This window comes from Bufo bufo, chromosome 4 (genome assembly GCF_905171765.1).
Source record: "Bufo bufo chromosome 4, aBufBuf1.1, whole genome shotgun sequence".
Lineage (NCBI taxonomy): Eukaryota > Metazoa > Chordata > Amphibia > Anura > Bufonidae > Bufo > Bufo bufo.
The window spans coordinates 478,168,562-478,240,650 of NC_053392.1; the positions used below are offsets into that span (position 1 = coordinate 478,168,562).

Below are 72,089 nucleotides of genomic sequence, written 5' to 3' on the forward strand. Positions count from 1 at the left end.
TGCCAGAGATAGAGCTTCCTGCCTGGACATCTATTCTGACCTTCTGGAGCTGTGTTTCTGCGTTCTCTGGTAGTTGGTCCAGAACGCTACCCTCCGGATCCCTGTTGGACCTTTTTGGTCTATTGTGGTCGCCCACCTGGGTGTATGTGTTTGTCTGTTTTGTCTGTCCTCTCCCTGGTGTTTCCCTCTTAGTGATAGTGGTGCGGACTAGCGATCCTACCGGCCCGTTCACTATCTAGGGCTCATATTAGGGAAAGCCAGGGTTTAGGCACGTGATCGCCGCACGGGTGAGGAACCCGTCTAGGGACGTCAGGGCAGTCAGGTGCCAGCCGCAAGGTGAGTTAGGGGTCACCACCTTTCCCTCTCCCTTGGGCAGGGCTTTCCCTGTTTTCCTCCCTGTGCGTGACGTCGGTCATTACATTATCTCTGGCCCTTATTTTGTGTAGGTAAAAAAAAAAATTTTTTTACCTACTTAGAATCCAGTATGGATCAAATTGCTGCTCTGTCCAAACAATTTCATTTGGAGGTTGCAGGATTGAAGGTGTCGGTCCTCCAGCAAAAGCAGCGATTGCAACTGACTGCAAGCCCAGCGGTTGCTACTGGTAACCAGGTTGTTGCGGAACCCAAGGTCCCTCTCCCTGACAGATTTTCTGGGGGAAGGGACAAGTTTTTGACATTCCGTGAGGCCTGTAAGTTATATTTTAAACTGCGCCCTTACTCCTCTGGTAATGAAGATCAGCGGGTGGGGGTTGTTATTTCCCTGCTGCAGGGGGATCCGCAGTCCTGGGCGTTCTGTTTACCTACTGATTCCCAGGCTCTTCGGTCAGTGGATGAGTTTTTCGGGGCCTTGGGTCTCATATATGACGACCCTGACCGAGTCGCACTGGCTGAATCAAGATTACGGAGACTCTTACAAGGAGAGTGGCCGGTAGAGGAGTATTGCTCTGAATTCCGTAGGTGGGCTACGGATACCCAATGGAACGACCCGGCTCTCAGGAGTCAGTTCTGCTCTGGGTTATCCGAAAGGGTTAAGGATGCGCTTGCATTATATGAGACCCCCCTTTCCCTTGATGCGGTTATGTCCCTTTCTATCCGTATAGAGAGACGCCTTAGGGACAGGTTGAAAAAACCGGAGCCATTGGTAACCCCTCCCAAGCAGCAGTTAGTCTGTACGGACTTAGACGAGCCTATGCAGCTAGGAGGAACTACTCGTCAGGTCCGTCCTCCTGAGGCTCGCCGTAGGCGTGGGGTTTGTTTTTTTTGTGGGGAGAGGGGTCATTTCATTAATGTCTGTCCTTCTTTCCTCAGAAACAAAAGACCGTCGGAAAAACTACTAACCCCAGGCTGTGTGGAGGATGTCAGCCGGGGGGTATACGTTTCCTCCATACGTACATCGCAATTTGTGTTGCCAGCGGTTATTATTTTTGGTGATAAGACGGAGACTATTTCTTTCTTTCTAGACAGTGGAGCAGGGGTAAATTTGATAGATGCCCATTTTGCCCGCACTTTGGGTTTGTCTCTCTGTACTGAGACCCATTCCCATATTCGCTATTGATTCTGCTCCCCTGTCTCAGAGAAACCTCAACCACATTGTTCATAATTTACACCTTCGGGTAGGGGACCACCATAACGAGATGCTTTCAGGTTATGTTCTGGAGGGGCTTCCCACTCCGGTAGTGCTGGGTCTTCCCTGGTTGGTAGCGCACAATCCAGTAGTGGATTGGCAGGCCAGGGAGATATTGGAGTGGAGTGAGCAGCGCATAGAAAATTGCTTAAATAGCAATTGCTTAGTCGCCTCCATAACTACCCTACCTACATTTATTTCTGATTTTGAGGATGTTTTTTCTGAAAAGGGTTGTCAGAAGTTACCACCTTATCGTCCTTATGATTGCCCGGTTAACCTTATTCCCGGCGCAAAATTACCCAAGACCAGGTTATATAATCTTTCGGGTCCAGAGAGACAAGCCATGAAAGATTATATCTCCGAGAGCTTGGCTAAGGGACACATCAGACCCTCTTCTTCACCTGTGGCTGCAGGGTTTTTCTTCGTTAAAAAGAAAGATGGGGGCCTGCATCCTTGCTTAGATTTTCGCGAATTAAATCGGATAACCATCCGAGACCCATACCCTCTTCCTCTCATTCCTGACCTGTTTAATCAGATTGCGGGTGCTAGGTGGTTCTCCAAACTTGATCTTAGGGGGGCCTACAATCTGATTCGTATTAAGGAGGGGGATGAGTGGAAGACAGCTTTTAACACCCCTGAGGGGCATTATGAAAATCTAGTTATGCCTTTCGGTCTGACCAATGCTCCTACCGTCTTTCAACATTTCGTTAATGACATTTTTAGTCATCTAATCGGCAGGTTTGTGGTAATATACCTAGATGATATTTTAATTTATTCGTCTGATCTGAAAACACATGAGGTGCATGTCAGACAAGTACTGCAGGTCCTACGGACGAATGAATTAAATGCTAAAATTGAAAAATGTGTCTTCGCCGTTCAGGAGATACAATTCCTGGGTTATTTTTTATCTGCTTCAGGTTTCCGTATGGATCCTAGGAAGGTCCAGGCAATTTTAGATTGGGATCTTCCTTAGAACCTCAAAGCACTACAACGGTTCTTGGGCTTCGCGAACTTCTATAGGAAATTCATACAAAATTATTCACTTATTGTAAAACCGCTTACTGACATGACTAGGAAGGGGACTGATTTTTCTAAATGGTCTGACGCCGCTAAAGTTGCTTTTTCCTCTCTAAAAGAGAGGTTTACCTCAGCACCTGTACTAGTCCAACCTGATGTCTCTCAGCCTTTTATTGTTGAAGTCGATGCGTCAGAGGTGGGAGTGGGGGCGGTGCTGTCTCAGGGTCCGTCTCCTGGCAAATGGCGTCCTTGTGCTTTCTTTTCTAAAAAACTATCTGCAGCAGAAAAGAACTACGATATTGGCAATAGGGAACTATTAGCTATTAAACTTGCGTTTGAGGAGTGGCGTCACTTCTTAGAGGGGGCAGTCCACCCCGTCACTGTGATTACGGACCACAAAAATCTTCTGTACCTCGAATCAGCTAAGCGTCTCACCCCTAGACAGGCTAGGTGGTCGATATTTTTTACCAGGTTTAACTTTATGATTACTTATCGTCCTGGGGCAAAGAACACCAAGGCTGATGCACTATCTCGTTGTTTCCCTGGAGGGGGTAATGTGAGTGATCCGGTGCCCATTCTTCAAAGAGGAGTGGTTGTTTCTGCGGTACACTCTGTTTTGGAGGGGAAGGTGTTAGAGGCCCAGGGGGACACCCCGGTCTCTTGCCCCTCAGAGAAATTGTTTGTACTGTTAAACTTACGTTTCGAATTATTAAAGGAACATCATAATTCGGCACTTGCTGGGCACCTGGGTAGTAAAGCCACCTTGGAGCTATTGTCTCGTCGTTTTTGGTGGCCAAGGTTGCGTCAGGATGTATTGGATTTTGTGTCTTCTTGTTCTACCTGTGCGCGCGCAAAAGTTTCACATACACGTCCTGCAGGGTCTCTATTACCACTCGTCATTCCCAATAGACCGTGGACACATCTGTCAATGGATTTTATCACTGACTTACCTTTGTCTGCGGGTAAAACAGTTATTTTGGTAGTAGTGGACAGGTTTAGCAAAATGGTACACTTCATTGCGTTACCCGCACTACCTAATGCTAAGACTCTTGCTCAGGTATTCGTCAGTGAAATCGTGAAGCTTCACGGGGTCCACTCCGATGTTGTTTCGGATCAGGGTACCCAGTTTATTTCTAAATTTTGGAAAGCTTTTTGTTCCCGTTTGGGGGTACACTTGTCCTTTTCCTCAGCTTTCCATCCTCAGTCGAATGGACAGACTGCGCGTACCAACCAAAACCTTGAGACATATCTAAGATGTTTTGTGTCTGAAAACCAAGAGTTGTGGTCATCATATTTACCGTTGGCTGAGTTTGCCATAAATAATCGTCGTCAGGAATCCACTGGCAAGTAACCATTTCTTGGTGCATATGGTTTTCATCCCCAATTCTGTACTTTCAAAGAGGGGGGGTCTTCTGGGGTTCCCGAAGAGGAACGTCTCTTTCGTCGGTATGGCAGAAGATGGTAATCTAGAATTTCAGATATCCAAAATTGTTAATTCTCGTCGGGTCCGCTGCTCTCTTCAATATCTGGTGCATTGGAGAGGTTACGGTCCCGAGGAAAGAATGTGGGTTCCTGCGTCTGAGGTAAACGCCGACATGTTAGTTCGGGTTTTTCATGCCTCTCATCCTGAGAGACCTGGTCCTGAGTGTCCGGAGGCCCCTCGTAGAGAGGGGGGTACTGTCACGAGGGTATCGAGAACCACGCCTGACTCCGTTATACCCGGGGTCAGGAAGTAGCAGCGGTTGGCTGCACGCTCTATTTAAGATAGGGCTGTTTTCCTTATGGTCTTTCATCGGTATGGCAGAAGGTGCAAGCTAACTTGAAAAATATGGGAGGTAAATACAAATGCATGGCTGATAAGAGACGGTCGCCAGGTCCGGACCTAGGAGTGAATGACTATGTGTGGTTGTCTACTAGGGATCTTAAATTGAAGGTTCCCTCTTGGAAACTGGGTCCTAGGTTTATTGGCCCTTACAAAATTGTAGCCATCATCAACCCCGTGGCTTTTCGCCTGGAGTTACCTCAGACTTTTAAAATTCATAATGTTTTTCATAAGTCGTTACTCAAAAAATATGTTCCACCTCTAGAACCATCACCGCTGCCACCCCCTCCTGTTGTCGTGGATGGTAATCTAGAATTTCAGATATCCAAAATTGTTAATTCTCGTCGGGTTCGCCGCTCTCTTCAATATCTGGTGCATTGGAGAGGTTACGGTCCCGAGGAAAGAATGTGGATTCCTGCGTCTGAGGTAAACGCCGACAGGTTAGTTCGGGTTTTTCATGCCTCTCATCCTGAGAGACCTGGTCCTGAGTGTCCGGAGACCCCTCGTAGAGAGGGGGGTACTGTCACGAGGGTATCGAGAACCACGCCTGACTCCGTTATACCCGGGGTCAGGAAGTCGCAGCGGTTGGCTGCACGCTCTATTTAAGATAGGGCTGTTTTCCTTATGGTAGCTTTCTGGGTTTGCTTTGCAAACCCTTTTGGCTCACTCAGGGATCCGTAGCTCCTTCTCCTCAGCTGTTCCTTGTCCAGCACTTCCAGACCTCCTTATATTCCTCTCTCACACTTCTCTGGTTGCCAGAGATAGAGCTTCCTGCCTGGACATCTATTCTGACCTTCTGGAGCTGTGTTGCTGCGTTCTCTGGTAGTTGGTCCAGAACGCTACCCTCCGGATCCCTGTTGGACCTTTTTGGTCTATTGTGGTCGCCCACCTGGGTGTATGTGTTTGTCTGTTTTGTCTGTCCTCTCCCTGGTGTTTCCCTCTTAGTGATAGTGGTGCGGACTAGCGATCCCACCGGCCCGTTCACTATCTAGGGCTCATATTAGGGAAAGCCAGGGTTTAGGCACGTGATCGCCGCACGGGTGAGGAACCCGTCTAGGGACGTCAGGGCAGTCAGGTGCCAGCCACAAGGTGAGTTAGGGGTCACCACCTTTCCCTCTCCCTTGGGCAGGGCTTTCCCTGTTTTCCTCCGTGTGCGTGACGTCGGTCATTACAGACATGCTGCCAATGTGGTGTGACAATCGCAAGAAATTAAAGTCGGATTTTTGTGTGACATCGAAGTCGCAGCATGTCACCACTGACTCATTATAAAAAAAATGTCACGCAACTTTGCTGTGTAGCTGCACATTTTTTCGTCACGTGACACATGGCGCTGTGCAGACCTAGCCTAACGCATATCAGTTCTATTTGGTTACAAATAGGTCCATTTAATAAACAATAGAGGATATTTAATAAGGTAAATTCTCCCAAATTGTTTGAATCTATGCTGTCAGAACTCCTATTTGCAATCTGCAAGTGGCAAGTCCCTTTTTGATGTACTATCTGTTTATTCGTAACGGAAACCGCGACTGGTAGCTGCACACAGATTAGCCTCATTGAATAGGTGCAGACTGTGGCATAGCATACTGCGAATCTGCAGCCTCAGATTTCTTCTGCAAATTCTGCTGGAAAAAACCCACTGTATGAACATATCCTGAGATTGTCAACTCTTTTCTAAATGGTGAAGGCATGGCAGAGGCCAGACCAGGGCTAGCTAATCGGCCCTGGCACATTCACAAACATGTACGCCATTTCCATGCGCAAAAGTTGTCAAAAATGACACCACTCAGGGAGCGGAGTAGAATGTCACCCCAGACAGACGGAATGTCAGTGGGCACCTTTAATTTATAACGAGGCGCATCAAAGATGGGTGTAAAAATCCTGTCTTTGATAAACAACCCCTCTTAACCATTGTTTTGTGATGGTTAATATAAAAAAAAAGTACTTTTTTTACTTCTTTTTTATTGTCACATGCAATACAGAGAAATTTAGCAGACATGAACATTTCAGCTTTTATTGTTTTAGTAGCAGTTTGCACTCTCCATGTAAGCTCAGCCAGCTCAGTGGGTGTGGGTGTGTGTTTATGTGAACACTCCCTTGCTTGTGCCTCACATAAAAAGGAAGTGTCCGTGAAAGCACTTACTTCATATCCCTTACATACAGCAGAAAAATGGCAGGATCCGAGGAGCAAAAGAAAGCTAACCTGGAAAAATTCCGGGCTGAAATGAAAAGGACTATTGAGGAGGCCAAGACCAAGACTCCTGAAGAACTGCAAGTTGCTTATAAAGGGATTCTATATCCCAGCCTCCTATGCAGTGAGGCCACTTTTCAGGCTCTGGAGTCTCTTGAAGCAAGAGAAGATGATGTACTGATTGTGACATATCCCAAATGTGGTGAGTGGGGGAAGGGACTATGTGTGTGAATTTCCAGGAGGTAGCACTATGTTTATCTAGCTCCCATTCATAGAACAGCCTTAGGTCTCCTTCATGCAGTGTTTTGAGGTTTTTTCAGATGTGTGATGCATGTATAAGGAAAAAAAGCATTGTAACCCCTTAATACCATACAATAACTTTCTTTTTTTCCAGGTGTTGTTTTTGTGTGAAACAAATTGTATGATTAAATAGCACCATTTTGGGATGTATACAGTTTAGCATTAATTCATATTTTGGGGGAAGGATGCAATAAAGTGCTATTTTACCATTGTTTTTTGCATTTTTTTTCAATGTTTGTTTACCAAGCATTACAAGCTAACATTATTCTACAGGTTGGTATGAATACGGTGATACCGAATAGGTAAAGTGTTTTTTATGTTTTAGAACTTTTGTATAAGGCCTCATGCACACAGCCGTTGCCCAGCTGTTCCATGCATTATGCATTAGGGACCTCAATTTTCAGTCCCCAATGCACGGGAAACATCAGTGCGGCTATCGCAGACGGATCAACTTGAATGGGTCCGTGATCCATCCGCACCACAAAAAAATAGAAAATGTTTTATTTTTTTATTTTTATTTTTTGCGGTGTGGAGGCACAGAGAGAAACCCCACAGAAGCACTCCGTAGTGCTTTTCTGGGGTTCTGTGCCTCCATTCCACACCTTATGGATTCCGCACTTTATGGATGGGTTCGCATCCGTGATGTGGTGCACAAACGGCCGGTGCCCAAGTGGGAGATATGCCCCCATCTCAGTCATGTGTGAAAGCTGCCTATAGATCTGGGTCTCAGCAGCAAATTGTCTTTATACTATGACTTTGATCCCCGTCAATCTAAGGCTACTTTCACACTTGCGTTAGGAGCGGATCCGTCTGGTGTCTGTACAGACTGATCCGCTCCTATAATGCAAACGCTTGCATCCGTTCAGAACGGATCCGTCTGCATAACTGGTTTTTGCAGATCTGATTTTTCACTTCGTGAAAACTCAGATCCGACAGTATATTCTAACACAGAGGCGTTCCCATGGTGATGGGGACACTTCAAGTTAGAATATACTAAAAGAACTGTGTACATGACTGCCCCCTGCTGCCTGGCAGGTGCTGCCAGGCAGCAGGGGGCAGACCCCCCTCCCCTGTATTTAACTCATTGGTGGCCAGTGCGGCCGCCCCCCCCCTCCCCCCTCCCCCCTGTTTTTAACTCATTGGTGGCCAGTCCTATTTATCCGTCTGGGAGCCTATGAAAATTCTAAAGAGGATTTACTGCAGCGTTATACACTGCTCAAAAAAATAAAGGGAACACAAAAATAACACATCCTAGATCTGAATTAATGAAATATTCTTCTGAAATACTTTGTTCTTTACATAGTTGAATGTGCTGACAACAAAATCACACAAAAATTAAAAAAATGGAAATCAAATTCTTCAACCCATAGAGGTCTGGATTTGGAGTCACACTCAAAATTAAAGTGGAAAAACACACTACAGGCTGATCCAACTTTGATGTAATGTCCTTAAAACAAGTCAAAATGAGGCTCAGTAGTGTGTGTGGCCTCCACATGCCTGTATGACCCCCCCTACAACGCCTGTGCATGCTCCTGATGAGGTGGCGGACGGTCTCCTGAGGGATCTCCTCCCAGACCTGGACTAAAGCATCTGCCAACTCCTGGACAGTCTGTGGTGCAACGTGACGTTGGTGGATAGAGTGAGACATGATGTCCCAGATGTGCTCAATTGGATTCAGGTCTGGGGAACAGACGGGCCAGTCCATAGCATCAATGCCTTTGTCTTGCAGGAACTGCTGACACACTCCAGCCACATGAGGTCTAGCATTGTCTTGCATTAGGAGGAACCCAGGGCCAACCGCACCAGCATATGGTCTCACAAGGGGTCTGAGGATCTCATCTCTGTACCTAATGGCAGTCAGGCTACCTCTGGCGAGCACATGGAGGGCTGTGCGGCCCTCCAAAGAAATGCCACCCCACACCATTACTGACCCAATGCCAAACCGGTCATGCTGGAGGATGTTGCAGGCAGCAGAACGTTCTCCACGGCGTCTCCAGACTCTGTCACATCTGTCACATGTGCTCAGTGAGAACCTGCTTTCGTTTGTGAAGAGCACAGGGCGCCAGTGGCGAATTTGCCAATCTTGGTGTTCTCTGGCAAATGCCAAACGTCCTGCACGGTGTTGGGCTGTAAGCACAACCCCCACCTGTGGATGTCGGGCCCTCATATCACCCTCATGGAGTCTGTTTCTGACCGTTTGAGCAGACACATGCACATTTGTGGCCTGCTGCAGGTCATTTTGCAGGGCTCTGGCAGTGCTCCTCCTGTTCCTCCTTGCACAAAGGCAGAGGTAGTGGTCCTGCTGCTGGGTTGTTGCCCTCCTACGGCCTCCTCCACATCTCCTGATGTACTGGCCTGTCTCCTGGTAGCGCCTCCGCGCTCTGGACACTACGCTGACAGACACAGCAAACCTTCTTGCCACAGCTCGCATTGATGTGCCATCCTGGATAAGCTGCACTACCTGAGCCACTTGTGTGGGTTGTAGACTCCGTCTCATGCTACCACTAGAGTGAAAGCACTGCCAGCATTAAAAAGTGACCAAAACATCAGCCAGGAAGCATAGGAACTGAGAAGTGGTCTGTGATCACCACCTGCAGAACCACTCCTTTATTGGGGGTGTCTTGCTAATTGCCTGTAATTTCCACCTGTTGTCTATCCCATTTGCACAACAGCATGTGAAATTGATTGTCACTCAGTGTTGCTTCCTAAGTGGACAGTTTGATTTCACAGAAGTGTGATTGACTTGGAGTTACATTGTGTTGTTTAAGTGTTCCCTTTATTTTTTTGAGCAGTGTATATTGTTATATCTGCCCCACTATGTGGGAGAATTCCGCACTGCTGCGTTAATGTATTGTGCTGATGGTACATGCGCACTAGTGCTTCTTTGATATCACACTCGGGAGACAAGAAGTGCCGAGTGAACTGTTGCGCAGGCGCAGTGACGCGCCGGACACGCAGAGTCTGCAGTATTCCAATACATGTGCACTCTGTTCTGTTGAGCGCAGTGTCTACCATTTAGTGAAGCGATTGCTTGGGAGAATATGTCCACAGGAGCATCATGTCTGTAAGTTTATTTTATGTCCAGAGGAGCATCATATCAGTTTAGATTATGTATATTCAATTACCACTGATGAATTGGGATATGGAATCACACTGAGGGTTAATATCATGTGCACTGTGTATCACCTGATATATAGGATAAAGGGTAATGATTGATCATGTGACCGATTTGCATGATGATCATTTGGCCATTTTGCATAGTGGTCATGTGATCAGTTTGCATAGTCAGGGATCTCAAGTCTCCTGGACGTTCAGGGAGTCTCCCGCTATTAGATAGCGGCTCCCTGCGCCCGCATGTGAGACAATACATCCTGGAAAGGTTTACTGATAGCAGAGCAGAGAGATAAGAGAAGTGACAGGACAGAGTTTAGATTACAGGTTGAATTAACCCTTTAGGGTCAAATTGGCTTCTCAAGGAGATATATATGTTAAAGACATCCCTTCTTCTGTCTCATTCAGTAGCTATAGAACTATTGAGAGAGATGTATTTTTTTAAATACATTTACACATTTAACTCTCCATTTTAATTATATAAATTCACACCCCCTGAATGCTTGTTTTTTTCCTACAGTCGGGTAGATAATTTTACTCAAGGTTTTAAAGAATAAACTTCCTGACTCAGACCAAGAGCCGACTCAGCGAGTCAGCATGTGAATAGAAGCATCCGCGCATGCGCATTGCGCATTGCGCAACCTAAGCTTCGGTTCACTTGCTTCTTGTCAGCTCAGCGAATAAACCGAAGATTTGATTCATGAATCGGTTCATTTGAATGAACTGATTCAAATGAACCGATTCATGTGAAAGATCCAAACTTTCCATCTCTAGTTTACCCGCAGTAAACCTTTCCGGCAACCTGTAGCAGTGTCCCCTTCTCGGCGCGTGCGCACAGTGCAAGAAGAAGCCGATGCCAGCAGTCCGCAACGGCGCATCAGGCTGAGCCTATACGCACGCGTGGGATCTCAAAGCGGGAGGAGGGGGAGGGTGGGAGAGGCGGCACTGAGGAGTAGAAGGCGGCGCTGGGCACGAACGGCGATGCGTGCGGCCGGGCACCATGCATCCACAGACCTCCCCTGCTTGGCCACCTTAATTCAGTGATTGACAGGTTAGTAAAACCTGTTTTTCCGCAGAATAAAGCCACAAATAGCTTTTATAAGGCCACCTTAGAAATCAGAATGCTGCCCTGGACATGAGCATATGTTTAGCTCACAGGGCTTATAGGTGGTGACAGAATCCCTTTAATCATATACATAAATATGATAATTTGGAGCAGGGTAATGAGCCCAGTCATCCACACCATAGAGCAAAGTGTGCAGATACTGCATATGTTTGGAAAATGTAATAAAAAGTTTGTGAAAGAAAAAAAAAAGAAAACCTCCCTGAAATGAGTTTTTGCAGGTTGGGATGTCTGCATAGTGGTCATGTGATCACATTGAGCATGTGACCATTTGCATGGTGATCATGTGGTCAATTTGCATATAGTTCATGTGACCATTTAGGATGGTATATGTATTCGTATATACACACACATTTGAGGTCAAAATGTCGCAATTTTTGGTGAATAAACCAACATGAATGAAGACCGGCGAGTGCTGAAGTTTTATTTTTGATTTATTCTTTATAAGAAATCGAGGAGTAAAGAGCTCAGAGTGGTTCCATATTAAAGGACATATATACTGTATGTATACAGTATGGGCCCATATAATTCCAAGGGTGCTGTCTTATGGATCCCTAATATGTACAAGTAAGGTCATGTGCATAAGGCATTAAGCCTTGTTTACTCATTTGGTACAGTTTTTGAAAGTGTTTTTTTCCCAGTTTTTAAAGCTAAAATCATAAGTGGAAACTAAAAAGAAAAGTTTAAAGGGGTTGGCTAATTTCCATAATTTCCATACTGTACTGTCCTTCAGCTGTCATAGGGAAGGCCCTCAGCTGTCCAGGTATAGGTGGAGTAAACATATTGAACATCATCCTATGTATCCATAGGCTGCAAAATGGAGCAGATTGCAGACTTGTTCACGTGACCATGCACCAGACACATCCATTTGCCATGAATGCCTGCTGCTTTATTCAAATGGGGTAACACAGGCCCCTGTTTTAGTGATTGTGGGTGCCCCAGCAGTTGGAATATCACAAATCAAACCCCGAGGGGGTCATTTACGAACAGATGTATGCCACTTTTGTGGCACATATCTGGTGCAGATTCTGTTGCACACCATGTTGTAGCAGAATCTGCAACTTCTTCCCAGCTCATGCCAGGTCTAAAAAAGCGGGTGCGGTATGGGTGGGGACAGGCCAGCAGGCCCATCTCATTCATCATTTTCTACGTTTGATTTAGGCATAGAAAATGGTCTACATGTAACACAGCAAGGAAGCTGTCTTATATTTAGAATCGGTGGTTATACACCAACATTATATAAAGGCCGGAGCCTTTACATAGCTTCGGCAATCCCCCGCCAGTGCAGGGGCTTATTAAGAACGGCGTTTAAAACTCCTAACCTCTAGATAGGGGTTAAGCTGTTGTCATGGAACAAGCCCTTTAAGGTTTACCAGTAAACATTATAAATAGCCAGTTAATTAAAATCCAATAATATTCGATCCTGATTAATAGCACATACAAAAGCTTCAGAAATAATATTTTCCTCATAACCCCTTTGCCTAAGCCTATCAATCAAATCCAGGGATTGTCCCAGAAGTGATTCTTAATCACTATTGATCCTTCACAATCTCAGAAATTGACCATAGGGTTAGGATTTCTTAGTATGTGGTGGTTGGTAACTATTATAATAGTAGTAAGTTACTGTAGTTGACGTTGGTTTCCTATATCCCTGGGTAATCAAATCTTTATATCCAGAAAGTCCACTTCCTCACCTTCAAAGTTAGCTGTAAACTGCACGTTGATATCATTCACACTCAAATATGACCTAAATCCATTAAAGGGCTTCTACCACCAGAAATACTGTTATGTAGCTGACTGACATTAGCACTACATAACAGTATGCTTCTAACATTAGTCCCTGCAGCCGTTTTTGTAAAAAAAAAAAAGCACTTTTATTATATGCTAATGAGCCTCTAGGTGCTATGTGGGCGTAAAATCAGCACCTAGAGGCTCTGTCCACTCAGTCTTTATCCCGCCCAGGTCCCCTGTTCTGCCCGCCCCGCTCCTCTTGATTGATGCCACGGTCCACCGCATCGTTGACGAAATCCTGCTTCTGCGCCATTCACTTCTGTCTTCGGCGCAGGCGCAGTGAGTGAAGGCCGCTCTCCTGATGCCGGCTTCCTAGTCGGCGCAGGCGCAGTGAGGAATCCAGCACCAGGAGCGCATCATTCACTCACTGCGCCTGCGCCGAAGACAGAAGATTTCGTCAACGATGAGGTGGACCGCGGCATGAATCAAGAGGAGCGGGGCTGGCAGAACAGGGGACCTGGGTGTATAAAGCGTGAGTGGACGGGGCCTCTAGGTGCTGATTTTACGCCCACATAGCACCTAGAGGCTCTTTAGCATATAATAAAAGTGCTTTTTTTTTTTTTTTACAAAAACGGCTGCAGGGACTAACGTTAGAAACATACTGTTATGTAGTGCTGACATTAGCGAATCGCTAATGTCAGTCAGCTACATAACAGTATTTCTGGTGGTAGAAGCCCTTTAAACTGTTCTTCTGTGCCGACCAAATGACACGATGTCATTCATCATTGAATCCTGTCCAGTAACGTGTCTAAAAAAAGTATTGTTCACATTATAAACATACCACTCCTCCCAAATGGCCCCCCAAAAAAGAATAAGTAGGAAGGTAGGTCGGTAAGTAGGTGCCACTGGCATAACCATAGCGGTGTCAGTGCCTTATGTATAACAGTGGGCACCGAAATTAAAAGCATTATGGGATAACAAAAAGCCCAAGGCTTCACATATGTAACTGGGGGATAAGTTATTATGGGGCAAGCCCTTTAAGGTTTACCAATAAACATCATAAATAGCCAATGACCTCTACAGCAGGCATAGTCATGAAGACTCAAGCCTGTAATTCCAAGTACAATATATAACAAATTGACCTTATCCACCCATTTTATTAACTGGGCAACAACCCCACTAACACATTTGTTGACTTCTGGGTTGGAAGGAGGGCACTACTCCAATGTTTCTTCAGAGCTTTGCTGGCAACAATAGTGTCCAGTCAGAAGGGTCCAGAACTCGGCTTGCTTCACCTGGAAATAGACGGTACCTGCTAAAACAACTGACCCCTGCCTGAACTCATAACAGGTGTGTACCAAATGGCCCTCAAATAGAGTGAATACAGGGAGGAATAAATCAAGCTAATAAGGCCGATGTGGCACTGGTGCAGAAGGCTCATGCCTTCCAGAATAGGCACACATCTTTCCATTACACCTTGACTCTGTGTAGGCTCCACTCCTGGTTTTGGCTAACGATCACTAATGGAAATCTCTCATCACCAACCTTGCCATGTGAACTATGCCTAAGGCCTAACTATTGTAAGTCCTGTTCATCTAAGTCCTGTTCACTATTGTAAGTCCTGTTCAACATTGTCAGGTTGTCAAAGCAGTCATTAGAAGTGCAGTCCCATTATAGATGAAAAAGAGTAGATGTTTCCCAGAAAATTCTTTTTTCACACTACGCCACTCCTTCCAAAGCATTGTGATGGTGCGTCCACACCCTTTGGCTTGAAAAAAATGCCATGAAATTCTGACAGTTTTAACAAGTGTTTTTGTGGCTGGTATTTTTTAGTCAGAGTGATATTTATTTTTTTCTAATAAAGAAGTCTATGCGAAAACATCTGAAAAAAAGGCACAAAACACTGTAAACAAAAAAATAAATAAATAAAACAAAACAACAAACTTATCTGTTGATAAAATGTTCATGCAGAGAGCATTTTAGTCTATTCCTTCATTTTTGAAGTATATTTTTCTGAATTGGGCCAGTTATGTAATCAGCATGGGGGGATTTATCATCAGGGGGCTTACTGTGATTTGCATTCAATTTACCAAATGTTGCATGTTTTTTGATAAATTTGCTTTGAATTTAATTCTCACTCTTTCTCTCCAGCACAATTATAGGAAATTCTTTGTACATTGCATAATTTATTTTATATAGTGAATTCCGTGTTAGTATGATAACTTGAAAAATATCAAAATAATTTTAGTTTTATTGTGTTTCAGGAACAAACTGGTCAATAAAGATACTTCATCAAATGCTATTTGAGCTTCACAACAAAGAACCTACACTAGACCAAGCTATGCTTGAATTTGGCAAACCAGAAAAATATGAGGTTAGTTATTTTATAATAAGATTATTTTGTCATTTAAAGGTCATTTGTAATATATTCAAATGAGCCTATAGGAGCAACGGGGCATTGCCGTTACACCTAGAGGCTCAGCTCTCTCTGCAACTGCTGCGCCCTCTGCACTTTGACAGGGCCAGACATTATGATGTTTTCACTGCCTGGCCCTGTAAATCAGAGTGGAGAAAAAGCAGCAGTTGCAGAGAGGGCAAAGCCTCTAGGTGTGACAAAAACACCCCAGTTGCTCCTAGACGCTCATTTTCATATATTAAAACATAATTTTTCTCAGCAATGTGGGCCATGAGAACAGCATATGAACATAGGTCACATTTCTGAAAGATCAACACCATGCACTTCTTTGGGTATACTTGTTTAAGGATCAAAGTCCTGTGAAAGCTTACAATCTGGCAATGAGTGCTCAGTAGGAGTCAAGATCCTCAGCAAAAGTCCACATAAAGAAATACTATAAATGGCACTTCATTCACAGTTCTTTATTATTGTGCAAGCGGTTGTAAATTCAGGGAGGTGATCAGCAGTATAAGGCGATGTCCGTTTTGCGTTGTGTAACACTTGTTCATGGGATCCAGCATTCCCATTTAAAGGTACAGTGTACAAATAAAAATGTCAATACAAAATTACATAAATACATTTAAAACCTCTCATATTATAAGAAGGGGGACAAATCATTCCTCTCATTTAGTCCACAGGGACCTAGAGTTCAGTTTTAATTATCTATTCTTTCTCACAGCGCAAAAGGCAAAGATGATCTCTCCCACCCACTGGCGGCATAAGTCTCTGAAGGCCCATAAAATGTAATGTCCAGGGTCACCATTAAGTTAATCTCTAATATGATTAGAATACATACGGTATGGTCTCGGAAACATTTGAACAGTGGCTATATAGTCTTACTATTATAAAAAAAAATTGGCAGGGGCATAAGATGGTATCTATTACAAAATCTGAATGACACATAATGAACTGATTTACCAAATGCTGAACTGGTTCCAATCTCTCATGTTTACCATATCGCATGTGTGTGCAGAATGAGCAGTGGCCACATTTATACTGTGGTTACTAGTGTTGAGCGCGAATATTCGAATCACGAATTTTAATCGCGAATATCGCCACTTCCAGAATTCGCGAATATTTAGAATATAGTGCTATATATTCGTATTCGCAAATAGTGCTGATCGCGAATATCGGCACTTAGCAACATCCCTAGAAACCAATAGGAAAGTTGCCTACCCCTTAGTGTTGATCGTGAATATTCTAATCGCGAATATATTACATTGCAAATTTTTGCAATCGAGTAAATGACTGGAGATCATGAATTCTCAAATTTGCAAAATTATGGTGAATATTCGGCCAAAAATTTGCAAAACATTGCGAATTCGAATATTGCCTATGCCGCTCATCACTAGTGGTTACGTACCCTTTAGAAGTAGTAGTACGTAGCTAGTTCTTAAATAGATTATAATATATACCCCTTATCCCTCAGGTTCTTACACCTACGAAATGTAACTATGGGGGGGTTGGTTCACTCTTCAATCCAAATATTCATATTCACTATTGATCCTTCACAATCTCAGAAATTGACCATAGGGTACAGATTACTAAATATGCAATGGTTGATAACTATAGTAGTGAATTTCTGTAGTTGACGTTTGTTTCCTATATCCCTGGGTATTTAGATGTTTACCTTCTATTCAAATCTTTACATCCAGAAAGTCCACTTAATCACCTCCAAAGTTAGCTGTAAACTGCCTGTTGATATCATTCACATTCAAATATGCCATTAATCCATTAAACTGTTCTTTCATGCCTGACCAAATAATAAGGGCGTCATCATTAAATCGTGTCCAGTAACATATGTGTCTAAAAAAAAGTATTGTTCACACTATAAACATATCACTTCTCCCAAATAGCCCAAAAAAATTTAAAAAAAATTGAATAAGTAGATGCCACTGGCATACCCATAGCAGTGCCAGTGCATTGCATATACCAGCAAACCCCAAGGCTTCACATATGTAACTGGTATAAGACTTCTTTTTTTTAGCTCCATCCAAAAAACTTCCTTATAGCTCATAGTCATATACCATCAGAATGCTGTATATGGGTTTATAGACTGACAACATCAACAGTTGCCAGTCTGCATGTTCCCTGTCAGTTAAAATGATTGAGGTCATGTAGGATTGTTTTTCTGTCTGTCAAATATGATGGAACACTGAGTAAAGGTCGCAAATTCCAGTTCAAGTAACGTAACATGAGCTCTCTTACTGAGCCCCTCCCCGCCACTATGGGTCTGCCCAAAGGGCCTTTTAAAGTCTTATGTATTTTAGGCAAAAAATACCAGTTAGGTTTTATAATAATAATATTTATTTATATAAAGCCACCGTATTCGACAGCGCTTTACAAATTCATAGGGTTCATGTACAAAACAAAAGTAACTGGCTAAACTAGGAGTCAGGACCCTGCTTGCAAGAGCTTACAATCTATGAGGAATAGGTGGTGACACATAAGGTAGTTGATTGTGATAAGTAGGATTCGAGCCATTATTGAACTGACAGGAGTGGTGCCGGCCGATCTGCTTCGGGTTTGGGACTGGTGGTGGCCCATCTTGCCACTGTTGCTATCTGTTTGCTTAACAACCAGCATGTTCTGTACGACTGCTGCTGCCTGCATCATGCCACTTATGCCGCTTTCCAACCAGCAAAAATTAATAAAAACCGAATGAAAAGAGATTTTTATTTGTAAAAATTATGAGTCCTAGGAGGCTAGAGGGGGTTATATACCAACTTTCAGGGCAATTGGAGCAACTTTGGTTCGGCCCGAATCGATGGAGGTCCAAACCAAACTTCTTTTTTTTTTTCATTTGGCTGCTAGAGATCCAGGATACATCTGCAGAACTTGATAAAAGAATAGTGCTGCAGGTCACTAGTAGCAGATCTTCCAGTTTGACTAGTGAGGTAAAAGAGGAGTCAGTAAGCAGGGTCAAAAAACCAAGAGGGACAAACACACTGAATGCAATACACGAGACATTAAATTCAGAAACTAGCCAAGTCAATTTCATGGAGAGCAGGTGTAAGCAGTATCACCATCCACAAGGATAATCCAGAAAACAAGCCAGAAGTAAGAAACCAGAGAAGTCTGTAGAAGGTCACACAGTACGGAGCCTAGAGAAGACAAACACAATCACAGGCAATAATGACAGTGAACAGTTGACTTAAATCCCCCGCCTAGCTATAGGATTGGACACAGAGACAGAAACCTAATTGGCTCAGTTTCCAAAATAAGAAGCCCCTTGTTCCAGCCAAAAGCCAAATGACCTACTGTATTGAGTAACTCTTATGCTCAGTGCACATTAGGGGAAATTTCCATAAGCTGAGCAGTAGCACCACAGTTATTATATGTTTTAGACACTTTTTGTGCCTCTTTGTGACTTAGCAAAAAAGGGATATGACTCAGCAGGAAAAGGTGTGACTTAAAGTGGTTCTCTGTGGTTACTTTTTACCAAGCTTTTACAAAGTGCCTGCAGCCTGCCTTCATAAATAGAAGATTCATAGTTACCAGCTCACCCTCGCTCTGGTCCTCCATGCTGCCTCCACTTTCTGGTCCCTGGTTTGTTTTCTTTCAGGACTACATGGACATGGTCACATGCTCCACTGCAGCCAATGACTGGCTTCAGAGGTGACGTGGCCTTAAGCAGCAGGTAAGTATGAATCTTCTATTCACAGAGGCAGGCTGTGAGCACTTGCTAAAAACTCAGTGTTCCTGAACAACTCCTTTAACATGCGCCAATGTGCACCAAATAGTAAGTTAACCAATCGGTGAAGCAAGCATAGACAAAAGTGTCCATAGATATGCTAAATTTATCATCAAGCATGAGCCACTTTGATAAAATGCAGGCTCGGACTGGCCCACAGGGGTACAGGTGAATCCCCCGGTGGGCCACTGAGCAAGGGGGGCCTCTAGTCTCCTACCCCCTATAGAAATGGTATATAATACATAGACCTACTGTACTACAGACATATATTCAATGTACACCTCAACCAGCCTATTTTCATAGGAAAATGTTGATAGATTATTTAAGAAACTCCCCAGTTTATTATTATAGACACAATAAGATAGCTGAGGTGACTCCTAGGTATAGAGGAAAGCTAGCGAGTGTCCTCTTTTCCCCAGGACCTACCTTCTCAAAGTTGCTGCAGGGACCCCCATATTCAATCATCTGGTAGCATCTTGCTGCTGTGTGAGCAGGTAATATTTGAATGTATCCGTACGGTGGGCCCCCAAAATAAATTTTACTGGTGGGCCCTAGGCACCCCAATCCAACACTGATAAAATGTTATACAGAATTAATACATTTGTCCTATTGCACCTAAGCCTTTTGTGAGCAGTATATACATATTTCACAATGAATACCTTCATCGGAAGGTTCTGTGTATAGGTACTTGAAATAAAGCACATATCTCACAGTATACATTCTTTTTGTGGTGGCTGTTTGTATTGAAAGTTCAGGTCTATACAGTTGAATAAAGGGTATTTGGATTCCCAAAACCCCAGAAGTCCATTTTTTTTGCCCTTCATTGGGTAACTGGAGCCCATATGATACTGTAGGTTTTATGTTTATGGCTGGAGCTTTTTCTGGCAATTACGCCAAACATAAGGCTTAGACAAAATGGGGATAATATACTAAAGACTGTAATTTTACAAGTCAGTATTAGGCTACTTTCCCATCTGCATTTTTGCTGAATCCGTCAGCAAAAAATGCATCAGTTTATACCTGTTGTATTATGTCCAAAATGAACAAGATAGATCCATCACTAAAACCAGTACCAGTCAATGGGCAATGGATAATTATATATTTTTTTTTTTCTTGCTTAGTATTCCATGACGCACACCAAGATGTTGCTTAACCAAACTGGTTTTAATCCATGTTGACCTAAAATTGTTGCTTCTCCGAATTTGTCCACCCGGCAAGCAAAAGTCTACAAAATAGATTGATTATCCATTTTCACTTCTTCTGTCAGCTTTTCTCTATTCTGATGCTTTTGGATGGCTAACAATGCTGTAGCCACTCTTTATTACCATGTGAATGATGCTGCTTAGAATTCCTCTAATGTTTTGCTGATTTTATTTTTCTCTTAAGTATCTGACGCAACAGCCTTCACCAAGAGTGTTAGCATCACATCTTACTTATGAGAATATCCCGAAATCTTTCATCGAAAAGAAGACAAAGGTATGCTAGCTGATTGTATTGTATAGTGCTAGTTGCTTTATAAAACATTTGAAAATACTGTATATCAGATTTTCTATATAGTTGGTTAAGTATATTTCTTTACATGCAAATTTTAATTAAAGGCGTTTTCTGAGACTGTAAAAAATTTGGCTAGAGAAGAAAATGGCATAAAATAACAAAACAAGCAATACTCCCCTGTTAAATCTCCCACAGCTCCAGTGCCGTCACTCTGTGATTTCCTATGGTCTTTAAGAACTTTGTTTCAGCAGTGACCTGCCTATTCCAGATGAACGTAATACTGTGGAATAGACTTCCTCAGGACGTGGTCACAGCAGGAACAGTGGACAGTTTTAAAAAGGGATTAGATAAATTATTGTAAATGACATTCGTTAATTTCTAACGATAATTTGTTTTCCCTTAGTCCTAACAGCAGCACAGATGGGGTTAACTGCCCCTGTGGACTGGTAGGACCGGCGGAATTTTAATGAGCCCAAAGAACCAATAAACGAGCTTCAGCTCCCTGAAAGGGAGGAGATCACCCCCCAGCCCACCGTGTTTTTAACAAGCATAATGTATTTAGGGTGGGATATTTGTGTGCTGCTGTTAGGACTAAGGGAAAACAAATTATCGTTAGAAATTAACGATTCCCTTACGTCCTACCAGCAGCACAGATGGGGAGATAGCAAGAAGAATCCCCTAGGGAGGGTCCTCATGCCTGGCAGAACTAAGAACAGTCTGCCCAAAAGCCGAAAACTCTGCCATCCTAGCATCTATCCTATAATGGGAGATGAAGGTTGACTCAGAGCTCCAGGAGGCCGCCTTACAGATCAACTCTAAGGGGAGGAGTCTTATCTCCGCAACCGAGGTGGAGACCGCCCTAGTAGAATGGGCTCTCACAAACTCAGGAGGATCTAAGGATTGGGAGACGAAAGCTTCCATAATGGCCTCCTTAATCCAGCGACTAATGGTAGCTTTAGACGCTTTATGGCCTTTAGACTTACCGGCAAACAGGATAAGAAGATTCTCATCTATCCTGAACTCTCTAGATCTATCCACATAGATCTGGAGGCATCTTGAAATATCCAGCGCGTCTCTAGCTGGAGTATCAGAGGAGGAGGCTGTAAACAAAACTGGTAAAGAGATTACCTGATTGATGTTCTGGAAAGTAGGCACCTTAGGCCTGAAGTAGGGTAAAAACTTCAGGAGTACTCTATCCTGTAGGAAAATAATGTACGGGTGAATTGCAGAGAAAGCCTGCAATTCAGAAATTCTTTTGGCTGAAGCTATAGCCAGAAGAAAGACCATCTTTAAAGTCAAAAATTTGAAATTTACCTCCTCCAAGGGCTCGAAGGGGGGAGATGCTAGCCCCCTGAGCACTACTGAAAGATCCCACTGGGGGATAGGTTTCAGTATAGTAGGCTTTAGTCTTTCAGCTCCCTTCAGGAAGCGTTTAATGAGTGGGTCCCGAGAATGTGGCCTGTTGAGACAGGCCGAGATGGCATAAACCTGTACCTTCAAGGTAGCTGGAGATAGGCCTCTATCTAATCTATCTTGAAGAAATTGAAGTATCGCAGGAAGGGGCGGATCTGCGGACGCCACCTGTCTGGAATCACACCATGCCACGAAGATTCTCATGATCCTGGAGTAGGCCTTCTTTGTAGACTCTGCTCGGGAATGCGACTCGGAATGCGACTCGGAGTTCTCAGGACCGACTCGGAAAGCCCTTCTATGTTGGGAAGGGACTGATCAACCTCCAGGCTGTCAGGTTGAACCTGTGCAGATCTGGGCAGAGGTGAGTGTCCCACGACACCAGGGTCGGCTCCGGGGGGAGTCTCCAGTATTGTCCCCGACTCATCTGAATGAGCTGGGTAAACCAGGATCTTCTGGGCCAAAACAGTATGATGGCTATTACCGAGGCCTGATCCTGATGGATTTTCATCAATACCCTCGGTATCATGGAAAACGGAGGGAAGATGTAAGCCAGCCTGAACCTCTACGGTATTGACAGAGCATCTATCGCCAGGGGGTTGTCTTCCCTGTAGAGGGAACAGAACCTCAGCACCTTGGCGTTGAACCTGGTTGCCATGAGATCCACTTCTGGCATACCCCATCTGTGAACTAGCTGCCTGAAGATCTCCAGATGCAGAGACCACTCCATGGTCGGTAATCCTCGACTTAAGCGGTCCGCTATCATATTGAGGGAGCCTTGAATATGAACGGCAGATAGATGGGAAAGGTTCGTCTCTGCCCACCGAAGAATCACCCCGATCTCTGACAGAAGGGGCAATGATCTTGTGCCTCCCTGTTTGTTTATATAGAGAACTGCAGTCATATTGTCTGACTGGACTTTCACTGCTTTGCCCCGGATCTGAGGGGCAAAGTGAAGGAGGGCTAGCCGGATAGCTCGCATCTCGCGAAGATTGGAGAAAGACGCCGCTCCAGAGGAGACCAAGATCCCTGTATTGGGGATCCGTCCAGGTGAGCGCCCCAGCCTACAAGGGACGCGTCTGTAGTCAATATGACCCAAGCTGGTTGGGTCATAGACTTCCCTGATGGTAGCTGAAACCACCATCTGAGGGAATTCCGGGTTTGACCGGACAGGGAGCACAGGGAATCTAGCCCCGCAGGGCTGCCGTTCCATAGGTGTAAGACCTCCGACTGAAGAGGACGGAGGTGCCATAGCGCCCAAGGGACTGCATCCGCAGCCGCTGACATGAGCCCCAGCATCTTCATGAGAGTCCGGATAGAGACTCGACGAGGGACAAAGGACCTTTGCTAGGTCCTGAATCCGCGCTCTCCTTTCTGGAGTCAACCGGAGGGACATCTCCACAGAGTCGACCACGAATCCTAAGTAATGGATTGAAGTCGATGGGCTCACATTCGACTTCTGCCAGTTGATAATCCAGCCTAGGCGGAAGAGAAAAGAGATTGCGACCTGAAGATGGTGGGTAAGGATCGGAACTGAAGAGGCTATGAAAAGCCAATCGTCCAGATAAGGAATAATAGTCAGTCCTTGAAGTCTCAAAGCTGCCACCACCGACACCACCACCTTGGTGAAGATAAGGGGGGCAGAAGAGATTCCGAAGGGAAGCGCAGCGAACTGAAAGTGCCTGCGAACCCCTGAAATCTGGACCGCGATCCTTAGGAGTTTCCGGGACGCGGAATGGATCGGAATGTGAAGATACGCATCCTTGAGGTCCAGAGTAGCCATGACGTCCCCAGGGTTGAGGATATGGCTGACTGATCTTATGGTTTCCATGCGAAACCTTGTTTTCCTTATAAATCGATTGAGAAATCTCAAGTCGATGATCATCCGGAGATCTACCGTCTTTTTGGGAACCAGGAACACTGGTGAATAAATCCCTAGGCCCCTCTCCCCTGCCGGCACCTCCTCTAGGGCTCCCTTGGAAATATAGTCCTGAATGTAAGCTTCTAGGACCACTTGTTTGGCAGACCCGAAGTTTCGTGTGGCGATGAATCTCTCTGGGGGGAGAGAGATAAGATCTACCCGGTACCCGAGGGAAACTATGTCCTGGACCCAGGGGTCTGCAATCAACCGGCTCCAAGAGTCTTTGAAATGGGTAAGATGACCCCCCACGGGAATCTGGGGGAGGGGTACGGGAAAATCTAGGGGAGATACTGCAGGGGCAGCAGGGCTTATCCAAGAGCCTCGAAGAGGCCCATAGTCAGGAGGGTTTTGCCTCCCTGGTGGGTTTACGGGAGCGTCTCGAATATTTACGAGATGGTCCCCCCCAATCTCTGCACCTAGACTGCTGCCCTGGACGACCTCCGCCTTTCTTCTCCTGCCTGGGGCGTCCCCGAAAGGGCTGCTGGGGGAGGCTCTTCCCCTTTTTATCGGAGAGCCCCTCCATTATCTTGTCCAATTCGGACCCGAATAGCCTATCCGGTTCGAAGGGGAGCCCACAAAGATTGAACTTGGACGCGTTATCAGCGATCCAAGGTTTCAACCAGAGTGGTCTGCGGGCAGCCGAAACTAGGGCCATAGTTTTGGCGGCCAGCTTCAGCTGCATCTGGGTAGAATCGACCAGAAAGTCCATGGCCAGATTGGCCGACTTGAAGGCTGCCAGGATATCATCCCTTGATACGCTCTGATCAACGTCCGTCTGGATTCGGTTAAGCTTAGAGCGTAAATAGGTGGCTACCTCCGTGGCCGCAATAGAAGTTGATGCGGTGGCAGCAGCCACCACGTAACTCCTCCTAAGGGTGCACTCTGCCCTCCGGTCTAGAGGGTCCTGCAGACTAGACCCATCGTCTGCAGGAACTAGAGTGCGCCGGGACAACTTGGCAATAGCCATGTCCACCTTGGGAACGGAACCCCACGATTCCACCAAGGGTTTAGCCATCGGGTACATCAGTTTGAATTTTCTAGTGAGAACTGGACCTTTCTCAGGCTTTCTCCATTCCGTGCGCATCACGGAGAGAAGGGTCTCATCCGCTCTAAAGACACGCTGTGTCCGTCCGGCGGGATCGGAGGACTCCCCCGTGTCAACATCATGGTCCCCCGACCTGATGGACTTGAGTAACTTCTGCGTCTTTTTTGGAGGGAAAAAGCAAGAAGTAGATTCTTCTTCCTCAGAAGAAGAAGACCCCGGAGAACAGGGGGTAGGTCTTTCGACCGGTGCGACCACCTCCATGGGAGTCTGAGAGGGTCCTGGTAGCCTCTCATTCAGCAGCTGCACCACTCCCTTAATGGAGTCATCCACGTATGTCTTCGTCCACTGAAACATTTCTTGCATCGTGGGTTCCGTGGATGCCGTGCGACAACTCTCACATCTAGAGTACGGACAGCTGTCGTCTAAGGGGGTGTTACATTCGTAACACGCCAGATGCTTCCTCTTGGCCCCAGCTTTACGCTGATCCGGATCCTTAGGGGAAGCCATAGTCTGTAATTAGAAAGAACACAGGTCATAACACCTACAATTTTACCTGGAGGTGGTGAAACAAGACCTTATGGGGGCCCACCAGCACTAGCAGAAAATAGAGCTGTAAAAGAGGAAACCACAATCCCAAGCCAAGCAATAGTAAATATCTCAAGGCACAGGGAACTCTGGAGCTAGCTTGTGAAAGCGACGCAACCAGAGCACTGACTGACAGGCTCTGGGCGCTTAAGAGGAGGAAGCCCCGCCCCCTGGGCGGGGCCTCAATCGTAACTAGCCCAGAGGGATAACAGAGCCTAAACAGGCTCAGCAAGCCCTAAATGTCTCCCCCACCTAATCCTGGATCCCAGGGTGACATGGGGAGAAAGTTTTAATAAAAGTAGTGAGGTTTAAACCCTCACGGCATCGCTATGAAAAAACCGGAAGTGACGTAGCGCACCTAGTGCGCGTCACTTCCGGAGATGGCGGCGCCCATAGCGCCGCCACATGCGGCGAGAGAAGGACGGGATACCGCAGCACTCGAGTGGAAGAAGAGGGGAGGGGACACCCCCCTCCCCGACAGTACCCCAGCGGCACCCGACGGCCATAGCGCCGCTCACATGCGGCGAGGGAGGACGGGATACCACAGCTGGGTTCAAAGAAGAGGGGACACCGCTCACCCCGACGGTACCCCAGATAGAAACGCCGACTAGCCTATAATAAAGGCAATGAGAGGCCATGGAGGGCAAACTTTAGATCTAAAAAAATAGAGCCCGTAGCACTCTTCAGCTCCCAGAGGGGGAGCGACACCGCCAGTCCACCTGTCCAGAGGACAGAAAAAAACACGGTGGGCTGGGGGGTGATCTCCTCCCTTTCAGGGAGCTGAAGATCGTTTATTGGTTCTTTGGGCTCATTAAAATTCCGCCGGTCCTACCAGTCCACAGGGGCAGTTAACCCCATCTGTGCTGCTGGTAGGACGTAAGGGAATACTGCTTATAAAAATGTGTAGAAATCTGAGTCTCACTTCCTTCTGGGATTCGCGTCCCCACAAATCCCTTGGTTAAACTTGATAGACTTGTGTCTTTTTTTCAACCGTATAAACTATGTAACTTTAGGAGTCATATTCCGTATATGTATTACACAATCCATTGAGGTCAAAAGTTAATAGGCTTGCCTGTGCCTTTTATTCTAAATTTATACACTGCAGCTCACACAACCACTTGAATTTGCTTTCCCAAAAAGGAAACAAGGGGTGCAATTTATTAAGACCGTGTTTTATATGCCGGTCTCAACCTGAGTTCTGCTGGCGTCAGATGTACCACATTTATTAAGAGGTATAAGCCTTTGAATAACTAACTGTTTTGCATCTCAAGTAGTTCATGCGCCAGAACTGAAAGTTTTTGGGTATTTACATGTACACCATGGAAGAAAAACCGTATGGAGAACTAAAACTCAATGTGATATCAACCTAAGAGTAAGGCCACATGGTCAGGTTTCTGCATGGAGTTTTGGAAGCCAAAACCAGGAGTGTCTTCAAAAATGAGGAGAAACTGTCCTTTATACTTTTTCTACCTTTATGATCCGTTCCAAAACAAGATGCAAAAACCTGATTGTTTGGCCGTACACGTTTGGCCGTACACGTTTGGCCGTGTACTGTTCTATCCAGCTAAGGCTACTTTCACACTTGCGCTTGATCGGATCCGTTCTGAACGGATCCGATCATATTAATGCAGACGGAGGCTCCGTTCAGTACGGATCCGTCTGCATTAATAACTTAGAAAAATTTCTAAGTGCGAAAGTAGCCTGAGCGGATCCGTTCAGACTTTCAATGTAAAGTCAATGGGGGACGGATCCGCTTGAAGATTGAGCCATATGGTGTCATCTTCAAGCAGATCCGTTCCCATTGACTTACATTGTAAGTCTGGACGGATCCGCACGCCTCCGCACGGCCAGGCGGACACCCGAACGCTGCAAGCAGCGTTCAGCTGTCCGCCTGGCCGTGCGGAGGCGAGCGGAGGCTGAACGCCGCCAGACTGATGCAGTCTGAGCGGATCCGCATCCATTCAGACTGCATCAGGGCTGGACGGAAGCGTTCTGCTCCGCTCGTGAGCCCCTTCAAACGGAGCTCACGAGCGGACAGCAGAACGCTAGTGTGAAAGTAGCCTTAGTGAAGTAGTCAAGCAAGTTACACAGGTAATCCTGGGAGGAAAGATTGTTCTTAGATATGTTTGTTTTCTACACATTTCAAAGATTACTTTACCTCTTATTCATGTTCCATGCTCTGTGCTTCTCCCTCACTTTGAAAACACAAAGACACCACATTCACATTAACCTTCTTTCCTGCAGCCATACAGTATGTCTAATTCAGAGCATATCAACAGTGGCAGTCAATTATCAAACTGGTGTAAAGTAGAACTGGCTTAGTTTCCCATAGCAACCAATCAGATTCCTCCTTCATTTTCCAAAAGAGCTGTCCAAAATGAAAGGTGGAATCTGATTGGTTGGTATGGGCAACTGAGCCAGTTCTACTTTACACCAGTTTGAAAAATGACCCCCAGTGTCTTTAATGCCTCATTCACACGTCAGTGTTTTGGTCAGTTATTTCCATCAGTGATTTTGAGTCAAAACCAGGTGCGGCTCTAAACACAGAACAGGTGCAGATCTTTCCCTTATACCTGTGGAGGCTCCAATCCTGGGTTTGGCTCACGATCACTGATGGAAATCGCTGACCAAAACACTGAGAAGTGAATGAGGCATAAGTCTGTGACACTTTATTCACCATCCTAAAAGAAATTGTCTCTAAGATGGAGAAGGCTCCCAGGTATTATATTTGTTATCTATATTGGTGCTATATAAGAAAAAGGAATACATAAAATATCAACCATTTAAGAGATCAATAGAGCTGCCAATTACTCCAGTACTCCACCTATTATTATAATGAGAATAGGCATGCAGCTAGCATCTTCCCTTCATAGCAGCGGTAAGCTGATAGTGTATTATCATCCTAATTAGGAAATCTTATCGTTCTGTATTGACTGCTACAGAAAAACATTACATTTTTAGGTGAACAGTAGTGCCAAAGAACCTGCCAGACGTTTTTAAACATTATTTATCCTGAATATATCCCTTTTGACGGTAGTGTTCCTTTAAGAAATGTTACATACTGACCAAAATACTGCTTTTAAAGGTAATAAATCATAATACATGACTTTGTCTAGCGGTTTTAGAAATTTGGCCTCTAAAATTACCTGCCATTATTACTGAATGAATTGTTTGTTTTTTAAATGACACAATGTTTTTTATTACAGATCCTGATAATTCTTCGGAACCCTAAAGATACAGTCGTCTCTTATTACCACTTCTCAAACAACAATCCTGTGCTTCCCACATTCAGCTCTTGGGACTTGTTTTTCAAGGCTTTTTTAAGTGGAGATGGTAATTTAACAATGTTTGTATTATGTGACTACGTACTGAATATACAGATGTAGCCGAGCTAAACTTGACTCTGATAATACATGTTGCAGTGTTATCTTGATTATCTTGTGACAAAAGCCATTGAAATCCATTGAAAAGTTGGTTATCTTTCCCTTGCCATTCTTTGCTTAACGGGTTAACCATCAAATTTAGCTCAGCTGGATCTGTAGGCACTTTTTGTATTGAAATAATACTTGGAAGTGCCTAAAACTCAATGGCCTAGATATACTATTGATTAGACAGGGAATCTTTAAAGGGTTTCTCTAGGAATTAACAAAATAAAAATACTTGAATATTACTTTATTATAAATATATTCTTAAATACCTTTCATTAGTTATAATGGCTCATTTTGTCTGGGGAGCAATCATCGGGGGAAACAAAATGGCCGCTGTCCCATTAGTTCATACAAAACCTGTCCTAATCACACAGGAGGACAAGTAACTTTACAACACTGAGGTAAAGAGCTGCCTCATCCAAGGAGCTGTTACTAACGTTTCCGGAGCCCAGCCACGCCCACTGTTAAGGAGCCAAGCACTGCCCCCCCATCCTCCGAATCTCCTCCTTGCTCCCCGACGTCACAAAGCTAGAGCGCCGTAATGTTGCGATGCGCAAGCTAGCGCATGCGCAGTGTCGGCATAGTGTTCCTTCCATGTGCTGGCATCAGCCTCAGGGAACGAACTGCGCATGCGGTAGCTCGCGCATTGAGAGATTATGGTGCTCTAGCTTTGTGACGCCCGGGAGCAAGGAGGAGATTCGGAGTATGCGGGAGGTGCTGGGCTCCTTCACAGTGGGCGTGGCTGGGCTCAGAGTCAGAGAATGCTGGACTCCTCTCTGAAGCATGGAGGAGACAGGACTCATCTAAGGTTCATTTACATATCTATAAAATCATTTTTTGGACACAATAAAAGCACACAGAGCTATGGGGACTGGATATTGCGGATGTGCTAGCAGAGATCTAGCAGCCCATGTCCTCAGCTCTATACCCAAAATCCAGGTTATAGGTTCCCTTTAAGTATTAAAATTTTTTCAATTCTTGGAGAACCCCTTTAAGTCAGTCAGAATTAACACAGTGGCTCAGGCTGTATGATAACACCAGTTCATCTACAGACTGCCTGTCTAAAAGTTTAAAGAGGAGCTGTCCCCACAAAATGCAGTACAATCTGCAGGCACCATGTTATATCCATCTATAGAGCAGGAGGAGCTGAGCAGATTAATATATAGTTTTGTGGATAAATATTCAGCAAAACTTGTAATTTATACATTAATATCTCTGCTTTGTTTAACTTAAAGGGGTTGCCTCATTTGAGACATTGGTGGCATACTGCTAGTGCGGCCGCCCTCCAATCACTTCTATGGGAGTTCTGAAAATAGCCGAGTGATGTCTTGGCTATTTACAGCAGTCTTACAGAGGTGAATTGGGAGGTGGCCGTGCATGCGAGGTGTGCTCTACATTTACTTCTATGGTACTTCTGAAAAAAGCTGAGTAAGCTTGCTCGGCTATTTTCGGAATTCCCATAGATGTGAATGCAAAGAACGCCGCACATGCCTAGTGCGCTCTTGTTCACGTACAGAGTTGGACCAGAGTACCGGAGAATCCTTCAGTGGGCCAAATCTCATAAGTCATATTGGGCCCCAAAGGTCCAGGAGGAAAATCCCATTTGGAGCTAATCATTTGGCACTTGGGTTTATTTCTTTGATTAGAAACCTGGGGAAGGGGGGGGGGGGATTTATCAAAACTGGTGTAAAGGAAAACTGGCTTAATTGCCCATAACAACCAATAAGAGTTCACCTTTCATTTTTCTGGGCTCCTTTGGAAAATAAAATGTGGAATCTGATCAACTAAGCCAGTTCTATTTTACGAATAAAAAAGTGGCTGGCACTCACTATATGGTTCACATCAACAGCATTTAATAGCTTCCCACTCAAAATTGGAGTGTGGACAGCATGGAGAAAACAACATATAATCAACACAATACAATTACAATAATAAAATTTGCATTAAAAAATATATATCTAAAAAAGGTACAGTACACTGATAATTGATGGAGCAGTAGTCCTCTTAATATCAAGCCACCTTGTATACTATCTGGTGCTTGAGTATGGTGCCAAGAGTTCACTGTTGCTAATAGCAAGAAATATAGGTGTCCTCTCAACACAACGCATGTAAATCCAGATCTGTAATTGGGAATGCTGGTTCTTTAAATAACACTAAATGTTAACGTGGGAACCTCTAAATTCCACAATAGGTATGCGGTGGATCTTTTGCTTAATGCTGATAGCAAATGATACAAGTGTCCTTTCAACACAGCGAATGCAAATCCGGGTCTATTAATAGGAGTGCTGGCTCTTTAAATAACGTTAGATGTTAGCATAGGAACCTCTAACTTCCCACAGTAAATGCGCGGTGGACCTTTTGCTCAATGTTGAGAAAGTCTCCGGTCCCTTCGATGTTCAGTGCTGTGGGGAATAGGTATGCTTACCGGTATAGATGAGAGTCCCCGGCAGTCCCGTCTCCCAGCTTACCGCACCGCTCGAGAGTACTTCCGGCGTCCGCGCTGCTTGGTCTCTGTCACGTGTTTGATCCAAGGTATCGCGGGACTTGGTTACTTAGTTCCGGGTTCCTGTGGGAAGTAGTCACGTTGAATGGAAAAGTGGAGCGCTCCAACTTTTGAAACTTCTTATAAGATCTTGATCATATCAATATCCTTATGATGAGCAGAGGTATGACGCCAGACGCGTTTCGGGGACTTCTCTCCCCTTCCTCAGTGGCCATAACTCTGCTGCTACAGCCCCTCCTTTTATATCTCCATGGACACTATACAAAATCTGGAGTGGAACCGCTTTTCCACATGTTGCGGTTTTAATGCGTTTTGCATGCGTTTTTTTTTGCATTACATGCGTTTTTCCTGGATTTTGCATCTTAGTGACATAATAGACACTGGTAGTGCAGGACAAGTCACTACTTCATTTCATTACATAATAAAATGTGTAAAACTGTTAAAAATTCTTAAAAATTCATGAAAATTGACTATATAAAAAGGGGATACATTACAATAGAACTATATTAAAAAGGAAGTCAGATTCATAGTTTACCAACATCATAATCACATATTCTTATTAGTTTTCTGTCATTTCCACACGGTTCATTATTTTCTTGATTGCGAAAACCGGCAATGTAATATGCGCGTATTGCGGCCGCAATACAGGCGTGGGTCACTCTTGCTACATTTTTCAAGCTGCTAGAAGTTTCCTGAGACTGGAGAAAATGGTTGGCACGGCAGAACATTACAATAGCTTTATATGCAGATAGAGTGCTCCAATATATTCGCGATTGTGCAAATCGGCAATTAATGATGCGAATATTTTGGCGCAATACGTGCAACTTCACATTTTAGCAGGTCTGACTACATATTACTGATTGGTGCGATAAGTATTGTTGTGACATCACAGCACTGTCTGTAGCATGTAGGTATGGACAGCAGAACCTATCACACTACCTAACACCCTGCACTGGAACCGATCAGCTACACTATATCACTACTAACCTACACTGACTATCTCCCACTAACTATCTGTAATATATATATAAACTAACTAACTAACTGTCTATCTAATGTAATGACACAGCAGAGCACAGCAATGACACCACTGTCTCTCTCAGAACTGCAAAAAAATGGCTGCTGGGGAGGTTCTTATATAGTAAGGGGTAGGCAACTTTCCTATTGGTTGCTAGGGATGTTGCTAAGTTTAGACAAAGACATTGCAGCCTTCTCATTGGCCCACAAGCAAGAAGCAGGGAGGGATCATTGGTTCAGATGGGAAAAAAAAATCTAGAATATTCGCGAATACAAATATATAGCACTATATTCTAAATCTTCGCGAATTCTCAAAGTGGCGATATTCACGATTAAAATTTGCGATTCGAATATTCGCGCCCATCACTACTCTTACTCAATGACTGACAGCAATCTCTGTATGCATACTCAGGCCATCAAGATCTCCAGAGATTTCAATCCATAGATTACAAGTTTTACTGAATTTTTCTACATAAAAAATATATATCAAACTGCTCAGCTTCTCCTGATCTATAGGAGTTTTTTTTGAGAATAGATATTAGTAGAAAGTGTAAATTTCCTGAGACAGCTGTGGTTGGCATTACAGATGAGCCATGTGCGCCAGAGCTGTAATCGCAGACATAGTCCAATGACAAGTGTGCCACTGTTGCTTATTCAGACTATTTTTTTAATCTCGTATAGCCCCTATTGCTAAAAGAATGTAAAGAATGTCTTTCTGAAAAAATGTAAGCCTGCCTTTAGCTATAGCAGTGCAATATTAAGGCTACTTTCACACTAGCGTTCGGGGCTCCGCTTGTGAGTTCCGTTTGAAGGCTCTCACAAGCGGCCCCGAACGGATCCATACAGCCCCAATGCATTCTGAGTGGATGCGGATCCGCTCAGAATGCATCAGTTTGGCACCGTTTGGCCTCCGCTCCACTCAGCAGGCGGACACCCGAACGCAGCTTGCAGCGTTTTCGTGTCCGCCTGGCCGTGCGGAGCCAAACGGATCCGTCCAGACTTACAATGCAAGTCAATAGGGACGGATCCGTTTGACGTTGACACAATATGGTGCAATTTCAAACGGATCCGTCCCCCATTGACTTTCAATGTAAAGTCAGGAGTCCCTATTAATATACCCCGTCCCCCCCCCTCCTGTATTTAACTTATTGGTGGCCAGTGCGGCCCCCCCTCCCTCCCCAGTATTAATTGTAACCAGTGCGGCCCCCCTCCCTCTATATTCATCGGTGGCCAGTGCGGATTCCCAGTATTAAATATGACCAGTGCGGCCTCCCCCTCCCTCCCTCCCCAGTATTAAATATGACCAGTGCGGCCCCCCTCCCTCTATATTCATTGGTGGCCAGTGCGGATTCCAAGTATTGTGACCAGTGCGGCCTCCCCTCTTCCCCCCCCCTAATTAAAATCACCCCCCCCCCATCATTGGTGGCAGCGGAGAGTACCGATCGGAGTCATAGCTGGGGCTCCGATCGGTTACCATGGCAGCCAAGACGCTATTACAGTCTTGGCTGCCATGGTTACTTAGCAATAAATAGAAGCATTATACTTACCTGAAGAGCTGCGATGTCTGTGTCCGGCCGGGAGCTCCTCCTACTGGTAAGTGACAGGTCTGTGCTATAGGCAATGCGCCACACAGACCTTTCACTTACCAGTAGGAGGAGCGCCCGGCCGGACACAGACATCGCAGCTCTTCAGGTAAGTATAATGCTTCTATTTATTGCTAAGTAACCATGGCAGCCAAGACTGCAATAGCGTCTTGGCTGCCATGGTAACCGATCGGAGCCCCAGCGATTTAAACTGGGACTCCGATCGGTACTCTCCGCTGCCACCAATGATGGGGGGGGGGGGTGATTTTAATTAGGGGGGGGGGAGAGGGGAGGCCGCACTGGTCACAATACTTGGAATCCGCACTGGCCGGCCACCAATGAATATAGAGGGAGGGGGGCCGCACTGGTCATATTTAATACTGGGGAGGGAGGAAGGGAGGGAGGAGGCCGCACTGGTCATATTTAATACTGGGAATCCGCACTGGCCACCGATGAATATAGAGGGAGGGGGGCCGCACTGGTTACAATTAATACTGGGGAGGGAGGGGGGGCCGCACTGGCCACCAATAAGTTAAATACAGGAGGGGGGGTCTGCCCCCTGCTGCCTGGCAGCATCTGCCAGGCAGCAGGGGGCAGTCATGTACACCGTTCTCAGTATATTCTAACTTGAAGCGTCCCCATCACCATGGGAACGCTTCTGTGTTTAGAATATACTGTCGGATCTGAGTTTTCCGAAGTGAATATACAGTTATGCAAACAGTTATGCAAACGGATCCATTCTGAACGGATGCAAGCGTTTGCATTATAGGAGCGGATCCGTCTGTGCAGACACCAGACGGATCCGCTCCTAACGCAAGTGTGAAAGTAGCCTGAAGTGAGCACAAGTAAGTTTACAGGAAACTTTTTGGAATCCTGATACATTGTTCATGTAATTCTAATGGCCTTTGCTCTCAATGCTATACACAGTACTGCTGGGTCATCTCTTTTACTACAGGATGACTTATTGTTTGTTTGCTCTTTGTCTTAGTAATTTATGGATCGTACTTTGATTATACTCTGGGCTGGGAAAAGCATATTGATGATGGGAATATACTGGTACTTACATTTGAAGATATGAAAGCGGTGAGTAAAGTACTTTTATACACAGTCCATATCCTATATAATAAAAGCACAGTGTGAGTGTGCTGTGTCCGTGTGTGTGCCACCAGTTTTTCACTGGGCATGCGCGGCGGGGCAACCAATCAGGACACAGGGCTCCACACACGGCCGCACCGCCCACAGCATCGTGCCGACCAATCAGGACACGGCGCTGACACTCTGCTTCAAAGAACAGTTTAACCCCTTCCATGCCGTGGACCTTAGGAACCCCTGTATTGAAGGGGCTAACCATCAGGCCGCTGCTCTGCCCTGGCAGCGGCCCGATGCTTGAAGGGTTAATGTCCCTCCCCCGCACACAACACTTCCCCCCTTTCAAGATGCAGAGCGTGCAGCACCCACGCCCCCTTCCTTTCAGGATGGCAGAGCGGCAGCGGGGTAGAAACGGCCGACATCGGTGCTAGCACCGATTTCAGCCGTTTAACCCCTTCCAAGCCGTGGTCCTTAGGGAGGGGCTGTGGCAGCAGCCGTTGCTTGAAGGGTAAACTGAGGGAGGGGGCTCCCTCCCCCATCGGGCCGCAGCTCTGTGGCAGCGCCCCGATGGTTAACATGGCAACCGGACGCCTTCACAGGCATCCGACTTGCCGTGGTATATCTAAGCCTGATCAGGCTCCTGCTAAAGGCAGGATCCTGATAAGGATTAGGCCTCAAGCACACGACCGTTCTGTTTTTTACGGTCTGCAAACCGCGGATCCACAAAACACGGATGGCGTCCGTGTGCGTTCCACAATTTGCGTAACGGCACAGACAGCCTTTAATATAACTGCCGATTCTTGTCCACAAAGTGCAGACAAGAATAGGACAGGTTATATTTTTTTTGCGGGGCCACGGAACAGAGCAACAGATGCGGACAGCACACGGAGTGCTGTCCGCATCTTTTGTGGCCCTATTGAAGTGAATGGGTCCGCATCCAAGCCGCCAAAACTGTGTCTCGGATGCAGACCAAAACAACGGCCGTATGCATGAGCCCTTAGTGTGAGTTTAATACACTGCAGTACACTATATAATGTACTGCAGTGTATTGTAAGCCATCAGACCCACTGGATCTTCAAGAAAAAGCAAACAAATAAAAAACCTGCTCTATAAAAATAGTATGTGATCCAACCTGTCTGGTGAAGGCCGTATAAAAAAAAACAAAAAATTGTGCCAAAACCTTTTTTTTTTATCACCTTACATCACAGCCCTACCTAAGACAATCACCCCCAAAAAAAAAAAATATATGGCTTTCAGAATATGGAAACACAAAAACATGATTTAAAAAAAAAAAAAAGTTATTGTGTAAATCCAAAATAAAATGTAATAAATTGACTTAGGTATCGTTATGACCTGCTCTATAAAAATATCACATTATCTACTCTGTCAGGTGAACATTGTAAAAACACAAATAATAAAAACTGTGCCAGAACAGCCATTTTTTGGTTACCTTGCCTCATAAAAAGAGTAATATTAATATATATATATATATATATATATATATATATATATATATATACACAAACCGGATTCCAAAAAAGTTGGGACACTATACAAATCGTGAATAAAAACTGAATGCAATGATGTGGAGGTGCCAACTTCTAATATTTTATTCAGAATAGAACATAAATCACGGAACAAAAGTTTAAACTGATAAAATGTACCATTTTAAGGAAAAAATATGTTGAATCAGAGTTTCATGGTGTCAACAAATCCCCAAAAAGTTGGGACAAGGCCATTTTCACCACTGTGTGGCATCTCCCCTTCTTCTTACAACACTCAACAGATGTCTGGGGACCGAGGAGACCAGTTTCTCAAGTTTAGAAATAGGAATGCTCTCCCATTCTTGTCTAATACAGGCCTCTAACTGTTCAATCGTCTTGGGCCTTCTTTGTTGCACCTTCCTCTTTATGATGCGCCAAATGTTCTCTATAGGTGAAAGATCTGGACTGCAGACTGGCCATTTCAGTACCCGGATCCTTCTCCTACGCAGCCATGATGTTGTGATTGATGCAGAATGTGGTCTGGCATTATCTTGTTGAAAAATGCAGGGTCTTCCCTGAAAGAGATGACGTCTGGATGGGAGCATATGTTGTTCTAGAACCTGAATATATTTTTCTGCATTGATGGTGCCTTTCCAGACATGCAAGCTGCCCATGCCACACGCACTCATGCAACCCCATACCATCAGAGATGCAGGCTTCTGAACTGAGCGTTGATAACAACTTGAGTTGTCCTTGTCCTCTTTGGTCCGGATGACATGGCGTCCCAGATTTCCAAAAAGAACTTTGAATCGTGACTCGTCTGACCACAGAACAGTCTTCCATTTTGCCACACTCCATTTTAAATGATCCCTGGCCCAGTGAAAACGCCTGAGCTTGTGGATCTTGCTTAGAAATGGCTTCTTCTTTGCACTGTAGAGTTTCAGCTGGCAACGGCGGATGGCACGGTGGATTGTGTTCACTGACAATGGTTTCTGGAAGTATTCCTGAGCCCATTCTGTGATTTCCTTTAAAGTAGCATTCCTGTTTGTGGTGCAGTGTCGTTTAAGGGCCCGGAGATCACGGGCATCCAGTATGGTTTTACGGCCTTGACCCTTACTCACAGAGATTGTTCCAGATTCTCAGAATCTTCGGATGATGTTATGCACAGTTGATGTTGATAGATGCAAAGTCTTTGCAATTTTTCGCTGGGTAACACCTTTCTGATATTGCTCCACTATCTTTCTGCGCAACATTGTGGGAATTGGTGATCCTCTACCCATCTTGGCTTCTGAGAGACACTGCCACTCTGAGAAGCTCTTTTTATACCCAATCATGTTGCCAATTGACCTAATTAGTGTTAATTGGTCTTCCAGCTCTTCGTTATGCTCAAATTTACTTTTTCCAGCCTCTTATTGCTACTTGTCCCAACTTTTTGGCGATTTGTTGACACCGTGAAAATTGGAATCAACGTATTTTTCCTCTAACCACTTATGGACCACAGGTTTATACCCCCTTAGTGACAAGGCCCTTTTTTACAAATTGGCATTTCACAACTTTAGCGGTTTATTGCTCGGTCATGCAACTTACCATCCAAATGAATTTTACCTCCTTTTCTTCTCACTAATAGAGCTTTCATTTGGTGGTATTTCATTGCTGCTGACATTTTTACTTTTTTTGTTATTAATCAAAATTTACCGATTTTTTTTTTTTTTTTTGCAAAAAAATGACATTTTTCACTTTCAGTTGTAAAATTTTGCAAAAAAAACGACATCCATATATAAATTTTTCTCTAAATTTATTGTTCTACTTGTCTTTGATAAAAAAAAAATGTTTGGGTAAAAAAAAATGGTTTGGGTAAAAGTTATAGCGTTTACAAACTATGGTACAAAAATGTGAATTTCCGCTTTTTTGAAGCAGCTCTGACTTTCTGAGCACCTGTCATGTTTCCTGAGGTTCTACAATGCCCAGACAGTACAAACGCCCCACAAATGACCCCATTTCGGAAAGTAGACACCCTAAGGTATTCGCTGATGGGCATAGTGAGTTCATAGAACTTTTTATTTTTTGTCACAAGTTAGCGGAAAATGATGATTTTTTTATTTTTTTTTTCTTGCAAAGTCTCATATTCCACTAACTTGTGACAAAAAATAAAAACTTTCATGAACTCACTATGCCCATCACGAAATACCTTGGGGTGTCTTCTTTCCAAAATGGGGTCACTTGTGGGGTAGTTATACTGCCCTGGCATTCTAGGGGCCCTAATGTGTGGTAAGTAGTTTGAAATCAAAATCTGTAAAAAATGGCCGGTGAAGAAGGCAGGAGAAGTTGGGCAATGTTTTTTGGGGTGTCATTTTACATATACCCATGCTGGGTGAGAGAAATATCTTGGCAAAAGACAACTTTTCCCATTTTTTTTATACAAAGTTGGCATTTGACCAAGATATTTATCTCACCCAGCATGGGTATATGTAAAATGACACCCCGAAACACATTGCCCAACTTCTCCTGAGTACGGCAATACCACATGTGTGACACTTTTTTGCAGCCTAGGTGGGCAAAGGGGCCCACATTCCAAAGAGCACCTTTAGGATTTCACAGGTCATTTTTTACACATTTTGATTTCAAACTACTTACCACACATTAGGGCCCCTAGAATGCCAAGGCAGTATAACTACCCCACAAGTGACCCCATTTTGGAAAGAAGACACCCCAAGGTATTCCGTGAGGGGCATGGCGAGTTCCTAGAATTTTTTATTTTTTGTCACAAGTTAGCGGAAAATGATGATTTTTTTAATATATTTTTTTTTCTTACAAGGTCTCATATTCCACTAACTTGTGACAAAAAATAAAAACTTCCATGAACTCACTATGCCCGTCACGAAATACCTGGGGGTGTCTTCTTTCCAAAATGGGGTCACTTGTGGGATAGTTATACTGCCCTGGCATTTTAGGGGCCCGAATGCGTGAGAAGTAGTTTGAGATCAAAATCTGTAAAAAATGGCCGGTAAAATCCGAAAGGTGCTCTTTGGAATGTGGGCCCCTTTGCCCACCTAGGCTGCACAAAAGTGTCACACATGTGGTATCCCCGTACTCAGGAGAAGTTGGACAATGTGTTTTGGGGTGTCATTTTACATATACCCATGCTGGGTGAGATAAATATCTCGGCAAAAGACAACTTTTCCAATTTTTTTATACAAAGTTGGCATTTGACCGAGATATTTCTCTCACTTAGCATGGGTATATGTAAAATGACACCACAAAACACATTCCCAAACTTCTCCTGAGTACAGCGATACCAGATGTGTGACACTTTTTTGCAGCCTAGATGCGCAAAGGGGCCCACATTCCTTTTAGGAGGTCATTTTTTGACATTTGGATCCCAGACTTCTTCTCACGCTTTAGGGCCCCTAAAATGTCAGGGCAGTATAAATACCCCACATGTGACCCCATTTTGGAAAGAAGACACCCCAAGGTATTCAATGAGGGGCATGGCGAGTTCATAAAATTTATTTATTTTTTGCCACAAGTTAGCGGAAATTGATTTTTTTTGTTTTTTCTCACAAAGTCTCCCTTTCCGCTAACTTGGGGCAAAAATTTCAATCTTTCATGGACTCAATATGCCCCTCAGCGAATACCTTGGGGTGTCTACTTTCCGAAATGGGGTCACATGTGGGGTATTTATACTGCCCTGGCATTTTAGGGGCCCTAAAGCGTGAGAAGAAGTCTGGAATATAAATGTCTAAAAAAATTTACGCATTTGGATTCCGTGAGGGGTATGGTGAGTTCATGTGAGATTTTATTTTTTGGCACAAGTTAGTGGAATATGAGACTTTGTAAGAAGAAAAATAAATAAAAAATTTCCGCTAACTTGGGCCAAAAAAATGTCTGAATGGAGCCTTACAGGGGGGTGATCAATGACAGGGGGTGATCAATGACAGGGGCTTGATCAGGGAGTCTATATGGGGTGATCACCCCCCTGTCATTGATCACCCCCCTGTAAGGCTCCATTCAGACGTCCGTATGTTTTTTACGGATCCACGGATCGGATCCGCAAAACACATACGGACATCTGAATGGAGCCTTACAGGGGGGTGATCAATGACAGGGGGGTGATCAGGGAGTCTATATGGGGTGATCAGGGGTGAATAAGGGGTTAATAAGTGACAGGGGGGGTGTAGTGTAGTGGTGCTTGGTGCTACTTATTACTGAGCTGTCTGTGTCCTCTGGTGGTCGATCCAAGCAAGAGGGACCACCAGAGGACCAGGTAGCAGGTATATTAGACGCTGTTATCAAAACAGCGTCTAATATACCTGTTAGGGGTTAAAAAAATCGCATCTCCAGCCTGCCAGCGAACGATCGCCGCTGGCAGGCTGGAGATCCACTCGCTTACCTTCTGATCCTATGAACACGCGCGCCTGTGTGCTCACGCAAGATGATGCCAATCGGCGTTAGTGTGACCTGGGAGAGCCGCCGAGATGACGCCTTTCGGCGTTAGCGTGGCGGGAAGTGGTTAAAATGATACATTTACTCGGATTAAACGTTTGATCTGTCATCTACGTTCTATTACAAATAAAATATTGACATTTGCCATCTCCACATCATTGCATTCAGCTTTTATTCACAATTTGTTTAGTGTCCCAACTTTTTGGGAATCCGGTTTGTGTATATATATATATATATATATATATATATATATATATATATATACAGTACAGACCAAAAGTTTGGACACACCTTCTCATTCAAAGAGTTTTCTTTATTTTCATGACTATGAAAATTATAGATTCACACTGAAGGCATCAAAACTATGAATTAACACATGTGGAATTATATACATAACAAACAAGTGTGAAACAACTAAAAATATATCATATTCTAGGTTCTTCAAAGTAGCCACCTTTTGCTTTGATTACTGCTTTGCACACTCTTGGCATTCTCTTGATGAGCTTCAAGAGGTAGTCCCCTGAAATGGTTTTCACTTCACAGGTGTGCCCTGTCAGGTTTAATAAGTGGGATTTCTTGCCTTATAAATGGGGTTGGGACCATCAGTAGCGTTGAGGAGAAGTCAGGTGGATACACAGCTGATAGTCCTACTGAATAGACTGTTAGAACTTGTATTATGGCAAGAAAAAAGCAGCTAAGTAAAGAAAAACGAGTGGCCATCATTACTTTAAGAAATGAAGGTCAGTCAGTCAGCCGAAAAATTGGGAAAACTTTAAAAGTAAGGGCTATTTGACCATGAAGGAGAGTGATGGGGTGCTGCGCCAGATGACCTGGCCTCCACAGTCACCGGACCTGAACCCAATCGAGATGGTTTGGGGTGAGCTGGACCGCAGAGTGAAGGCAAAAGGGCCAACAAGTGCTAAGCATCTCTGGGAACTCCTTCAAGACTGTTGGAAGACCATTTCAGGGGACTACCTCTTGAAGCTCATCAAGAGAATGCCAAGAGTGTGCAAAGCAGTAATCAAAGCAAAAGGTGGCTACTTTGAAGAACCTAGAATATGACATATTTTCAGTTGTTTCACACTTGTTTGTTATGTATATAATTCCACATGTGTTAATTCATAGTTTTGATGCCTTCATAGTCATGAAAATAAAGAAAACTCTTTGAATGAGAAGGTGTGTCCAAACTTTTGGTCTGTACTGTATATATATATACACTGCTCAAAAAAATAAAGGGAACACTTAAACAACACAATATAACTCCAAGTCAATCACACTCTGTGAAATCAAACTGTCCACTTAGGAAGCAACACTGAGTGACAATCAATTTCACATGCTGTTGTGCAAATGGTATAGACAACAGGTGGAAATTATAGGCAATTAGCAAGACACCCACAATAAAGGAGTGGTTCTGCAGGTGGTGATCACAGACCACTTCTCAGTTCCTATGCTTCCTGGCTGATGTTTTGGTCACTTTTGAATGCTGGCGGTGCTTTCACTCTAGTGGTAGCATGAGACGGAGTCTACAACCCACACAAGTGGCTCAGGTAGTGCAGCTTATCCAGGATGGCACATCAATGCGAGCTGTGGCAAGAAGGTTTGCTGTGTCTGTCAGCGTAGTGTCCAGAACATGGAGGCGCTACCAGGAGACAGGCCAGTACATCAGGAGACGTGGAGGAGGCCGTAGGAGGGCAACAACCCAGCAGCAGGAGCGCTACCTTCGCCTTTGTGCAAGGAGGAACAGGAGGAGCACGGCCAGAGCCCTGCGAAATGACCTCCAGCAGGCCACAAAAGTGCATGTGTCTGCTCAAACGGTCAGAAACAGACTCCATGAGGGTGATATGAGGGCCCGACGTCCACAGGTGGGGGTTGTGCTTACAGCCCAACACCGTGCAGGATGTTTGGCATTTACCAGAGAACACCAAGATTGGCAAATTCGCCACTGGCGCCCTGTGCTCTTCACAGATGAAAGCAGGTTCACACTGAGCACATGTGACAGACGTGACAGAGTCTGGAGACGCCGTGGAGAACGTTCTGCTGCCTGCAACATCCTCCAGCATGACCGTTTTGGCATTGGGTCATTAATGGTGTGGGGTGGCATTTCTTTGGAGGGCCGCACAGCCCTCCATGTGCTCGCCAGAGGTAGCCTGACTGCCATTAGGTACCGAGATGAGATCCTCAGACCCCTTGTGAGACCATATGCTGGTGCAGTTGGCCCTGGATTCCTCCTAATGCAAGACAATGCTAGACCTCATGTGGCTGGAGTGTGTCAGCAGTTCCTGCAAGACGAAGGCATTGATGCTATGGACTGGCCCGCCCATTCCCCAGACCTGAATCCAATTGAGCACATCTGGGACATCATCTCTATCAACCAATGTCACATTGCACCACAGACTGTCCAGAAGTTGGCAGATGCTTTAGTCCAGGTCTGGGAGGAGATCCCTCAGGAGACCGTCCGCCACCTCATCAGGAGCATGCACAGGCATTGTAGGGAGGTCATACAGGCACGTGGAGGCCACACACACTACTGAGCCTCATTTTGACTTGTTTTAAGGACATTACATCAAAGTTGGATCAGCCTGTAGTGTGTTTTTCCACTTTAATTTTGAGTGTGACTCCAAATCCAGACCTCCATGATTTCCATTTTTTAATTTTTGTGATTTTGTTGTCAGCACATTCAACTATGTAAAGAACAAAGTATTTCAGAAGAATATTTAATTAATTCAGATTTAGGATGTGTTATTTTTGTGTTCCCTTTATTTTTTTGAGCAGTGTGTGTGTATATATATATATATATATATATATATATATATATATATATATATATATATACATACACACACACACACACACACACAATGCACAACTACCACTAGCAAAAGATTTCTATACTGCGGGAATAACCCTAATAACACGCCCCCGCACCGCTCACACCAGCGCGCCAACTAATCAGGACACTGCGCTCCACATGCCGCCTGCACCGCCCACACCTGTGCGCCGGCAAGCAGATCGGAGCGCCACCATTTCTGTTCATCAGTCCCAGACGCCCTTTCTGTTCGTCAGTCCCAGCACTATCAGCCATATAGAGAGGAGCCCCTGTCAGCAATATGACCCACCAGTCGCTACCAGCAGTCTCAGCACCGGCAGTCAGTGCAGTCGTACAGCCACAGCCACCAGTCACAGTGCCAGCAGTATCAGCTACCAGTCAGTGCCAGCCATCTCAACCATCAGTTAGTACCACCAGCCACAGCCACCAGTCTCAGCCACCAGTCAGTGCCAGCAGTCTCAGCCACAGTCAGCACTCAGTGCCAGCAGTCTCGGCCACAAGCCACAGCCAGCAATCTTAGCAGCAGCCACCAGTCTCGGCCACCAGCCACAGCCACCAGTCTCAGCCACCATTCAGTGCCAGCAGTCTCAGCCCCAGCCAGAACTCAGTGCCAGCAGTCTCAGCCGCAGTCAGCCACAGCACCAGTCAGCCACAGCACCAGTCAGTGCCAGCAGTCTCAGCCACCAGCCGCAGTCAGCAATCTCAGCCACAGCCAGCACTCAATGCCAGCAGTCTCGGCCACAGCCGCCAGCCTCTGCCACCAGTCTCAGCCACCAGTCAGTGTGGTCAAGTTCCCTTGCCATTTAATATAGACTGTTCCTACTAATGTTTATGCACTACTGTTCTAGCGCCCGTTATTGTAACAGGCTTAGTGTCTAGTTAGAAATTTGTGATGAGCGGCAGGGGCAATATTCAAACTCCTGATATTTCGCGAATATTTGGGTGAATATTCGTCATAAATAGGGATAAGCGAACCCGAACTGTATAGTTCGGGTTCGTACCGAATTTTGGGGTGTCCGTGACACGGACCCGAACCCGAACATTTTCGTAAAAGTTCGAGTTCGGTGTTCGGTGCTTTCTTGGCGCTTTTTGAAAGGCTGCAAAGCAGCCAATCAACAAGCGTCATACTACTTGCCCCAAGAGGCCATCACAGCCTTGCCTACTATTGGCATGGCTGTGATTGGCCAGTGCAGCATGTGACCCAGCCTCTATATAAGCTTGGGTCACGTAGCGCTGCACGTCACTCTGCTGATTCAAGCATAGGGAGAGGTTGCAGCTGCAACGTTAGGGCGAGATTAGGCCGATTAACTCCTCCAAAAGACTTCATTCTGTGATCGATCTGCAGCTGTGGATCATTGAAGTGCTATTATTGACTTGCTCACTTTTTTGAGGCTGCCCAGAGCGTTTTTATATCACTTTTTTTCTGGGGTGATCGGCGGCCATTTTGTGACTTGTGGTGCGCCAGCACGAGCTATCACCAAGTGTATTTAACCATCGATAGTGTGGTTATTTTGTGCTATATCCTACATCAGCTGCAGGCTGAGCCTGTGTCACCGAAGTGCATTTAACCATCAACAGTCTGGTTATTTTTTGGCCATATACTACATCAGCTGCAGGCTGAGCCTGTGTCACCCAAGTGCATTTAACCATCAACAGTCTGATTATTTTTTGGCCATATACTACATCAGCTGCAGGCTGAGCCTGTGTCACCCAAGTGCATTTAACCTTCAACAGTGTGGTTATTTTTTGGCCATATATTACATCAGGGGCAAGTTGAGCCTGTCACCCAGCGCCTAAAAAATAGACCTGACATTTCTATTCAACCAAATCTGCACAGTTTTAGCTGGTCAAGTTATTTGTAGTGACCGTAAAAGCAGACTTTTTGTTCTGGGTTGAAAAAGCATTCCCAAATTTGCCATTCTGAAAATAACTAGTTTGTGGTATTTGAGGCCTACTTGAAATCTATCCCAAAAAGAAAATCTTACATTGAAGTTATTGATAGTGTCATTCAGAAAAACCTAAGACACACGCTAGCGTGCTGATAGAAGTGTCATTCTGTGATTAAACCTATAACTTTCACACAGCGCAAAAAAAAAAAACAGGTCTCACATCTCTATTCAACCAAATCTGCACAGTTTTAGCTGGTCAAGTTATTTGTAGTGACCGTAAAAGCAGACTTTTTGTTCTGGGTTGAAAAAGCATTCCCAAATTTGCCATTCTGAAAATAACTAGTTTGTGGTATTTGAGGCCTACTTGAAATCTATCCCAAAAAGGATATCTTACATTGAAGGTACTGATAGTGTCATTCAGAAAAACCTAAGACACACGCTACCGTGCAGATAGAAGTCTGATTCTGTGATTAAACCTTAACATGTCACACAGTGCAAAAAAAAAACAGGTCTTACATTTCTATTCAATGGTCTGCCGGGTGTTCACTCCAAGGTCATGGAAGTCACGCCTGCGGCCACCCCGTTCTCCGAGGGATATGTCCTGAAATCCAGCTGAAAGCTGCAGAACATCAGTCGGAGGTCTCTCCACTACTGGCGGGCCTCTCTGGCGCCCTCTTCCCACAAGCAAAGGCTCGGCTGGTGGCTGCTGGGGTCTTTCAATGCGTCTAGGTTCTTGAGCCTCTTGCTCCTGTCCAGGCTGTCCTTGGCTGGGCTGCCCCCTGGCACGTGCTCTTCCGCGGGCTCTGGCTCGTCCACTCATCTTCTATTCCTGAGAGGATATAAACCGCTAATAAGGTCAATCTGCCGCCTAGCAGCTCCGCCGTGGCACAATCACCTCAGAACTCGCACACTGGTGACTTTAGGTATCTTCACTGGTCACTTTGAGCAGAATGATGACATCCGAGTCACGGCACCAAATGTAACCCTCTTTTCCTTGCACCATCTGCGACACCTCCAGCTTTCACACTCACTCGGTCACCAGCTCCTCCAGGCATAAACTCTAAGTGGACTCTAAGGGACGACACTCAGGTCTTCTGTGGTTTAAAGCTTTATTGAGGTGTAGTGCACTTGGCTGGAGCCTGTAATACAACAGGGAAACACTGCCACTATGTGGTATACAGCCAGGTCACCAGCCCACCTATATCATAACAGGCAGTCATTATATTACATTCCCACATACATGTTACAGGATATAACAAAGCATACAGAAAAATGAACAAGAGAAAATCATTTACAAAGATATTGCAGCAGGGTGACCTGGAATACAGCATGTCTTGCAGCCATTTTAGGAAGAACACATGTCTCTTTAACTGTACATCATCTACTCAGCCTAGCATGTGCTGCAGGGTTTAAAGGCTGCTAAAAAAACATACAGTCACCTCTTTACATTCTACAGAACTATTATGGGTATATATTATAACTTTTTACAATAGATAAATGAACTTTAGCTTTAGAGAACTTAGACAGAGATCCTACCTCCTTCACAGTAAATGTCTGCACTGAGGAGACCAAACCAAGTAGCAGAATACACAGGGGGCTTTCTGGAAGAGTCCACTGTAAAGACTCTGTCTGTTAAAACTTTCCTCAGTTATCTAATAGCACATTTGAAGAGGTTTATTTAGCATGTCCTGACTCTCTGCTAACAGCTTATGAATATATGGAACTATATTTAACAAGTGATCATTGCTGCAGCTCCTGTATATTGGTATGACCCTATTGCAAACCTGCAGACTGGATATTTGGTGAAACTTCATGTGGTTCATATCGACTGTACTACACCACTGACTTGGTGCCTGGGCCTAAATGTGTGACAGTGGCCTGTTCCAGTGGTGGGTGACGTGAAGCCTGATTCTCTGCTATGACATGAAGACAGATTCTGTGCTGACATAAGGCCAGATTCTCTGTTACAGGACCTCTCTCCTCTGTCTGGGTGCCGGGGCCTAAATGTGTGACAGTGCCCTGTTCCAGTGGTGGGTGACGTGATGCCTGATTCTCTGCTATGACATGAAGACAGATTCTGTGCTGACATAAGGCCAGATTCTCTGTTACAGGACCTCTCTCCTCTGTCTGGGTGCCGGGGCCTAAATGTGTGACAGTGGCCTGTTCCAGTGGTGGGTGACGTGATGCCTGATTCTCTGCTATGACATGAAGACAGATTCTGCGCTGACATAAGGCCAGATTCTCTGTTACGGGACCTCTCTCCTCTGCCTGGGCCTAAATGTGTGACAGTGGCCTGTTCCAGTGGTGGGTGACGTGAAGCCTGATTCTCTGCTATGACATGAATACAGATTCTGCGCTGACATAAGGCCAGATTCTCTGTTACGGGACCTCTCTCCTCTGCCTGGGTGCCTGGGCCTAAATGTGTGACAGTGGCCTGTTCCAGTGGTGGGTGACGTGAAGCCTGATTCTCTGCTATGACATAAATACAGATTCTGCGCTGACATAAGGCCAGATTCTCTGTTACGGGACCGCTCTCCTCTGTCTGGGTGCCGGGGCCTAAATGTGTGACAGTGGCCTGTTCCAGTGGTGGGTGACATGAAGCCTGATTCTCTGCTATGACATGAAGACAGATTCTGCGCTGACATAAGGCCAGATTCTCTGTTACCGGGACCGCTCTCCTCTGTCTGGGTGCCGGGGCCTAAATGTGTGACAGTGGCCTGTTCCAGTGGTGGGTGACATGAAGCCTGATTCTCTGCTATGACATGAAGACTGATTCTGCGCTGACATGAAGCCAGATTCTCTGCTATGGCATGAAGAGACTGATTCTTTGCTGACATGAAGCCAGATTCTTTGCTATGGCATGAAGAGACTGATTCTCTGCTGACGTGAAGCCAGATTCTCTGCTATGGGACCTCTGTCCAATTGATATTGGTTCATTTTTATTTTTTTAATTTTAATTTTAATTCATTTCCCTATCCACATTTGTTTGCAGGGGATTTACCTACATGTTGCTGCCTTTTGCAGCCCTCTAGCTCTTTCCTGGGCTGTTTTACAGCCTTTTTAGTGCCCAAAAGTTCGGGTCCCCATTGACTTCAATGGGGTTCGGGTTCGGATCCCGAACCCGAACATTTACGGGAAGTTCGGCCGAACTTCTCAAACCCGAACATCCAGGTGTTCGCTCAACTCTAGTCATAAATTTGAGAATTCACGATTATTTCCTTGATTGCGAAAATTGGCAATGTAATATGCACATATTGCGCGCGAAATCCAGACGTGGGTCAATTTTGCTATATTTTTCAAGCTGCTAGAAGTTTCCTGAGACTGGAGAAAATGGTTGGCACGGCAGAACATTACAATAGCTTTATATCGAGATAGAGTGCTCCAATATATTTGCGATTGCGCAAATCGGCAATTAATGATGCGCAATACGTGCAACTTCACATTTTAGCAGGTCTGACTACATATTACTGATTGGTGCACTAAGTATTGTTGTGAACTTGTGACATCACAGCACTATGTCTGTAGCATGTATGTATGGACAGCAGAACCTATCAGCTACACTATATCACGATCTAACCTACACTGACTATCTCCCACTAACTATCTGTAATATATATATATATATATATATATATATATATGCTAACTAACTATCTAATGTAATGACACAGCATAGAGCACAGTAATGACACTGCGGTCTCTCTCAAAACTGCAGAAAATGGCTGCTGGGGAGGTTCTTATAGATTAAGGGGTAGGCAACTTTCCTATTGGTTGCTAGGGATGTTGCTAAGCTAAAAAAAAAAAAAAACATTGCTGCCTTCTCATTGGCCCACAAGAAAGAAGCAGGGAGGGATCATGGGTTCAGATGAAAAAAAATCTAGAATATTCGCGAATACGAATATATAGCACTATATTTTAAATCTTCGCCAATTCTCGTAGTGGCGATATTCACGATTAAAATTCGTGATTCGATAATTCACACCCAACACTATTAGAAATAAGAGCTAATGGAAAGGTCACATTTTGTGAAAATTGTAGTAATGCGGTACAATCACTGTTGAATATGCCACTTATGTAGAACAAATTCATATTGTAAAATGTAATGCAGAGCTTTTCTTTCCCAAAATCCGGAATGAAAAAAAAAAAACATAATTATAAACTCATCATACAAAATATGATAAATAGATATGCAGATGCACATGGCCATAATTAAAGAGGGAGACACAGAACATAGAAGCACTCTCAAAGCACTAAATGCTAAATCTATATAGAAATCATACCAAATTTGTTATGATGAATATGAGGTTATTAGCAAATATATTTTGATCAAAAAGTATCTGCGCCCACCGACCACAGCAAAGTGACCTCAATCCAGGCGGGAACCTAATCTGTTTAATCCCTATCTTTCTGCCAGTAGGCATGTAATTTCAGGAGAGGAGACTCCACACATATACTGTGTTGCTACAATTGTTACCTTTGTGTGCCATAGGCATCCAATTGGAGGAAGAGTAGACTCTGCTAAATGTATTACCTTGCTGTGGTGGGTGGACACAGATATTTTTTGATCAAAATATAGTTAAGAACATCAAAATCCTTTTTATATCAAATGTGGTATATATATATATATATATATATATATATATATATTTTTTTTTTTTCATAGATTTTCCATGGAATGGACTATGTCTCATGCAGACTACTATATTACAGCTTCATTTGATATACTGTAGAGCTATAATGGGGTTCTGTTTGTGCTGCCTGTGTCCTTTACAGTATCTTTTATATGTCTATGATTTCATATGGAAAGAAAACCTGTGTACCATGTTAGCCAATAGATTTACCAGATAAAAATGTAAAGTCTTCAGTTTTTGATACCTTTTTAATGGCTCACTGAATAGATGGTGACTAAAAGCAAGCTTTTTGAGACTACTCTTCATCAGGCATGGTATAAGACACCAGAAGAGCAGTGTTGGGCGTGAAAATTCGAATCGAGAATATTAATCGCGAATTCTCGAAGTGCCTATACTCGCGATTAATATTCGCGATTCGAATATTTAGAATATAGTGATATATATTTGTAATTTCGAATACCGTATTCTAGATTTTTTTTAATCAGTAATATCCCTTCTTGCTTGTGGGCCAATGAGAAGGCTGCAATGTCTTTGTCTGAGCTTAGCAACATCCTTAGCAACCAATAGGAAAGTTGCCTAACCCTTACTATATAAGAATCTCCCCAGCAGCTATTTTCTACAGTTTTTTTAAGTTCTGAAAGAGACAGCAGTGTCATTGCTGTGCTCTCTGCTTTCCACACTACATTAGATAGATAGATAGCATATATACACTCACACACCTGTTCTATTTCTCATTAATGCAATTATCTAGTCAACCAATCACATGGCAGTTGCTTCAATGCATTTAGGGGTGTGGTCCTGGTCAAGACAATCTCCTGAACTCCAAACTGAATGTCAGAATGGGAAAGAAAGGTGATTTAAGCAATTCTGAGCGTGGCATGGTTGTTGGTGCCAGACGGGCCGGTCTGAGTATTTCACAATCTGCTCAGTTACTGGGATTTTCACGCACAACCATTTCTAGGGTTTACAAAGAATGGTGTGAAAAGGGAAAAACATCCAGTATGCGGCAGTCCTGTGGGCAAAAATTCCTTGTGGATGCTAGAGGTCAGAGGAGAATGGGCCGACTGATTCAAGCTGATAGAAGAGCAACGTTGACTGAAATAACCACTCGTTACAACCGAGGTATGCAGCAAAGCATTTGTGAAGCCACAACACTCACAACCTTGAGGCGTATGGGCTACAACAGCAGAAGACCCCACCGGGTACCACTCATCTCCACTACAAATAGGAAAAAGAGGCTACAATTTGCACGAGCTCACAAAAAATGGACTGTTGAAGACTGGAAAAATTTTGCCTGTTCTGATGAGTCTCGATTTCTGTTGAGACATTCAAATGGTAGAGTCCGAATTTGGCGTAAACAGAATGAGAACATGTATCCGTCCTCTGATGGCTACTTCCAGCAGGATAATGCACCATGTCACAAAGCTCGAATGATTTCAAATTGGTTCTTGAACATGACAATGAGTTCACTGTACTAAAATGGCCCCCACAGTCACCAGATCTCAACCCAATAGAGCATCTTTGGGATGTGGTGGAACGGGAGCTTCGTGCCCTGGATGTGCATCCCTCAAATCTCCAACTGCAAGATGCTATCCTATCAATATGGGCCAACATTTCTAAAGAATGCTATCAGCACCTTGTTGAATCAATGCCACGTAGAATTAAGGCAGTTATGAAGGCAAAAGGGGGTCCAACACCGTATTAGTATGGTGTTCCTAATAATTCTTTAGGTGAGTGTGTATATATATATATATATATATATATATATATATACAGTACAGACCAAAAGTTTGGACACACCTTCTCATTCAAAGAGTTTTCTTAATTTTCATGACTATGAAGGCATCAAAACTATGAATTAACACATGTGGAATTATATACATAACAAACAAGTGTGAAACAACTGAAAATATGTCATATTCCAGGTTCTTCAAAGTAGCCACCTTTTGCTTTGATTACTGCTTTGCACACTCTTGGCATTCTCTTGATGAGCTTCAAGAGGTAGTCCCCTGAAATGGTCTTCCAACGGTCTTGAAGGAGTTCCCAGAGATGCTTAGCACTTGTTGGCCCTTTTGCCTTCACTCTGCGGTCCAGCTCACCCCAAACCATCTCGATTGGGTTCAGGTCCGGTGACTGTGGAGGCCAGGTCATCTGCTGCAGCACCCCATCACTCTCCTTCATGGTCAAATAGCCCTTACTTTCAAAGTTTTCCCAATTTTTCGGCTGACTGACTGACCTTTATTTCTTAAAGTAATGATGGCCACTCGTTTTTCTTTACTTAGCTGCTTTTTTCTTGCCATAATACAAATTCTAACAGTCTATTCTATCCACCTGACTTCTCCTCAACGCAACTGATGGTCCCAACCCCATTTATAAGGCAAGAAATCCCACTTATTAAAACTGACAGGGCACACCTGTGAAGAGAAAACCATTTCAGGGGACTACCTCCTAAAGCTCATCAAGAGAATGCCAAGAGTGTGCAAAGCAGTAATCAAAGCAAAAGGTGGCTACTTTGAAGAACCTAGAATATGACATATTTTCAGTTGTTTCACACTTTTTTGTTATGTATATAATTCCACATGTGTTAATTCATTGTTTTGATGCCTTCAGTGTGAATCTACAATTTTCATAGTCATGAAAATAAAGAAAACTCTTTGAATGAGAAGGTATGTCCAAACTTTTGGTCTGTACTGTGTGTGTGTATATATATATATATATATATATATATATATTACAGGTAGTAAGTGGGAGATAGTCAGTGTAGGTTATCTCCTGATATAGTGTAGCTGTTGCAGTGCACTGTATTAGGTAGTGTGATAGGTTCTGCTGTCCATAAATACATGCAGACCTGCTAAAATGTGAAGTTTCACGTATTGCGCCAAAATATTCGCATCATTAGTCCCAATTAGCGCAAACGCTAATATATTGGAGCACTTTAACTGCATATAAAGCCATTTTTAATGTTCTGCTGTGCCAACCATTTTCTCCAGTCTCAGGAAACTTCTAGCTGCTTGGAAAATGTAGCAAAAGTGACCCACGTCTGTATTTCGCGTGCATTCCGCGAATATTACATTGCCGATTTTTCGCAAATCAAGAAAATTATCTCGAATTTGCGAATATATGACGAATATTCGTGAAATATCGCGAATTCGAATATAGCCCCTGCCGCTCATCACTACAGAAGAGTCACATATTTATACAAAAGAGGACATAGTAACAGTGTGGTACATGAGACAAGTGATGTAAGATATTACTATCAATATGAAGAGGAGGAAACTGTTGTAGTTTATATATAAGGAATGTGAAAGGTTTTATGTTCTGCTTGAGATTTGGTCTATGGTTGTGATGACCCCCACTTGGTCTGAGGAACACCTTTCTTAAAAGGATTGTCTCACTTCAGCAAAAGGCATTTAACACTTAGAAAAAGTTATTACAAGGCACTTACTAATGTATTGTGATTGTCCATATTGCCTGCTTTGCTGGTTCGATTCATTTTTCATTGCATTGTACCCTGCCTGTGTCCAGGTATTATGACCACCCTGCAATCCAGTGACTGTGCTTGCACACTGTAGGAAAAGGAGCCAGCCTCTGTGGCTGCCAGGACAGTGGGACAAGGCCAGCACAAAGGCCGGTGCTTTTTCCTATAGTGTGCAAGCATGGCCACCCGTGTATTAATTTTGTCTACATGATAAATGCTATTTGCTGAAGTGAGACAATCCCATTAAGTGATGTAGAAGGAATGTACCCCTCAGACCTGGCAGGGGCATCAAAATCATGAGCAATATCTTAACCAAAGGGCACAAAAACTTTCACACTCCTTATCTGTGAACTGCTCCAGTCTCTTCTTATATTGATAGTTTTGTTTTATATCACGTATCTCATTTACCACACTGTTCCTATGTCCTTTTGTGTATAAATATGTGAATCTTCTGATATTGATATACCGTGCCTGATGAAGATGCCTAAGTGGCCTTGAAAACTCTTTGCTGTTTTTTTTATCATCTATTCAGTAAGCCATTAAAAGGTTTTATATGGGCATACATAGGTTATTTCTGTTGTATTTTGTAGGAATTTTGACATAAGAAAGGGGCATGATCCATTGGATGCTGTATCTACAGAGGTGTTCTCAAGAAGTCATGCCCTGTGCATGGCACACTATGGAGCATCTATTGCAAGAGGGCATGTAGCATATTATGTGCATGAGGCCTAAATGGGAAGAGTAAAGCAATACACGTCTATGTGCTTTATGGTGGCCCTATGCATTAGGTAGAAGTTGGTTAATGGTTGAACATACAATCATCTTGTACACACAGCAATACACATTTAGTCCATACTGGCCGTTACAGTTGTTCAAACTGACCATACATGTTCAATGAAATTGGTCGATATATGAAAGATCTTTCTGAGAACCTTTTTGTCTAATGACATAGAAACATAGAATGTGTCGGCAGATAAGAACCATTTGGCCCATCTAGTCTGCCCAATAATGTGTATGGCTGCCTTTAGGCTCAACTCCAACTTCAAAACTACGAAGTGTGAACGTTTGTCTAAACTGTGTTGATTTATTAATGAACATTTCATTGGAAATAACTTGCTGAATTCTGAATGGGATAAAGCCTCTTTTGTCAACAAATTTGGCATGCGCCTATATATGTCAGTATTTAGCCATTGCTGAGCACCATCTACTATTATAAAGCTATCAGGGCTTTACTATACATTTGAGAAGCACTCGTGGGAGGACTGGGAACTTAAAATGGCCCTGGAAAAAACCAAAAGTAGTCCCATGTTGTAGGCAGGTCCATACTGATAGAATGCGGGCAACACAAGTAGGCTGGGACAACAGAAGTAGGGGGGGGGGGGGCTGAAAATACTGTAGTGCAGCACAAAATACCATCCCAGTAGAACCAAGTACCACAGTGCTGCACAAAATGCTTCCTCCCTCACCACAGTATTCAACTTGATACAGTTGAGTTCAGGAGTGCATTTGCAACCATTGGACAGGTGTGTCAGATCAGCTGGCAGCCATGAAGCAGGTTCAAGCGCCCCCCTGGAAAATTTAGGGTCTAGGGCCAGTCTGCCCCTGGAAGCACTTCTTACCCAAACCACAAGGCTACAGTGGTCAATTACGTTTTCTAAAATCATTGTACTGCTTTTCTTATAGGATCTCCCTGCAGAACTGAGAAAAATTTGTGACTTCTATGGGTTAAATCTGACTGATGAGCAAATCCAGAAAGTTGAAGAAAAATCTACTTTTAAGTCCATGAAAGAAAACTCTGGTGATACACATGGGAAACTTGGAGATGTTTTCTTCCGGAAAGGTAAGTAGTTAAAGAGTAACTAAAATTTTATAATAATTTTTAATATGTTGTCCCTAATCCCCCTAAATTAAAATTTCCTAATATACTTTATTAATTTTCTGTTTTTACTGTACTTTTATATCAGCACACTATTCAGTGTGCGCTTAAAACTCTGTTCTCCCTACACTGCTGACTGCTCCGCTCAGCTAATCCTCCTGGCATAGTACATAGGTACAGGGTACCCATGTACTATGCTAAGAGTTAGTAATTGTCCGGGGAGCACGTGCAGAAGCAGCAATGAGTACTACTGCTCGTACTCCCTGCGCTGCAGCGGCCCATCCATAAAATGAGTACTCCGGCATGCACTGCTGAGCAGTCAGTGGTGTAGGGAGAACAGAGTTTTAAGCGCACACTGAATGGTGCGCTTTAGGGATATAAAAGTATAGTAAAAACAGAAAATTAATAAATAAAATATATTAGAAAAATTTTATTTAGGGGATTAGGGAAAACATATTAAAAATTATTATAAATGTTTAGTTACTCTTTAAAACTTTTATAGATTGTGTCTTTATTTTGCTTTTTGGGTCTTTCTTAGCCTAAATTCCTAGCCTATGTGGCACACATTTGGTTCAGTTCCCACAGCCCAAAGTGTATGTTCAGAAGGCTGCATCCATACCACCTCTAAAAATGTGGCATAAAATGCATTTATAGTAATCATGCTCAAGACTGAGATCAGTACACAGAGACAGTATGGTAGTGCCAAGAGGCCATAGGGTTTCCTAACACAGAGTTAAGCAGTCTTCCAATGCCATACTCATGACGATACTCTCTCCTAAAAACAGGGCTTTTTTTATGTCATAAAAGGGTGAGAAGAGTCATTAGCAAATGATCTGACTCAATATTTTTAGGCAGGTGCCTATAACTATAGGCTATTTACATATACAGATCTGCATTTGGACTGAACCTGTTAATGGAGAACCTAAGGAAGGTACTAGAACCTGCTTTTGAGTCGATATATAATTTGCCCACTTTGGGTCCATTAATAATTTGACGACTCCTTTGTAGTTTTGTGGACATTTCTACTAGGTACTGTTGTCTTTGTTAACGTCTTTGGCGCCAGCTAAGTAAGCAAAGTCATCACTGCTATTGACCCTGTGGTCATATTTATCAGTCTAATGGTAGAGTACTTGTCTAACTAAGCAAATATGCTTTAAAACAAATCATTTATGACCCTGAATTGTGCATTTTTATCACGTCTCACCATAACTAGAGAGAATTCTCAGCAATATCGATTTCCTGTATGGTAACATATTAAGTATTGTTCTTTTGTGGAACAACACTATTTGCTCAAAATCTGATAATCCTTTAGAAGTGACATTAGATTATATAATAATTCTAATCATTCAGTAACTAGAATCATTTGATAATCTGGCACCTGTAAGGAATTTTACTGTACAGTGGTCCCTCAGTTACAGTGTTAATTGGTTCCAGGATGACCATTGTATGTTGAAAGCATTGTAACTTGAGTAATCGGTTCCAAAGCCCCAAAATGTCATCCAAGATAACAGAAAATAAAGATTTAAGGAAAATAAGCAGATGACTAAGGCAGATCCTTACATATACCAGTCAGGAACAGCTGCTAGGTAGCAACTAATACAGCCATTTTACCAGGGAAGTGGTCTTGATTGGTTGGATCTGAGTCTGAGACATTGTATGTTGGGTCCATTTACGATGGGTCAGAAAAGACAATTGTATGTTGACAATATTGTATCCTGAGGCCATTGTATGTTGTGGGACCACCGTATTCAGTTTAATCCCAACCCTACAAATTAACATATTTTACCTTTTGAGGTCTATAGTGGTAGCAGTAATGCAAAATATTAAAATCTATTTTGTTTCCTTTTTTTCCCAAGGGGAAGTTGGGGACTGGAAGAGTCTTTTTACCGAGGAACAGAGCAAAGAGTTGGATGCCAAATTTGAGAAGTATCTTGCAGGAACAAAACTTGGAGAGAAGATAAACTATCCCAAATATTGTACATTTTAATCAAAGGCATTAGATTTTTATTTTCTTCTCCGATGACACTTGAATAGTTTAATAAAAATTGGTTTTATGAATAAATTGTTGTATTTTAGGATTACTAGTAGAGTTGAGCGAACACCTGGATGTTCGGGTTCGAGAAGTTTGGCCGAACTTCCCGGAAATGTTCGGGATCCGAACTCGACCCGAACTTCGCCCCGAACCCGAACCCCATTGAAGTCAATGGGGACCCAAACTGTTCGTCACTAAAAAGGCTGTAAAATAGCCCAGGAAAGGGCTAGAGGGCTGCAAAATGTAGGTAAATCCCCTGCAAACAAATGTGGATAGGGAAATGAATTAAAATAAAAATAAAATAAATTAAAATTAACCAATATCAATTGGAGAGAGGTCTCATGGCAGAGAATCAGGCTTCATGTCATAGCAGAGAATCAGGCTTCACGTCACCCACCACTGGAACAGGCCATTGTCAGATATTTAGGCCCCGGCACCTAAACAGAGGAGAGAGGTCCCATAGCAGAGAATCAGGCTTCAAGTCATAGCAGAGAATCAGGCTTCAAGTCATAGCAGAGAATCAGGCTTCAAGTCATAGCAGAGAATCAGGCTTCACGTCACCCACCACTGGAACAGGCCATTGTCAGATATTTAGGCCCTGGCACCCAGACAGAGGAGAGAGGTCCCATAGCAGAGAATCAGGCTTCATGGCATAGCAGAGAATCAGGCTTCACGTCACCCACCACTGGAACAGGCCACTGTCAGATATTTTTAGGCCCCGGCACCCAGACAGAGGAGAGAGGTCCCATAGCAGAGAATCAGGCTTCATGTTATAGCAGAGAATCAGGCTTCAAGTCATAGCAGAGAATCAGGCTTCATGTCATAGCAGAGAATCAGGCTTCATGTCATATCAGAGAATCAGGCTTCACGTCACCCACCACTGGAACAGGCCATTGTCAGATATTTAGGCCCCGGCACCCAGACAGAGGAGAGAGGTCCCATAGCAGAGAATCAGGCTTCATGTCACCCACCACTGAAACAGGCCATTGTCAGATATTTTTAGACCCCGCCACCCAGACAGAGGAGAGAGGTCCCATAGCAGAGAATCAGGCTTCAAGTCATAGCAGAGAATCAGGCTTCATGTCATAGCAGAGAATCAGGCTTCATGTCATAGCAGAGAATCAGGCTTCATGTCACCCACCACTGAAACAGGCCATTGTCAGATATTTAGGCCCCGGCACCCAGACAGAGGAGAGAGGTCCCATAGCAGAGAATCAGGCTTCATGGCATAGCAGAGAATCTGTCACGAGGGTGTCAAGAGCCACGCCTGACTCCGTTATACCCGGGGTCAGGAAGTCGCAGCGGGTGGCTGCGCGCTCTATGTATAAAGATAGTGCGGTTGCCAGAAGTTACCTCCTCATCGTCCTTATGATTGCCCGGTTAACCTGATTCCCGGTGCAAAATTACCCAAGACCAGGTTATATAATCTTTCGGGTCCCGAGAGACAAGCCATGAAAGATTATATCTCCGAGAGCTTGGCTAAGGGACACATCAGATCCTCTTCTTCACCCGTGGCTGCAGGGTTTTTCTTCGTTAAAAAGAAAGATGGGGGCCTGCGTCCTTGTCTAGATTTCCGCGAACTAAACCGGATAACCATCCGAGACCCATACCCTCTTCCTCTCATTCCTGACCTGTTTAATCAGATTGCGGGTGCTAGGTGGTTCTCCAAACTTGATCTTAGGGGGGCCTACAATCTGATTCGTATCAAGGAAGGGGATGAGTGGAAGACAGCTTTTAACACCCCTGAGGGGCATTATGAAAATCTAGTCATGCCTTTCGGTCTGACCAATGCTCCTGCTGTCTTCCAACATTTCGTTAATGACATTTTTAGTCATCTTATCGGCAGGTTTGTGGTGATATACCTAGATGATATTTGAATTTATTCGTCTGATCTGAAAACACATGAGGTGCATGTCAGACAGGTACTGCAGGTCCTACGGACGAATAAATTATATGCGAAAATTGAAAAGTGTGTCTTCGCCGTTCAGGAAATACAGTTTCTAGGTTATTTATTATCTGCTTCAGGTTTCCGTATGGATCCTGGGAAGGTCCAGGCAATTTTAGATTGGGATCTTCCTGAGAACCTCAAAGCACTGCAACGGTTCTTGGGCTTCGCAAATTTCTATAGAAAGTTCATTAAAAATTATTCGGTGATTGTCAAACCCCTTACTGACATGACTAGGAAGGGGACTGATTTTTCTAAATGGTCTGACGTCGCTAAAATTGCTTTTTCCTCTCTAAAAGAGAGGTTTACCTCGGCACCTATACTAATCCAACCTGATGTCTCTCAGCCTTTTATTGTTGAAGTAGATGCGTCAGAGGTGGGAGTGGGGGCTGTACTGTCTCAGGGTCCATCTCCTGGCAAATGGCGTCCTTGTGCTTTCTTTTCTAAAAAACTATCTGCAGCGGAGAAGAACTATGATATTGGCAATAGGGAATTAATAGCTATTAAACTAGCGTTTGAAGAATGGCGTCACTTTTTAGAGGGGGCAATCCATCCCGTCACGGTGATTACAGACCACAAAAAACTTCTGTACCTCGAATCAGCTAAGCGTCTCACCCCTAGAAAAGCTAGGTAGTCGCTATTTTTTACCAGGTTTAACTTTTATATTACCTTTTGTCCTGGGGCAAAAAATACTAAGGCGGATGCATTATCTCGTAGTTTCCCTGGAGGGGGTAATGTGAGTGATCCGGTACCCATTCTACAAAGAGGAGTGGTTGTCTCTGCTGTACACTCTGTTCTGGAGGGGAAGGTGTTAGAGGCCCAGGGGGACGCCCCGGTCTCTTGCCCCTCAGAGAAATTGTTTGTACCGTTGAACCTGCGTTTCGAATTATTAAAGGAACATCATAATTTGGCACTTGCTGGGCACCCGGGTAGTAAAGCAACCTTGGAGCTATTGTCTCGTCGTTTTTGGTGGCCAAGGTTGCGTCAGGATGTAATGGATTTTGTGTCTACTTGTTCCACGTGTGCACGTGCGAAAGTCTCTCATACACGTCCTGCAGGATCTTTATTGCCACTTGTCATTCCCAATAGGCCATGGACACATCTGTCAATGGATTTGATCACTGACTTACCTTTGTCTGCTGGTAAAACATTTATCTTGGTAGTAGTAGACAGGTTTAGCAAAATGGTACACTTCATTGCGTTACCCGCACTACCTAATGCTAAGACTCTTGCTCAGGTATTCATTAGTGAAATCGTGAAGCTTCACGGGGTCCCTTCCAATGTTGTTTCGGATCGGGGAACCCAGTTTATTTCTAAGTTTTGGAAAGCTTTTTGTTCCCGTTTGGGGGTACACTTGTCCTTTTCCTCAGCTTTCCATCCTCAGTCGAATGGACAGACTGAGCATACCAACCAAAACCTTGAGACATATCTAAGGTGTTTTGTGTCTGAAAACCAAGAGGTGTGGTCATCTTATTTACCATTAGCCGAGTTTGCCATAAATAATCGCCGTCAGAAATCCACTGGCAAGTCACCATTTCTTGGTGCATATGGTTTTCATCCCCAATTCTGTACTTTCAAAGAGGGGGGGTCTTCTGGGGTTCCTGAAGAGGAACGGTTTTCGTCATCTCTTTCATCTGTATGGCAGAAGGTGCAAGCTAACTTGAAAAATATGGGAGGTAAATATAAATGCATGGCTGATAAGAGACGGTCGCCAGGTCCGGACCTAGGAGTGAATGACTATGTGTGGTTATCTACTAGGAATATTAGATTAAAGGTTCCCTCTTGGAAACTGGGTCCTAGGTTCATTGGCCCATACAAAATAGTAGCCATCATTAACCCCGTGGATTTTCGCCTGGAGCTACCTCAGACTTTTAAAATCCATAACGTCTTCCATAAGTCGTTACTCAAGAAGTATGTTCCACCTCCAGAACCATCACCGCTGCCACCCCCTCCTGTTGTTGTGGATGGTAATCTAGAGTTTCAAATATCCAAAATTGTTGATTCTCGTCGGGTCCGCCGCTCTCTTCAATATCTGGTGCATTGGAGGGGTTACGGTCCCGAAGAAAGAATGTGGGTTCCAGCGTCTGAGGTAAACACCGACAGGTTAGTTCGGGCTTTTCATGCCTCTCATCCTGAGAGACCTAGTCTTGAGTGTCCGGAGGCCCCTCGTAGAGAGGGGGGTACTGTCACGAGGGTGTCAAGAGCCACGCCTGACTCCGTTATACCCGGGGTCAGGAAGTCGCAGCGGGTGGCTGCGCACTCTATGTATAAAGATAGTGCTGTTTTTTAATGGTAGCTTTCTGGGTTTGCCTTGCAACCCTTTTTGGCTCACTCAGGGATCCGTAGCTTCTTCTCCTCAGCTGTTTCTTGTCCAGCACTCCCAACCTCCTTATATTCCCCTCTCCCACTTCTCTGGTTGCCAGATATAGAGCTTCCTGCCTGGACTTCTATACTGACCCACTGGAGCTGTGAAGCTGAGATTCCTGGTTATTGTTCCAGAGCGTTACCCTCCAGATCCCTGTTGGGCTTTTGTTGTCTGCTGTTGTCGCCCACCTGGGATTATACACTGCGTGCAGAATTATTAGGCAAATGAGTATTTTGACCACATCATCCTCTTTATGCATGTTGTCTTACTCCAAGCTGTATAGGCTCGAAAGCCTACTACCAATTAAGCATATTAGGTGATGTGCATCTCTGTAATGAGAAGGGGTGTGGTCTAATGACATCAACACCCTATATTAGGTGTGCATAATTATTGGGCAACTTCCTTTCCTTTGGCAAAATGGGTCAAAAGAAGGACTTAACAGGCTCAGAAAAGTCAAAAATAGTGAGATATCTTGCAGAGGGATGCAGCACTCTTAAAATTGCAAAGCTTCTGAAGCGTGATCATCGAACAATCAAGCGTTTCATTTAAGATAGTCAACAGGGTCGCAAGAAGCGTGTGGAAAAACCAAGGCGCAAAATAACTGCCCATGAACTGAGAAAAGTCAAGCGTGCAGCTGCCAAGATGCCACTTGCCACCAGTTTGGCCATATTTCAGAGCTGCAACATCACTGGAGTGCCCAAAAGCACAAGGTGTGCAATACTCAGAGACATGGCCAAGGTAAGAAAGGCTGAAAGACGATCACCACTGAACAAGACACACAAGCTGAAACGTCAAGACTGGGCCAAGAAATATCTCAAGACTGATTTTTCAAAGGTTTTATGGACTGATGAAATGAGAGTGAGTCTTGATGGGCCAGATGGATGGGCCCGTGGCTGGATTGGTAAAGGGCAGAGAGCTCCAGTCCGACTCAGACGCCAGCAAGGTGGAGGTGGAGTACTGGTTTGGGCTGGTATCATCAAAGATGAGCTTGTGGGGCCTTTTCGGGTTGAGGATGGAGTCAAGCTCAACTCATAGTCCTACTGCCAGTTTCTGGAAGACACCTTCTTCAAGCAGTGGTACAGGAAGAAGTCTGCATCCTTCAAGAAAAACATGATTTTCATGCAGGACAATGCTCCATCACACGTGTCCAAGTACTCCACAGCGTGGCTGGCAAGAAAGGGTATAAAAGAAGAAAATCTAATGACATGGCCTCCTTGTTCACCTGATCTGAACCCCATTGAGAACCTGTGGTCCATCATCAAATGTGAGATTTACAAGGAGGGAAAACAGTACACCTCTCTGAACAGTGTCTGGGAGGCTGTGGTTGCTGCTGCACGCAATGTTGATGGTGAACAGATCAAAACACTGACAGAATCCATGGATGGCAGGCTTTTGAGTGTCCTTGCAAAGAAAGGTGGCTATATTGGTCACTGGTTTGTTTTTGTTTTGTTTTTGAATGTCAGAAATGTATATTTGTGAATGTTGAGATGTTATATTGGTTTCACTGGTAAAAATAAATAATTTAAATGGGTATATATTTGTTTTTTGTTAAGTTGCCTAATAATTATGCACAGTAATAGTCACCTGCACACACAGATATCCCCCTAAAATAGCTAAAACTAAAAACAAACTAAAAACTACTTCCAAAAATATTCAGCTTTGATATTAATGAGTTTTTTGTGTTCATTGAGAACATGGTTGTTGTTCAATAATAAAATTAATCCTCAAAAATACAACTTGCCTAATAATTCTGCACTCCCTGTATGTTTTGTCTGTATTGTCTGTCCTCTCCTTGGTGTTTTCCTTTAGTGTTAGTGGTGTGGACTAGTGTTCCTACCGCCCTATTCACTACGTAGGGCTCATCTTAGGGAAAGCCAGGGTTTAGGCACGTGATCGGCGTACGGGTGAGGAACCCGTCTAGGGACGTCAGGGCAGTGAGGTGCCAGCCTCAAGGTGAGTTAGGGGTCACCACCTTTCCCTCTCCCTTGGACAGGGCCTTCCCTTTTCCCTCCCTTTGCGTCACGTATGTGATCGGCACGCCGGTCATGACAGAATCAGGCTTCACGTCACCCACCACTGGAACAGGCCATTGTCAGATATTTAGGCCCCGGCACCCAGACAGAGGAGAGAGGTCCCATAGCAGAGAATCAGGGTTCATGTCATAGCAGAGAATCAGGCTTCATGTCACCCAACACTGGAACAGGCCACTGTCAGATATTTTTAGGCCCCGGCACCCAGACAGAGGAGAGGTTTATTCAACTTTGGGTTGCCCCGCAATATAATGGTAAAATGAAAATAAAAAAAGGATTGAATGAGGAAGTGCCCTGGAGTACAATAATATATGGTTAAGGGGAGGTAGTTATAAATGTCTAATCTGCACAAGGGATGGACAGGTCCTGTGGGATCCATGCTTGGTTCATTTTTATGAACGTCAGCTTGTCCACATTGGCTGTAGACAGGCGGCTGCGTTTGTCTGTAATGACGCCCCCTGCCGTGCTGGCCATGTTGGTGAAGTACTCGAAACAGCGCAACAGGGCACACAGGTCTCGCATGGAGGCCCAGTCATTGGTGGTGAAGTAGTGCTGTTCCGCAGTGCGACTGACCCGTGCGTGCTGCAGCTGAAACTCCACTATGGCCTGCTGCTGCTCGCACAGTCTGTCCAGCATGTGCAAGGTGGAGTTCCACCTGGTGGGCACGTCGCATATGAGGCGGTGAGCGGGAAGGCCGAAGTTACGCTGTAGCGCAGACAGGCGAGCAGCGGCAGGATGTGAACGCCGGAAGCGCGCACAGACGGCCCGCACTTTATGCAGCAGCTCTGACATGTCGGGGTAGTTGTGAATGAACTTCTGCACCACCAAATTCAGCACATGCGCCAGGCAAGGGATGTGCATCAAACCGGCTAGTCCCAGAGCTGCAACGAGATTTCGCCCATTATCGCACACCACCAGGCCGGGCTTGAGGCTCACCGGCAGCAACCACTCGTCGGTCTGTTGTTCTATACCCCACCACAACTCCTGTGCGGTGTGGGGCCTGTCCCCCAAACATATGAGTTTCAGAATGGCCTGCTGACATTTACCCCGGGCTGTGCTGAAGTTGGTTGTGAAGGTGTGTGGCTGACTGGATGAGCAGGTGGAAGAAGAGGAGGAGGAAGCCGAGTAGGAGGAGGAGGCAACAGGAGGCAAAGAATGTTGCCCTGCGAACCTTGGCGGCGGAAGGACGTGCGCCAAACAGCTCTTCGCCTGCGGCCCAGCCGCCACTACATTTACCCAGTGTGCAGTTAGGGAGATATAGCGTCCCTGGCCGTGCTTACTGGTCCACGTATCTGTGGTTAGGTGGACCTTGCCACAGATGGCGTTGCGCAGTGCACACTTGATTTTATCCGATACTTGGTTGTGCAGGGAAGGCACGGCTCTCTTGGAGAAGTAGTGGCGGCTGGGAACAACATACTGTGGGACAGCAAGCGACATGAGCTGTTTGAAGCTGTCTGTGTCCACCAGCCTGAATGACAGCATTTCATAGGCCAGTAGTTTAGAAATGCTGGCATTCAGGGCCAGGGATCGAGGGTGGCTAGGTGGGAATTTACGCCTTCTCTCAAATGTTTGTGAGATGGAGAGCTGAATGCTGCCGTGTGACATGGTTGAGATGCTTGGTGAAGGAGGTGGTAGTGGTGTTGGTGGTACATCCTCTGTTTGCAGGGCGGCAGGTGCCAACGCTCCTCCAGAGGCGGAGGAAGAGGCCGAGTCGGCAGCAGTAGAATAGGTAGCAGGGGGAGCTTGAGTGAGTTCCTTGTTTTTAAGGTGTTTACTCCACTGCAGTTCATGCTTTGCATGCAGGTGCCTGGTCATGCAGGTTGTGCTAAGGTTCAGAACGTTAATGCCTCGCTTCAGGCTCTGATGGCACAGCGTGCAAACCACTCGGGTCTTGTCGTCAGCACATTGTTTGAAGAACTGCCACACCAGGGAACTCCTTGAAGCTGCCTTTGGGGTGCTGGGTCCCAGATGGCGGTGGCCAGTAGCAGACAGACTCTCTTGGCGGCGGGTGTTCTGCTTTTGCCCACTGCTCCCTCTTTTGCTACGCTGTTGGCTCGGTCTCACCACTGCCTCTTCCTCCGAATTCTGAACTTCAGTGGCACGACCTTCAATCCATGTGGGGTCTAGGACCTCATCGTCCCCTGCATCGTCTTCCACCCAGTCTTCCTCCCTGACCTCCTGTTCAGCCTGCACACTGCAGAAAGACGCAGCAGTTGGCACCTGTGTTTCGTCATCATCAGAGACGTGCTGAGGTGGTATTCCCATGTCCTCATCATTAGGAAACATAAGTGGTTGTGCGTTAGTGCATTCTATCTCTTCCACCCCTGGGGAAGGGCTAGGTGGATGCCCTTGGGAAACCCTGCCAGCAGAGTCTTCAAACAGCATAAGAGACTGCTGCATAACTTGAGGCTCAGACAGTTTCCCTGATATGCATGGGGGTTATGTGACAGACTGATGGGCTTGGTTTTCATGCGCCATCTGTGCGCTTTCTGCAGAAGACTGGGTGGGAGATAATGTGAACGTGCTGGATCCACTGTCGGCCACCCAATTGACTAATGCCTGTACCTGATCAGGCCTTACCATCCTTAGAACGGCATTGGGCCCTACCAAATATTGCTGTAAATTCTGCTGGCTACTGGGACCTGAGGTAGTTGGTTCACTAGGACGTGTGGCTGTGGCAGAACGGCCACGTCCTCTCCCAGTACCAGAGGGTCCACTAACACCACCACGACCATGTCCGCGTCCGCGTCCCTTACTAGATGTTTTCCTTATTGTTACCGTTCACCACAATAAGAAAAAAATTATTTGGCCCAATGTATTGAATTCAAATTCAGGCCTTTTTTTACAGGCACCTAACACTATCTGGCTATCTATTTAGGTACCGTATTACACTAATACAGGCACAACAGTAACGACAGATTTAGCTGAATATAAATTGTAGGCCTAGTATTTAGGCGCTGGGCGACAGGTATACGTTTACGGACAGAATTAAACTTGGAAATGTACGGTAGCGTGTGAAGTTATTGAGGATGACCCTATCCACACCTTCAATCTAATATACCCTTTTATGGATCAATTTAAACTTTGCCTGATACAGCAGAAAAAATATATTTAGGGGATTGCTAAGTTGGGAATTGTATTCAACCCAGAACAAAAACTGTGCTTTGGCGGACACTAAATAAATTGACCAGCCTCAGCAATAAACACAGATTGAGCTGAATATAAATTTTAGACCTATTATTTAGGCGCTGGGTGACAGGTATACGTTTACGGACAGAATTATTTAAACTTGGAAATGCACGGTAGCGTGTGAAGTTATTGAGGATGACACCATCCGCACCTTCAATCTAATATACCCTTTTATGGATCAATTTAAACTTGGCCTGATACAGCAGAAAAAAAATATTTAGGGGATTGCTAAGTTGGGAATTGTATTCAACCCAGAACAAAAACTGTGCTTCGGCAGACAGCAGACAATATTACAATTGGCTAGCCACAGCTGAAACACCAGATTTAGGGTACTGATATTTTGGCCAATTGTATTTTACCCCTCAATAAAATAGCAAGCACAGCCAAGCCCCTGATGTAGGATATAGCAAAAAAATAACTACACTATTGTCACTACCAGAGCTTTGAGACGTTCTCACAGTTCTGTTTCTCCACCCCTGTGATGATGTCACTACTAGAGCTTGGAGGAGTTCTCACTGCTCTGTTTCTCCGCCCCTGTGATGAGGTCTTTACTTTCTGTTTCCTTCCTCCCAGCTGTTCCTCCTGCGTTTGATTTCCCTGCCTTTAAATCACCCCTCCTCCTTTGTAGGGTGTGGATTATATTTCTCATTTGAGTTGTAGCTCTTGCTTGAGTATCTTCACTTGTAAGCTATCATTTCACTGGACCTGTGTTCTGCTGCAGCAAGTACTCCGGATATTGCCAGCTGTCTTTGGATCCGTCTTCTCTGCTGCTGCAGCTCCTCAGCTAAGTGTGCAGACATTGTAGTGTATCTGTTTATTTTCTGACTGGATCCGAGGCGACCACGGTTCCCTCCATATACTGAGCAGGGCACCGGTGGCTGTGCCCCTTCCACTATTGTAGGGGTTACAGTGGTCATCAGTCTTAGGTACGCGGGCATGCCTCGTTCCACCATTTGGATCCGGGCATGTGCTTAGCAGCATAGGGAGAGCTTTGAGGGTCTGACAGGGGTCACCCTTTATCGTCCCTAGTTTGGGTCCGGTCAGTAGCTCTATTTACTGTGTATGCCCTTGTTGCTCACATACAGCCGTGACAACTATTGATGGTTAAATGGACTTGGTGGCAGCTTGTGCTGGCGCACCACAAGACACAAAATGGCTGCCGATCACCCAAGAAAAAAGTGACATAAAAACGCTCTGGGCAGCCTAAAAATAGTGAGCAATTAAATAGCAGCAGTTCAATGATCCACAGCTGTAGATCGATCACTGAATTAAGTATTTTTGCTGAGTAAATCCCTGCCTAATCTCTCCCTAACAGCAGCAGCTGCAACCTCTCCCTACACTGATCATAGCAGAGTGACGTGCGGCGCTACGTGACTCCAGCTTAAATAGAGGCTGGGTCACATGCTGCACTGGCCAATCACAGCCATGCCAATAGTAGGCATGGCTGTGATGGCCTCTTGGGGCAAGTAGTATGACGCTTGTTGATTGGCTGCTTTGCAGCCTTTCAAAAAGCGCCAAGAAAGCGCCGAACACCGAACCCGGACTTTTACGAAAATGTTCGGGTTCGGGTCCGTGTCACGGACACCCCAAAATTCGGTACGAACCCGAACTATACAGTTCGGGTTCGCTCATCCCTATCAAGAACTATTTACGATCCTCCATGTCACAAGATTGGCTAAATGGCTTGGCGGAGAATGCAATTGAGCAAGATATTTGCAGAAATCTAGATTTCTCATAATTGATAGAAGAGTTTGACTCAGCAAAAGCCAGAAAGGTTCACTTTTAAGAAGTCAAAACTTTATTTAAAAGCAATAATTTTGTTGGTTCTCAAACCATTGCATTTTAAAGTATTTATTTTTGCTTGATGTTGCAGTATTTTTTTTATCTAACGTTAAGTTAAAATATTTCATGTTAAATTATTTGTTTATAATAATATTTATTTCTGTTTATAGTAATTCTATTTATTTCTATATGGTCATTCTAATTATTTTGATGGAAACAATTTTGTTATAGCTTATGTTGATGTTGCATTTACTTACCTGGGATGACTTTTTTTATTTATTCCCATGTCATAGTTGATGTAATTACCCATATAATTTAAGAGCACTTTATTTATTTTCAGGCCACTTTAGAAAAGGTTTGTTCAAATGCCATAGGTTAATTTTGAATTAGCAAACTTATATTTATCAGAACATTTGTTAGAGACCAGTTTCAGGAATCATTTTAATTTGACTATTGCAGGTATGGTTTACATTGCGTTTTTGTCTGTAGTTAAAATTTTCCCTACAGTGGGGTTTTAAGCCTACCCCAAAAATCAAACTGCACTGTTTATTTGGAAAAATACTTAGGTACTTGGAAATTTTGAAATTTCATTCTTTTTTGTTGCATGTATGTATTGTAATAATAAATATTAAATAAATTTTTACTTGTACATGTTGCTTTGCCTCTTGCATTTGTTTACAATACGGGACATTTAAGTCAGCAAGTGTCATGTGGGGGGGGGGGGGCCTTATTGTTTTCCGCCCCAGGGCCCCATTTCACCTAGAACCGGCCCTGAGGAAACCTGTCACCATGAAAATGCAAAACAATATGCAGGCAGTATGTTATACAGCAGGGGAAGCTGAGCAGACTGATATATAGTTTTGTGGGAAACAATTCAGTATAACCTATATTGTATTCATGAAAATTCCTGATCATTCTGGTTCTTTGAAGTCAGGGAAGCGGTCCTATCAGTGATTGAAAGCCTTCCTTCTATGGCTGCATACACGGATAGGTGTCTATCACTGATAGGACCACCTCCTTGACTTCATAGTTCAGAATGAGCAAGAATTTTAATGAATAAAATATACCGTAGGTTATACTGATATTTTCCCACAAAACTATAGATCAATCTGCTCAACTGTCCCTATTCTATAACATTCCATCTTCAACGTGACAGGTTCCCTTTAAGAAAATTGCTTTATGGCAGCCACATGGGCCATAGTCTGGAGGGGACCCTACTAACTTCTGTGGTAGAGTTTTTTAGGCATGCTCTGTGACCTGTGCAGAGGTCATTGTAAATGGAAATAGATAAGCTATGACAATTACCTATTGTGAATGATGGATCCTGTCTTATCTATATGCAGCGGCTGAGTTTGGGATGGACCCAACACTATGCTGGGTCCCCCAGACACCGTAGAGGTGTCACCATGTGCTGCTGCTCTCCGGAAGGGATGGTAAGCCATGGTGCACCCCAATGAGAAATAAGTCCAGAGAGTCAGGGTCTGCAGTTAACCAGTGTGCTTCTTTACTGGAGGGCTTCAGGTGCAAAACAATACAGGTGAGTCATAGGGCTGGCTTCTCCAGTCTCCTCCCTGGCAGAAGAAGGGTCTGATGCTGAGGGAAGGCCTGACCTAGCTCTCCCTCTCTCAAAAGGCTGGTACCCTGGCCAAAGGCTGGTGATACAGGGTCTATGGCAGAGTATCTCCATCTCAGCATCTTCTTCTGGTCACTCAATAGTCTAGCAGATTCTCCTCTTCTAAGGCTACTTTCACACTAGCGTTAATATTTTTCGGTATTGAGATCCGTCATAGGTTCTCAATACCGGAAAAAAAACGCTTCTGTTTTGTCCCCATTCATTGTCAATGGGGACAAAACGCAACTGAACAGAATGAAGTGCTCCAAAATGCATTCCATTCCGTTCTCATACCGGACAGCAAACCACAGCATGTTTCAGTTTGCTTTCCGTCCTGGGATGCAGAGCAAGGCGGATCCGTCATGACCCACAATGCAAGTCAATGGAGACGGATCAATTTTCTCTGACACAATAGAAAACGGATCCGTCCCCCATTGACTTTCAATGGAGTTCATGATGGATCCGTCTTGGGTATGTTAAAGATAATACAACTGGATCCGTTCATAATGGATGCAGATTGTTGTATTATCAGTAACGGAAGCATTTTTGCTGAACCCTGCCAGATCCAGGAAACACGCTAGTGTGAGAGTAGCCTAAGTACTGTTCCATAACTGCAAAACACTAGGGGCTCTGACTGCTCTCCTTATATACAGTTTCTGGCTAAACTAGAACCTTCTAGTAGGAGGAGTGAAGAAACTCAGCACAATTACAATGTTACAACTCCTGTCTCTCATAGACTTGTATTAGAGCTTCAATGATACTCAATGGCAATGACACAGTAGTTTTTCCAGACAAAAACAGGGTTGAAAACATAATAACAGAGCTAGACCAGACATTCAACAGGTCAGACTGTCTGCTTTTTCGTCATATACAAGTCTGGCTTTTCCCTCCAAAACATGCTCCTTTTAAACCTTATGGTAGCAGTGGAAAATAACCAGCTTCTCATTCAAAGTCCCAAAAGTATTCATTAACCCTCTCCACAGTGGTATGCAAACACATTGCAATTGAACAGGATATATATCGCAACATACATATAAAATGCAGTTACAAAGTATTAAGTCAATGCAAGTTAACCCTTTAAAGTGAAATAAGTAAGAGGTTGATGACTTTACAAAGAGGAAATGGGGTCAAATGTCAGAAAATGTTCAAAGTTCACAGTACCCCTGCTTCAGGGCACTACATTCTCCCTTACTTTAACTGTGGCATTCCTGACATAGTCAGGACTACTGAAGAAAGAAGATTCATGCAACAGGTGCCAACTATGTACATAGGGTTTGAGATAGTCCAGCTCTAGAGGAGCCTTCAATCTTCCCTTAGAATGCTGGCTCTTATATATTACGAACAGGATTAAGCACGGGCTCAGTAG

At 44.3% G+C, this 72,089-nt stretch overlaps 1 protein-coding gene across 1 annotated transcript; it reads left to right on the plus strand.

Moving 5' to 3' along the window:
- The first annotated feature begins 6,630 nt into the window (after positions 1 to 6,630).
- Positions 6,631 to 57,830, plus strand: LOC120998722 (sulfotransferase 6B1-like). The gene is made up of 7 exons (XM_040429510.1): positions 6,631 to 6,853; positions 15,181 to 15,290; positions 20,452 to 20,541; positions 28,727 to 28,853; positions 35,040 to 35,134; positions 55,576 to 55,732; positions 57,625 to 57,830. The coding sequence occupies exons 1-7, from the start codon at positions 6,631 to 6,633 to the stop codon at positions 57,753 to 57,755; spliced, it is 933 nt and encodes a 310-aa protein (XP_040285444.1). The 3' UTR covers positions 57,756 to 57,830.
- Positions 57,831 to 72,089: the final 14,259 nt, after the last annotated feature.

What these genes read in the sequence shown, in the direction of transcription:
- LOC120998722 (XM_040429510.1), top strand. Translation starts at nt 6,631, where the DNA reads ATGGCAGGATCCGAGGAGCAAAAGAAAGCTAACCTGGAAAAATTCCGG. An exon ending in GCAAACCAGAAAAATATGAG is followed by an intron (nt 15,291 to 20,451) that starts GTTAGTTATTTT and finishes TTTTCTCTTAAG; the next exon opens with TATCTGACGCAACAGCCTTC. An exon ending in GGCTTTTTTAAGTGGAGATG is followed by an intron (nt 28,854 to 35,039) that starts GTAATTTAACAA and finishes TCTTTGTCTTAG; the next exon opens with TAATTTATGGATCGTACTTT.